This window comes from Miniopterus natalensis, chromosome 8 (genome assembly GCF_054644295.1).
Source record: "Miniopterus natalensis isolate mMinNat1 chromosome 8, mMinNat1.hap1, whole genome shotgun sequence".
Classification (NCBI taxonomy): Eukaryota; Metazoa; Chordata; class Mammalia; order Chiroptera; family Miniopteridae; genus Miniopterus; species Miniopterus natalensis.
Window position 1 is genome coordinate 41,576,893 of NC_142088.1, and position 50,865 is coordinate 41,627,757.

Here is a 50,865-nt window from a genome sequence, read left to right on the forward strand (position 1 = left end):
CTATGTATACTTTATGAACTAATAAGCAACGTTAGCGTCACAAGGTCTTTTCCTTCTTTTTCCCCTCTGCTCCCCTCTTCTATTTCAACATCTTTTTTTTTCTGAAAGAGGGTATGGTTTCTGTACCAAATAGGAAAATTAACTCATCCCAAAGACACCATCTGGGACAAGATCTATATGCTTTTCTCAAATGGATATTAGATGATATTATGCAATTAATACCATACTGAAGCATCTATGGGTGAAAGTCTTGTCTGCAACTTACCTTAAAAATGGGGGAGGGCTTTGGGAGAGAAAGCAGATGTGACAAATGCAAAAATGTAAATAATTATTGAACTGTTAGAGGGTATATGTGTTTATTATAGTATTTTTCAATTATTCTACAGTTTAAAATTCAAAAAGTTAGGACGATATAAATGGGTTGCTCACTTGAAACAAAGGATTGAATTGGTCAGCAGCAGATTCCTTTCAGAGTCTCGCCTTCACATGATGCTTTTTGCCTCATGTATTTATCTTTGTTCAGATGTGCTTTGTCTGTATTTCCATCTCAGAGGGTCAAGATGCCAGAATACGATCTCATGTTCAGAAATTTCCTCCTTTGCATTGACTCAAACCGAGATGATCAGACAGTTCCAGGTGAAGATCCCAACCTTCCCTTACAATTCTGACCGTATAACAAGGGTCAGACTCTCATCTTTAATTGCAGCTATTTAGAGCCAGTGTGTTTTGAACAGCATTTAATTAGCTGAGCAGTAAGTCTAAGCAGATAATAAGCACTCTGCACTTGGCGGGAAGTTGTAAGGACACCTTGAGAAAGATTGTCCTTTGATCAGCCTTTCCAAAGCAAAGCAGTCATTCTGCAGCTGTTCCATTAAAAAAAACAACCCAAAAACCAAAAAAAACCCCACTCTGGTCAAAATAAGTGAGTAAAATATTATATTCTGTATCTTGAAGATACACATTACATATTTTTTTTGCTGAGGGAAGGCCCTGGTTTCTCTAAAGCCATTTATTTGAAACAAACAAAGTCCTTGGAAAATATAATTTACCAAGAAGAAAAGATAATCTAAATAACCATATATCTTTTAAAGAAATTAGATTCATTATCAAAAACTTCCCTAGAAAGAAAACTCCAGGTCCAGATGATTTACTGGAAAATTCTATCAAACATTTAAAGAAGAATACTAGCAGTATTAAATTCTTTCAGAAAATTGAGGAGAGAGCCCTTCCCAACGTTTTGTGAAGCTAGCTTTACCCTGATTGTAAAACCTGACAAAACTATTAGAGAAAAGGAAAATTCCAAACCAATATCTCTTATGGGCATAGAAACAGAAATCCTTAACCAAATTAGCAGATCTAATCCAGCAATATATGAAAAGGACAATGCATCACGGCCCAGGGAGTGTATCCCAGGAGTGCAAAGTTGCTTCAATGCTCATAAATCAATCAATGTATTCACCATGTTAACAGAGTTAAGGAGAAAACCCAATACAATTATATCGGTAGGTGCAGAAAAATCATTTGACACAATTTAACTATTTCATTCATGATTTTTTAAAAACTCAGCAAATTAAATTTCCTCAACCTGATGAAGACCATATATGACATATTTAATGATAACACATTGAATACTTTTTCTCTAGAATAGTGAACAAACTAAAAATGCTCACCCACACTAACTTACTGGTTTGCAACATTTTGAAATGTATCAAAAATTTAAGGCATATTTGATGAATAAAGGAATGGATAGATAGAAATGTGATAAAGCAAATATAACAAATAGTTCATTATTGACTCTAGGTGGTAGGCGTGTGTTTGTTCACTCTGTACTTTCTCCAGCTTTTCTGTATGTTTGAAAATGGCCATGATAAGATCTTAGGGAAAAGGCAGGCAAAGTCCTGCATTAGAGAGAACCGCTTAACTTTAACTCTGTGTTTTCCAAACTTGGGAAAATGTAAGAAACCCTGCAGAAATACTCTGGAAAACACTTCCTATTTAGATTTAGTCTACCCCCATTTTAATGTTTTAAATAAGAATGGCATGCCATGTCTATTGCTGCCTAACAAACCCCCTCAAAACACACTGGCTTAAAAGAATGGCCATTGTTTATTTCTCAAGGCCTCTCTTCAGGTGGCCTTTAGGTGGTTTTGTCAATGCAGCGGCCTAATGGCCAGGCTCCAGGAGAAGGAACCAGAAGCTGTAAGTCCTCTTGAGGCCTGGGAAGCTTCTCAGAACGTCACATCTGCATTCCTCTGGTTAAAGGAAACCAAAAGGCCAGCTCAGATTCAAGGAAGGAGGAAACAGACTTCACTCCTGGTATGAGGAGCAGCCCGGGCTTGCAGGAAGAGGGAAAGCTGATGACAGTCATCTTTGGAGATTATCACAGAGGAGATTTGGTACCAACATTTCCATTTAAAGCACAGGTTGTTTGCCTTATTCAAGATGTTTAAAATTGACAAATGAATAGATGGGTTTTTTTTATCTTACAAAAGCAAGCTTTGGTTTTTAGATTACAGGGCTTTGTTTGTTAGGCAGCAAATTTCAAACCACACTGAAGTGTTGATTTGAGGTGGAAAGACTCCTGAACTTAAGAGCCAGAAGGTCTAGGTGTCTATTTTGACAGCTACTTACCAGCTGGGGAACTTGGGCAAACACTTAACCTCTCTGAACCTAAATCCCCTTATTTGTCAGGTGGTGTTAATGGTATTTAACTCACTGAATTTTATTTAGGGCCAAAAAGGAGACAGAGATCTTCATGATTCCCGGAAGAGCAGTTCCAAGGGAACTGGAACCTGAACCGATTGAGCTCTGAGGAGTCCTCAGGGGGTTTTGTGGGCCTTCACTCTAGGACCCGCCATGAACTGGAGTTGGCCCCCTTCCAGGGACTGCTGCACTGTCCACGCGTGTTTCCTATCACCAACGACTCGTTGTTCCTCTCTGCCCTCAGTATTTTCTCTTTACCACACAGTTCTTGATTTTTTCATTTCAGCCTGCCACGGAGCATCACAGCCAAGCCTCACAGACGGCCGGGCGCTGGCTAACCGGCCTGTGAGCCAGCAGCGGCTTGCCTCTGCTTTCATAAACGCAGCTTTATTGGAGCACGGTCAGTCATTCACTGTAGTCTGGGGCCTCTTTCAGCTACAAAGGCTGTGTTGAGTAGTTGCAACAGAAACCATGTGGTTCACAAAACCTATTTGGCCTTTTGGAGACAGTTGCCTGGTCCCTGTTCCAGATGCTTCCTCGCTGCTCCTGTCTCTAGGCATTCACATATCCTCTGTTCTCACTACCTCATTCTGGAAGTATTTCCCAATTCAAGTTCCTGGAAGTGAGAAAACCAAATTCTTCTGAAATCCTTGTTCCTCAATCTGAAATGAGATTGAAGGACACCTTCTTTCCATGCCAGGCCACCTCACCAGCTATGGGGGGGTGACATGCCCTCTCCCACCCTGTTCAATCCACTGTGGCTGAGCTATGGGTGCTATGTAGTCAATACAACAGAGCCGCCTCAGGGGGGCTTGGGCCGAGTGGGCACAGGTACAACTGCAAATAAAATGAAACGAAATGAGCTAATACATGTAAAATTACATGGTAATGTACTTGAGCCACATATTTATGAAGTGTCAAAAGTATCTGCCAATTAAGATCAACCTGAAATGGGATACAGTACCCCTGAGATTAACTATATAAATCAGTGACAAAATAGGGTGTAACATAAAAATTCAGTTCACACACAATATTACAGCTCTATGGAATAATAGGGCATATATTACATTATTATTACATGAAATACCATTAACATTTCCCAGGAGACAAAAAGTAGGTGGGGGGAGGGGGGGAGACTAAATGAGAGGTTAAATTAAGATTGGCTGAGTATCGGCCCTACCTAGATGCTAATGATTTTCCTTATTTGGGAAATAAAACCCCCAGCCATTTGTCCATTATTAATTATGCACTTTCTCGCCCAGCCGGGCGTGGCTCAGCAGTTGAGTGTCGACCTAGGATCCAGGTGATCAGGGTTCGATTCCTGGTCGGTGCACATCCCGGTCGGGGGCGTGCAGGAGGCGGCCCATCAATGACTCTCTCATCATTGATGTTTCCATCTCTCTCTCCCTCTCTTTTCCTCTCTCTGAAATCAATAAAGACATATTAAAAAAAAAAAAAAGATTTAAAAGAAAAAAAAAGTATGCACTTTCTCAAGGACGAGTAATGAGCAACACCGAGCTTGGTGCTAACCAGCCCTTCCACCAGGTTCCTACTGGCGCCGGGGCCGCGCCCGCCTAGGGCGCGGCCCCGGCTCAGGTCCTGTACGAGGACACCACCGGCACTTGTGAAACAGTCTTCTAATGCTTCTAGCAATGCAGAAGGCATGGTATGCAGAGTGCACTTTAAACAGAAATCTGGCAGCATTTTCAATAAAGAAACTTTAAAAAAATTTCCACGGGAAAGAAACTTTTAGAACAATGACTACACCCACTTAGCCTCCAAAAAATGATAACGCAGACAAGTAGATTCCAAAATAACTTTTATTGCTATATAAAAAGGAGTCCAGAAAAAATAGATGCGTATTTTTTTCTACAAAATTTTAACATATTCAGGCTATTTAATATTTCCCCACAAAGGTGCTGAGCTAAAAAGACAAGTACAAATGCAGAAATCTTTTCCAGGGACCTTATAGAGATAAAGAATAACAGTTTTCTTTCTTCTGGGCTTTCCTCTGCGTAGCTCTAAGACGTAGCAGTTACAGTTTTCTGTGGTAAATCTGAAAAAGGTCATGCCAAGGTAAAACGCGATCGTGGTGCAATGAAACCAGCCGAAAGCTCCGCTGCTTCCTTGAGCGTTTCGACTGGTCAACCGGTATCACGCTGGAACTTCCAGCTCACAAGACATCCTCTTGATTTTGTCCGTTAGAAAACAGAAACCGCTCGTCAGTGTCCCTTAGAAGGTGCGACTGCCTTCCTCGGCATTTGGTTGTGAGGCCTGACACGCTGTTTCTGCAGCGCCGCAGCTTGACTGAAACCACACGAGGGAAAAGCAAGTCGGCTGGAGGGTGGACGCGGTGTGGCCCACGGAGCAGGGGAGGCTGTGCGCTTCTGATCACATTAAATCAAAACGTATATCCATTTGGGTTTCTCAATAAACCCTTTGAGGGAAAACGCTTTAGTCTTGATTTACGTGAGTGTGCAAATAAAACGTTCGCCCCCCCCGAAATTAGATTATGGGGTAAGCCCAGCCAGGTGACCTCTGCGCATGATATAAGGTCAAATTCTTCGTGGAGATTTCAGGCACTGTTTTGGAATGGATACCTAAGGCTTTCTTCTCCCCTATTCTTTTTGCGGACTTTTTAAAGAGATATTTTGGGGGCAGAAGCTTTAGGTGGGAAATATTAGCTTTTGAAAGATAAAGGTACAATTATCCTTAGAATAGAAAGCTCATTAAAAGACGTCTCGAACAGAAAGTTTTTCTAGGTATATTTGGCTACGCCTTGTTTTCATAAAGGCGGAGAAAGAAAGAAAGAAAGAAAGATCCTATAATACCTGTAAGATTAACCTTACATTAGCCCACAAGAAAGATAAAATAGAGGGCTGAGATGAGGGGTGCTCAGATACGTTCAACAGAGCAGAATATTCTAGCACTAAACCCATAATTAATGTTTCACTAATAACCTCCTTCTTGGCCTATATAAAATGAAATGGCAGTTTTAATTTTTGAGGCTGTCACTGACCACCACCCCCCCCCCAAACTCCTGGAATTCTGTGCCTCTCCATGTAATGAAATATCCATTTATCAAATCTTTGTATGTGCCAGGCACTGAGGTAGGCTCTAGCAGTCCTCCTGACACCATTACCAATTTTGGAAATAGAATTACGTAAGGAAACAGTGTTTCAGAGAAGGGATTTTGAATGGGTATCCATGAAGCTTAAGGGATGTGATGGAGTGTATTCAATATTCAATCTATGGAAGTAATCACCAGTTGTCCTAAAAGGAAATCCACTAGGCACTGAAAAAAGTCAAGTGTATTTGGTGTTAAACTATAAGCTTCTTATCCACATTCAAATGCTCCAGTTTAACACTGCAGGGAAACCAAAAATCAACTCCAATATGAAAACTATCATTTCAGCCATAGGCACTGCTCTAGGTTTTAATCTGTGTCAGTCCAGAGAGGTTACCATGAACAAAAGCTGTCACCTCTGAGTCTCAAATCACTACTGATTACACAAAGCTCAAGATATCCCCTAAAATTCCACCCAAATCTGGAAGGACCTGAGCCATTGCCCCCAGGAAGGGCAGACCATGAGATATCTCCTGTCTTCAAACCCAAAACTGTTCAGCAGCTAAGATTGTAAAAAACAAAAATCTTAATTGATCATCTTGAAAGCTACAGAAATTCTTGTCCAAACCCTTCTTTGTCATCAGGACACAATTTTAAGAACAGAGAGGCATCAAGGTTGGCCAGGGCTTGTTGGCAGTGGAAGGGTAGCCTGATCTCTTTGCAGGCAGGGGGGCCCTTCTCTTTGGTTATCAGAAGAATCTGCCTTGGAAAACAAGAGCCAGAAGGTAAACATCAACCATTCCACTATACTCCAGTAATTGAAATTTGTTCAGGGGAGGGTCAAAGTAGGTACAAATTAGTATAAAACAGAAAAAATTGCATAGTGAAGTGGTTAGACTCATGGACTGAGGAGCCAGACTGGCAGGTTTTGAATCCGTTCCACCACTTAGGACGTTGGGGGCAAATAGCTAACTGTTCCAAGCTTCAGATCTCTCATCTGGAAAATGTAGATAATAATAGTCCCTACCTCACAAGGTTTGTCTGGGGATCGAATGAGCTAGTATCTCTAAAGTGCTTAGAATAGTGCTTGGCACACAGTAAGTGCCATGCAACTCCTTTTAAAAAATAAAAACAGAAACTTGAGAAAAAGTGCTCTTTGGGGTTTTTGGAGCAGTTTATACTGCTTAAGAATTCAGGCATAGTTTCATTCTAATTAGGTTTGGAATCCGGATCATAAAATATACCAAACCCCAGGGAAGCCTTGGGACTAAGTTGAGTTTTAGAAAAACTTCCAGGGCTGCCAGTTTATCAGATTTCCCAAGCAACAAACACATTTTGAGCATCCGTGTTCTGCAAGGCACAGGATGCTTTGGTCCTCAACAAGAGGTAACAGAACCACAGTTTATAGCCACTATCATTTACATTGATCATCTCCTTTCCAATTCAGATAAGTTCATAGGCCTCGAGCAGTACAAGCTCTTTCAAGAAATCCTACTTGATGATTAAAACAAATATAAACTCTATGGAGCTCAATCATCTCATGGCTAAATAGGAGAAGCGAAACCGCAGAGCTGGGTTTTAAAAGCGAAGTTACATGGCTACACCTCTACAGCGTCTACATGGTGGACCTCTGACTGGCCTCGTCAAGCGCAACGTTTCTTTTCCTGGCTGCTGCTTCGCTGTTTAGCTCTGAATCTGATTTGTCCGTGTTGCCAAAGTTTACTGCCATGGAGCCTTCCACTCCTTCTGGAGCACCTCCGTTTGGCTGAAGAAGAATAGAATTTGGTTCTTTAGGACGTTTCCATTGTGGTCTGGTGACTATCCAAAAAATGAGGGCCCCAAACACCAGAATCAGAAGGCCAAGGGTATTTGTAAAAACACCTTCTGGTGGGAATGAACTGTAGGCAGGGTTTTTCCTACAAAAAGAGAGAGAGAGTCCAATTACAAACAGCGTGAGACAGCAACGTGCCAAACAGTTTTTAATTTCTCTGCTCAAAATGCACGCCGGTACAGCTTCAATGCTAGTTCCCTTAAAGCTTAATACTAAGGAGAAATGCATGCTATAATTCACTCAATGCGATAGTCGGATATTGTTAAAAAAATCATTAGTATAAAAATAGCATCTGGAGCACCTGTATCACTTAAAAGATGAAAAAAAGGGTGATACAAAAATGTACCTATACCAGAATTGCAATTAATAAAAACATGCACATCAAAAAGATTGTAAGGGCATGCATCATTTCAATAGTTGTTTTAAGAGTAGTACAATTTGTTCGACTTTGGGGTCCTTCTTCAAGCATTTAGTAATGTCATATTGTATAATATATATGCAATGTTATATTGTATTTATATACAATGTTATATTGTATAATAAATGTTTTTAAGACTAGATATTTTAAAAATTTTGTTACACTTTATTATGTTTTTCCAATGAATAGTATTTGACATTTTATAGTTTAAGTATACAATTAGGAAAAGTATATAACTTACAGGGAAAATAGCAGTTTCTCAGTCACTCCCATAAGGGCTGTTGCAATCACTGTTCCAAAGATGAGAAGTCCAGAATAAACATGTATGGGCATGAGAAATCCTCGGAGAGAAAGCGGAGCCAAAGGAAGCAGAAAGACGAGAAAACCTAGGAGAAGCTAAACATCAAAAAGTACAAAGGTTATCATTTAATTTTAAGTTTTAACTACGGTAATTTAAAAATTGTTATTTTAAAAGCAATATGTGCAAAATGAGAAAACATTTCTTATAGAACCTAGGGCATAAAATGAAAAGTAAGTTTCCCCGACCCAGTTCCACTGCTCAAAAGTAACACCTATTATTACCTTCCAAAGCATCCTTCCAAAAATTTCTGTGCCTATAGAAACGAATGTGTGTGTGTCTATACATATTTGTTCTGCATCTTGTGTTTTTGGATATCTTTTCATATCAACACACAATTATCTAATTTATCCTTTGTAACGGCTAATATTCTGTTTTAAGGACGTAACATAATTGATTCAGTTCTTTATTTATGGATGTTCCAGTTTCCAGTTTTTTGCTATCATTACATTAACAAGGCTACAGTGAACATTCTGGTACTTAGTGTTTTTTTTAAAATCAATTTTTTTAAGGTTACCAAGTAGGAAGGCAAAAAATTTTAAGCCACTAAAACTAAGTACAATAGGACACATTTCGTCAGGTCAATCTAAAAAACTATGTGGAAAGAAGTCAACAATTTTGTTTTATGAGGAAGAAATGAGTTCTGCAGAAGAGTCGTCTTCATTTCCTTGCTGACTAAATCCCTAGTGGAATACTCCTCTGCAGAGAAGCCAGGAAGATTCCTACGTAAGCTGGAATCTTAGCACCTTCCGCTTTATTTTGTTGACTCATGCCCCTTGCTGTGAAGTATTCTCTTCTCAAGAAAATAGGGATAACTTTAGACGCGTTTAAAGAGACATTTTTTCCCTACCTATTTAGGATCCTACCTATTTAGGATCTACCACCCCAACAAAAAACGTGTGAGAAGAGAGGAGAATGGGGAGAAATAGCAACATCACTGCTCATCTTTCCGGATTGAGAGCAAAGGACTAATGGGGGGGGGGGGCAGAAGAATGGAGACAGAAGGGGTCTGAGGCCCCAAAACACATTTATAATCAGTGTAGAAGCAGTGATCATGAATGGAGAGCAGTCAAAAAAATGTATCGGATGAGCTGGTTTGCATATTGTATTGTCCACTTACTGCCGAAAACGCCTGAATATATTAGAAATGTTTCAGGAGGTCCCCGTGGTGGTTCAGAATGTTGCTAATTCTCCTTCGGAGTCATCATTGACTTTCAGGTCACTAAATCCAGGTCACAGTTTCCAGACCTTATTTTCCGTGACTTCTCAGTAGCATCTGACACTCCTCAAACCTCTCCTCCCCCTTTAATGTTTCCTTTCTCACCCACCCATCTGCTCAAGCCTGCAAGTGATTCTCTCTCTGACCCCTTATATCACTGATTTTCCAAATCCCATTAATTCTACTCCCTAAATATCTTTAGAAACTACCCACTTTTCTCACTGCTGCTCTTACTCCTCCAAGACACTATCATTTCTCATCCAAACCTCTATAAACGCTGTCAAGTTAGTCTTCCTGCATTTACTCCTGTCCAGCCTCCAACTCCTCTTCTATGTCTACCCCAGGCAGCCTGACCCTCCTCTTCCTCAAATAAAGTGAGCTTTTACCCACACACTATTCCACCCACCTAGAATACTCTTTCCCCTTTCACCACCAAGCTCATGACTTCAAGTCTTGGTCTGACTTCCTTCGTCCCCTCTGCCACATGAGAGCTCCCCCAGAACACTCCGTATACTCAGCGTCTACCAAATACTCAGTGACCTGCCGTCCCCTGTAAGCTTCGTGATGGCAGAGAGCATGGCTCTTTGGGCCCACGCTTGTCTTCTAAAACAATGTATCACCCAAAGCCTAACAAGGTATCCACACATAGTAGGTAATTAACTGTTCAATACATGATTGGATTCATGAATAAAATTTCACTGACATGAAAGGCATGTTCTCAACCATGAAGGTGCCTATGGTCTAGAGTGGAAATGAAAAATGTCATCTTCAGGTCATGAAGGAGCCTCCCAAAGAATTACTTTTCTAATAACCACAGTTGACCTGCATCATTCCAGTACCTTAAGCCCAAGTCTGGGCCTTTCCACGTATTAGTTGGCTTTGATTCTTATGATGCTGTGAAGCATGTATCAGAACCCTTAATTTATAGGTGAGCAAACTAAGTCCAGAGAAGTTTAGTTACGTGCACAATGTCACCAGCTACAAACAGAGGAACCCAATTCAAACAGGTGACCCTGATTCCAAGTCCTGCATCATTAAACACCACCTGCCCTCTGGATCTGAGCAAGGAAGAAGCCAGGGACCAGATTTCCACCTGCTAAATGACAGTCATGAAGTTGTGAAGTGACATTTCTGAGAAGCCTTATTCACACACAAAACAGCAGAAGATAAGAATCTGAATATTTCAGAGAGCAGAAGAAAACATTAAGACAATTAAAAATGTATTTAATTCACCCAAGTTTAATATTGGAAAGTCTATGGATGCAATTAACTACATTAATAGATTAAAGAAAAACACATATTCATCTCAACTGGCACAGAAAAGCATTCAATAAAATTCTACATCCATTCATGATTCAAAAGAAAAACAAAGCCTTTCACAAACTGCCTGAGGAAGAAAGGAGAAGCCTCTCTAGTCAGTGGTAAACTACTGAAATTTTCTCTTCAAAATAAGAACAAATCAAGGTTCTTATCTCTTTTTAGTGTGCACTTCTTGAATACTTCTATATAGTTCTATCTACTTCAATTCTTCTACACTCTTCAATCCTATACTGCTCAGAGGAAAAGATGTATGATAGAGCTGGCATTGCAGGTAAGTGGCAAGGACAGGGACAATTCAATAAACGGTGCTGGGGAAACAGCTCGCCCATGTGGAAAAAAACGAAGTTGGATCACAACATCGCATCATACACTAAGTTAATTCCAGATGAATTAAGTACTTAATTATCAAAGACAAAACTTTAATACGCTTCATAGAAAAACATAAGAGAAATTAAGATTTTCATTAATATTATTGTGATGTAACCTTTTGGCCATCTGGGGATTTTTTTCTTAAGCCGATGGTTCTCAAACATTACTGTGCATCCGAATCACCAGGAGGGCCAGTGACAACATTTTTCTGGGCCCCACCCCATAGTTTGTGACCCAGCTGGTCTGGACCGGTGCCTGAGAATCTGTTTTGACTTTGGGGTAGAGAAGGTTTTTCATAAACAAGTCACCAAAACAAGACACACTAACATTAAAAGAAAACATGATGGATTTGTCTTATTAAAATTAGGAACTTATACAAAATACTAACAGAAGCGAAAAGTACAAGCTTCAAACTGGAAGATATATGTAATGCCTACAAATGAAAAGGAATTTGACACAGAACTCCTACAAATCTTTAAGGAAAAAGAAGAGAAACTCATTTTTTTAAATGAACAAAAGACATGAACAGGTGTTTCTTAGAAGAGAAAAATAAGTAATCAGTGAAATAAACATTAAAACCACAAGAAGACATCATTTTATACCCAGTAGCTTGGCAGTAATGAAACTTTAGAAGAGGGTGCCTGTTGGTAAGGACGTGCCATGTGGGACTCTTACACACTGTGGCAGGAACATAATTGGGGTCAACCGCTTTGGAAAATAATTTAGTATTATTTTTTTTAGGCTGAGTCTATAATTCCACGCCTAAGCATACTTCCAGAGAAACCTCTGCATAAGAGAACTGGGAAATGTGTATCTGAATGTCCAATGCAGCATTGTTTGTAACTGAAAATAGCCCAAATGTCTAATAGCAGGAGTAAGGAAATCTGTGGTGTTTATACAATGGAACACAAAAGCAACAATGAATGCGCCAGAGGAAACAATGTAGTTGAATGAGTACAACCAAAAGAAAGGTTGCAGAAGGATTAAAACATAGTTGAGTTCAAGCATATATATTATGACACTTTTAAAAGTTAAAGCAAAACCAAACAATATGTTGTTTAGGGATTCACAGTATGTGATAAAATTATAAAGAAAAACAGAGAATGCGAACAAAAAACAAAACACAACACAACACTGCAGGAAAATGGTTACCTCCAGGAGCTGGGATAGGTGGAGAGATGTGTGATTGAGGTGGGTAGGGATTCTATGTTTCCTAAATTAGGTGGATGGTGGAATCACGGGAGTTAATTTTATTATGATACATAACTTCAATATACATACAATAGTTTGTTATTTTAAAAAAGTGCCCCAGAGCCCTAGCTGGTTTGCAGGCTTGATCCCCGGCCCTGGTGGGTCGAGTGCAGGAGGCAACCAAGAGATGTTTCTGTTTCTCTCTTTCTCTCTCTCTCTCCCCCCTTCTATTCTCTCTGAAAAAGCAATGGAAAAAAATACCCTCGGGTGATGATTAAAAATATTTATATATTTTTAAAACGTGACCCAGAAGCTAGATCTTACAAGTAGAAAAGAATTCTGCACTTGAAATGCGTTCTAATCCATAGGCATGCATGAGGCAGCGTGCAGACCTGTCCGCTCTTTTTGGCTGTGCTGTTTTCTGCTTGCCTCGCCCTGCCCTCCTTCCTTCATTTACTCAATCAACCTAGACACTGGCTTCATTTGGCGGGTGAAATTCGGATTTTACACATAGCGGCTAAACCAAAGCCAGCAGCACTAAGGGGAGAGGGTCTGATCTCGGCAATCTCTCCCATGCTCTTCACACTCTGTGACAGGTTTGTTTCTTGGGTGGCACTGAGAGGGGGTGCCAACTGAGCTCAGGAACTTGCACGAGTGATCTGCACACAGTTAGGCTTTGCGGTGGAAATGCACAGCCGCCGAGGCTGCGAGTGAGCTGCAAGCAGGCCGCGGCCCTTGCTGGGGTGCAGCGGGGAGAACTTCCCTTAGAAGGAGAAACCACTTCCCTTTTTTACCCTGAACCTAAGAAATCTGATAGAAACACATCTCTGTCAAAAACATATTTTTATGGCTCGTGTGTTTTTGCGACTGAGAATATGAAGGCAGGAGTCTTTGTAAATCATAATAAGGACAGAGCTTAGCTCCCATCAAAAGTGAAGAGAGCAAGCTTAGAACTGGTTTCTTCCCACTGGGAAAGGAAATGGTTTTCTCACTTAATTTCTTCCTGAGCACACCTGGGTGATCTGTTCTCTCACTTCTAGGGACGAGCAATGCAAATAGTTAAAAACAGCTTTTATGCAACAAAAAAATAAAGCTGGAATGTAGTCATTTTTTTCCAGTATAGGAAGGAACAGGAAACCATTCACCTGGCTCCTGAAAGGACAACCAGAAGCCACCGAGCCCTCCACGAGTGTTCACAACATGGTGAGCGGATGCCGTCTGCTTCATTTAGTTTAAAATTTTTTATGTGATTTTTATGTAAGTTATGTGATTTACTTTTCTTTCAAACAAAAGGGCTACATGTTTAAATCAAACAAGATATAGTTTAAAAATTAATGATCCTGCCCAGCCGGGCGTGGCTCAGCGGTTGAGCGTTGACCTAGGATCCAGGCGATCGGGGTTCGATTCCTGGTCAGGGCACATGCCTGGGTTGCGGGCTGCAGCCGATCAATGACTCTCTCATCACTGATGTTTCTATCTCTCTCTCCCTCTCCTTTCCTCTCTCTGAAATCAATAAAGATATACTAAAAAAAGAAAAAGAAAAGAAATACTTAAAAAAAACCCAAAAATTAATGACCCCCCAACCAATCCTACCCACCCCCACAATCATAGCAGTTTGGTGTGTGCTCCCACACGTTTCTGTGCGCATCCACACATACGCACTTTTTTCCGTTTTTCGGTCCTTTTTTCCCCAAAAAATGACATTTTCTATACACATTACTCTTCAGTATTTTTTTATGTGGAAGTATATGTCATGATTTCACTGTTGATCAGTAGATATAGCGCCATTCTTTGAAATAGCTGTATAATAACAGACAACATGGATTTACCACAAATTGCTTAACCACTCATTCCCTTATGTGCACATTTAGGTTGCTTCCCCTTTCCTATCTATACAAATAGCTACACTAAATACCTCCTTAGGGTTCTTTATGTGACAGTATTTTATTTCTGCTCCCCCCCAATGTGCAATTGCTAGGTCAAAGAGTAAGCATATTTTTTAAAAAATATCAATAGATATCAACAAGCTATTGCCCTAAAATTTTGTAGCAATTCAGTTTCCCACCATCAAGTGTAAGACAGCACCTCAGTCTCACATCCGTGCCAGCAATGAACATTACTGTTTCCTGTTCTGTCAGTCTGCGGGAAAATAATTTTTTATTTCCATTTCCTTAACTTTTTTAGTGAGGTTGGGCATTTTATCATATACTTCTTGGTGATTTAAATTTATCTTCTTTAAACTGACTGCTCAAATCTTTTGTTTATTTTTCTATTAGGTTGCCTTTTTATTTTAATTTTTAGGAGTTTTGTCCATTAAATACACCAGCCCTTAACACATGATATGATTATTTCCATATCTCTTTGTGCAGTTTCTGTTGACTTTGATAACTTTTGTCATGCATAATTTTTTTAAACAATTTTATGTAGTCGAATTTTATGTCTTTCTTTTCCTTTATAGCTTCTGGATTTTTGGTCAAACTTATGGCCTCCCCCTACCTCATTTATATAGATTATATGATTTTCTTAATTTTCTTTTTCTGTTTTCATTGGCTTTGGTTGTTTTATATTTAGACCTTTACCTGGAAATGTTTTGTCTAATGTCTGATGTACAGTCTTTAGTTTGTTTAATTTCGTCTAAATTGATAGTCAATTGTGACAGTAACATTTACTAAATAAGCATTCTTTCCCCGTTAAATTGAAATATCATTGTGTCACAGAAAAAGTTCGTATACACACTTGAACTCTTTCTCTTCTCTCTGTTCTTTCCATTAATGCATTTTGTTTTTTCCTGTGTTAATAACTTGTTTTCAATAAGGCAGGTCTTCCTTCACTTCTTTTTCAAAATTTTCATGGTTTTCCTTGGATATTTGTCTTTCTGCATAAAGCTTAAGACTTCCGTTTGGGTTAAAAATTAAAGTAGTATTAAACATAAATATTAGTTGAAGAGGGAAAGATGTGTGGCAGAGCCTGAGAGCACTGAGGGAAAAGCAACCTTGAGGACGGGAGACCCGAGCTGGGCTCAGCCTCCACTTGGAGACGTTTCCCTTGTTCCTTCTTGACCAGGAAGATCATGGCTGATGCAGGGGCCTCTCTGTGCTTCCCTCCTGTCTGGCACCTTCCCACTCCCCAGTCCCTACCTCCAGGCACAGCAATGCAAACATAAAAAATTAATAGTGTCATATAGATATCAACTTTAATTAACATTCAAAAAACCTTGAGCAGAAAAGTGACAAATAAATATCTGGTAAGAGGTCCTTTATTTTTGAGAGGTCATACATTCACATATTTTAAGATATGCCTTCTGATTTTATAACTTCATTCCAGTGAACTTCTATATCTACAGAAAACTGAAGTTCACAATGATGTCCCAAATAAGGGAGTTGGATATATACTGCACTAACTAAAGAAGGGAAATACATCAACATAGTTTACAAAAATTATTCAACAAAGTGGTTAACACCATAAAGACTTCTAAAACTTACCTTTACTTTAGGGACCTAAAATAGCCAAATCCCTATCACACTCTATTAACTTATGTTTAAATTCATTGCTATCAAAAGTATGTGTTTTTAGTAAGTGAAAACAGAGGAAAAATAAAATAAACACTGAGTCTTCAAAATCTAACAGAGAAACAAAGAGATATAACTTCCATCATTTCACTCATAAAGTTAAACCCAGAAAACAGCAGTGACAGGATGTGGAAAAGAAATCTATGGCCCTTGTCTATGCCAGTTTATTCAGACCGTGAAACTTGAAGTCCCAACAGTAGCAGATGTTATCAGATGGCTATCTCCCTACATACATATGTGTGCCCGTATTTAGAATTTCACATTCAAGCTCACAGGCTGTGAATTCTGCAGTTCCTGAGCCCCCTCAGGAGAAAATACTTATACGGAAAACAAGTGGAACAAGGACTGGTGGGAATGAGAAGGCGATTTCCAACAAAATATTTATGTATAGAAAACATCCACAGGATCTGAATTGTTTTACTTTTTATATCTTCTTTATAAATATGCTGAGACACTAACCTGTAAAATGTAGAATATGACGACGCTCAGCCCAATCCAGCTGTGCAGACTGTACATGTTGGGGATGTTCAGGGTATTGTGGAAATCAAAAACAGCCACCAGAGAAATAATTGCAAGAATGGCTGCAACGGCATTTAAGCCGGCGTGGATGGATTTCATCAGGAGCTTGCTGCATTTCCAGGTCCACGGCAGTCTGTACACAATGATGGCTACAGAGGGACAAAAGGGGACAGAATGTGGTTTGGGTTTTGTTTGATTTTTAATCGACACAAGATAAACAGTTGGACACATTGAACACCCCCTTCCACGAAACCCCTTTCTCTTGGCTTCTGCTTCCCCGCTCTTGCCGCCTCTCGATGGTTCTTTCTTGGGCTCTTTTGCTGGCTGGCATCTTCTTTACTCCCAACTTGTGAACAAACTCTGGTGCTCCCCAGGCTCAGTCCCAGGACCTTCCTCCCGCTACACTCTCTGTGGGTGATCTCATTCACTCACTAAAATGCTACCTGCATGGCAGGGTCTCCAGAATTTTCATCTCCAGCCCAGAACTTTCTCCCGAACTCCAGAACTACATCCTCCAATGGCTTCGTGACACCCATATAGATGCCTCCCACACATCCACATGTGGATGCCTCACACATCCACAACTGAAGTCTCAGCCTTATGGCCTGGTTTCTCTATAGAGATGTTTTGGTTTGATAAGAAAAAGGCAGACTAAGGATTAGAACAATATGCAAAAAGATTTAAATAGACAAAAGAGTATAACCAAGTGGCTAATGAACATAAGAAAGATATAAACTTCATTATTCAACAGAGAAATGCAAATTAAAATCAATTTAGAATACCTCTGCCACATATCTGAACAGCTAAACACGAAACATACTGAGTATTACAGAAAATGTGAGGCAATCAAAACTTGCATGTTGTGCGATGGGCATTTAAATGAGAACACACACTGGAAAATCAGCAGTATCTACTTCAGCTAAATGTATGCATACCTTAGAATCCAGCAAGTCCACTCCTGCTAGACACCCCAAAGAAATATGGTCACCAAGAGACACGTACTAGAATATTATCGGCAGCACTATTTGTAATGATCCAAACCTGGAAACTCTCCAAATGTCCATCATCAATAGAATGAATAAATAAATTGTGATACATTTATTCACACCATGGAATAATATAATACAGCAAAGAGAATAAATGATTTATAACTAGAACTTCACCCAGCCATAAGGATCAACCTATAATATCAATCCCAAGAAATAACACTTGAAAAAGTATATATCCTATGATTCAATTCATATGAAGTATAAAAACAGGAAAAACTCATCTCTGCAATAGTGGCTGCCCTTGTGAGGAATTGGTATAGCAAATGGAAGGGAATGCAGAAGGGATCGGCTAATATTCTCTCTTTCAGTCTGGGTGCTGGTTACATACCTAGATTCATCGAGCCACACATTTATATGCATGTGGATTAAACTTCAACAAAAACTATTTTTAAAACGAGTTGTGTTTTTTTAAGTGCCCTGGTTTAAGCAATGGATTACATGGCCACCTGAACCAGTTTGCGACTACTTTTTGTGCTGAAGACAATATCCTGACTCTACCCACCCTCACCCCACCCCTCCAATGTTAGAGAAAATTTAGATATCTAGAAATGTATGGCAGATCGAAAAAAGTTTAAAGACTGCTTCCTTGGAAGATGGATTCCACTATATCAGCAGTGTATCATATATATCCCTTAATTCCAGCAAAAAATAAATAAATAAAAGCCTCTTCCCACCAAAGACATTTATAATTTAAATACATGAAACTTCATAAGATCATAAAAATGTAAGGGATTATCCAGACCATTTTCAGGCAGAAACGTGTCTAAACCCACAAAGACAGAAGTGAAATCAACCTCTTTAACGTTTTCAGCACAAGATGTCAATCTTCCTAGTTGTTGGTTCCAATCCAGCACTTGACAGCCCTCGCTGTTAGGACAGTATTCCTTTGATCTCATCTGAACGCTGAAGGATTGCTACTTGCTAATTTTAGTGCATAGGTGGGTATCTTATAAATGTTGATCGAGTATATTTCCTTGATGGCATGGAGACTTTTGGATAATCATTTCTATGTTCAGTGAATCTTTCCCAACCACTTAATGAAACAGCTTAAAGAGTATACTTTTAAAAGCTAGTTCAAGGCCCCTTCTCATCCCTAATTCATCCTTTCTGAGGGCAGGAAACTACGTTTTGCTGTTTCTCATATCCCCAGAGCCTAGGACAGCTCTGGGCTCGAAGTATGTAATTCTGTAAGTATCTTTTTACCCTTATTTTGAGATAATTTTAGATTCCAATGAAGTTGTAAGAAATAATACAAAGATCCCATGCACTCTACACCTAGTTTCTCCCAGTGGTAACATTTTACATAACTATGGCACAGTGTCACCACCAGGAAACTGATAACAATATAATCCACTGAACTCATTCCATTTCACTAGTTTTATTTATGTGTGTGTGTGTGTAACCCTGACTATTTTTTTAAATGAATAAATGTAAAGCGCTTTCTGAAGACTGATCAAAATCTATACATAGAAGTGATGGTTACTCAAACACTGTGCTTTCCCTTCCTCATGCTTTTTCTCCCCGGATGACTCAGTGGCACATGCAATACGATTCTCTAGATTTCAGGGAAAGTAAATGCCTCTCTATCCAATGACTGAGTGACCTTTTATTCACACAGTGGAGCCTTTTGCAATCTGTGTGATCAGGCAAAAAATGTGCAATATACGAAGATCTAATAACACGTCTCCCCGCTTTCTGGTTTTACCTCTTTTACTACACACACACACACGCACACACACACGCCTGCACACAGCTGAACCCTAGCTAGGTAGCAGGCACCGTGCTAAGTGCTTCACATGTTTACATTTTAATTCTCACTTCGACTCTGTGAGGAAGGTATGATTATGCAAAGGAGGAAGGTGAGGTACAGAAAGGTTCAGAAGCCTGCTCTATCTCAATTAGTGTTTTAAAATTAATATCGTCGTCATCATCTTCATTTCATTTAAGCTCCATCCCCAGGGGAAGGAATCTTAGATGAGGGAGCTTGAAAATCTGGTAGATAATACTCAGGATGTGTTTGCTTGGAAAGCAAGTTATGAAGAGTAAATTGCAATAGCTTTCTCCCCGATCTGAATCATATTAGATCGAAAATTTCCAAAATCAAAACTAATCTCTGATGTTAGAGTCAGGAGTGATCATCATGACTGAGAGGCGTTACAAGGGTTACTGGGGGGATTCTGGTGCGCCTGAAATGTTTTACGATCTGGGTTCATGAGTGTGCTCATGTTGTAAAAAGACATCGCTTATGATTTAAGCACTTTTCTGCATGTATGTAGTTCTTCAATAAAAAGTTTATCTAAAGAAAAAGTTATCAAAAACTTCCAAGACAACCGTGTTCCCAGGGAACACTTTTTAACTCTTCTTGATCCTACGGGCATCAGAGAGAAATGTGTCAAATATTCCATAAAACTGAGATTTACCCCCATTGAGTATCAGAAACTGATTTTTAAACCTTTTGTTTACTCAAGTGTTTTCAAATTCATTGCACACTAGCTTTCCCTCCCCAGCAGCAGCACGAATGGAGCATAAGTTCACCTTTTATTTGTGATTCAGAGTGATCAATAAGACATACTGTCCTATTACTGTAAGAGTCAGCTCTTGGGGGCTTCTGCAGGAGGAGAGGTGCCTGCCTCTGATCCAAATGGGCCCAGCCCATTATGGGTTTATAGCCCCTGGATCTAGTTTAGAGTTTTTCTCTTTCTTCTTTTAGTTTCTGGCTCAGGCTACGGTGCATGCCTCCAAACTCTTCCTTCCATCCTTTTATCTTTTATTCCTACCAGCTCTAAGTTCTTGCTTATAAATTTTTATGTTGGCAAAAATCTTCATACATTTATTCAGTTTGGGTAGTGAGCACCTAGCGATCTGTTTATTATTTTCTGAATGACTGAAAGAATTCATAATAGTTCTAAAGTTAAAAACACTTTTGTAAGCTTGCAAACCCATAGCAAACTAGTCTCAACGACTACATAAGGCAGCTTGTGGGAATCTGAGGGGCTCTCAGAATTCTCAGCCTCTATCCTGGCTGCAGGGAAGCTCTGCTGGATAGTGGAACTTGCTTTAAAATGTTCTCTGAATAAATGAAGGATAATTGCAAAATATTGCATTTGGATGAGGTGTTTGCATGCTTTAAAAATGTATAAATAACCAAAATGTGGTGGACTTCAGGAGAAAAGGGCAACTGTAACAAATCAGACCACATTCTCCAACAAGAAGCTCTTCTCAACACTTAGACTACCTGCCTGGAGAGCAGAACTTAAATATTTCTTGCTCCTTTGGCTTGGCACTTACCTAGACACCATTCCTGAGGTTCAGTGGGAAGGAAGAAAAAGGTCTCATAAGCCCATGAGTAGGCAAAAGCTATCAAACAGCTACTTGTGACTGAAACAAGAGTTTTCTGTTAGAGATCTTACTTGGAAAGACCACTTGTTCCCCCAAAATGAAGGGAAACAGGAATGCACTCATCCAGATGCTCGACTTACTTTGGGCTCCATCTCAGCAACGCCATCGTCACATTGAAAATATCGTAATGCATTTAATCCATCTAACCTACCAAATATCATAGCTTAGCCTAGCCTACCTTAAACGTGCTCAGGACACTTACATTAGCCTTCAGCTGGGCAAAATCATCTAACACAAAGCTTGTTTTACGATAAAGTGTTGACTATCTCATGTAATTTATTATGCAAATCACCTTCACGTCATCATAAAGTGAAGTGATCCTAAGTCAGATCACCACAAGCCGGGGACCATCTGTATATGTGAGAAACACATTTACAACCTTTTTACAAGAACAATTACTGGTAGTGGGGCATTCTATTGTGATAAATTTTGAAAAAAAAATGAAGAAAATAAAAAGGAAATCAATACTTGCGTATAATTAGTCTTTGGACCATGAAGAGGAAAATACAGCAACTTGAATTCGAATTTAATTATTAAAACATTTCTCAGCCCCTAGCTGCGTAATTAACTCAGGAATCTGTGAAAATATATATTCTCCAAGATGCAGTCCCTGGTTTGACATCAGCTTTCAACCCACATGCCATCCCGAAACCATCTATATGTACAAGTTTGTCTTACAGCAGGCAATGCCGACTTAGTGTTTGTCCAAGTGAATGTGGGGAGAGGGCTGCTTGGAGGGAGATACGTATCCCAAAGCATAGATAACAATTTAACTCTAGTTTTTTTATGTTTAAGTCTTGTGATTCATGAAGGCAGGAGCAGATCTATCTTGTTCACCATCGTATTCCAGCATTTAGCACTGAGCCTGGCACATAGTAGGAATTCAGTGTGTGCTGAATAAAGAAATCTAAATAAAACACACTAATTCATTCAGGATTCTCCAGCAAATCAGTAGAGTCTCTTTTACAATGCAACAGTAAAAAATCTCAAGACTATTTGTACTTCTGACCCAAGTGTGAGCTCATATAAGACCAAATGGCCCTTTCAAATAAGTAATAAGTATTCTGTGCTTATACCCACCTAACAGCTTTAGGTAAGCACTACGTGAACCCAAAAATAAAATAAGAGCACATTGTTGAGTTTTGAGTACACTGGAATTTTTAAACATGTATAAATACTGCTTAAATATGGGATGCCCATTACTTTCCTTAGCTCTTTGAATAAAGTATTATTTTGCTTTCCTTGGTAGAATGGTCAGAGCAGGATTTTCAAGCTTTATAACTCATTTCCCTGTGCACCCAAGAGTCTACCAGACTTTATCCAAAGGACCTCAAGTTTAAATGTAAAGCAGAGAACCGTCTTTAAATAAACTTCTTGTAAAGATTCCTGCAGTGCCTATCAAAGAGAACCTGAGCTTTGAAACATGCTCATGCGCTCAAACTGCCTCACAGCATGAATGTCATGAAAACGAAAACCTTTGGAGAATCAAAGTGAAGGAAGTGATTTGGAAGATTTATTTTAGCATCTTAGCACTAGAAGCATCTCTTTGAAGGGACTGAACTCCTCACAAAGTTGACTGGTTGGTACCGAATAGTGTATAAAAAAGAGAAACATTCAATTAATTAGCGGGACATTTACAAATATCCACAAATTTTGTGTTTTCAGAAACATCAGCTATATTTTGTGTATTATATCAAAATATTATGATAGATCAGAAATAGCACTGGCTCTGATATCACCTGGTGTCTGACCCTGGCCAGGCATTTGATCTCTAACATTAGGAGTTGCACCTAAAGCCCCAGTCAGCTCTAAACATGGAAGGCTCAGGGTTTCAAAAGAAAACAAAAACTTGGATCTAACAAACTCAAATGGGAACAGCTTATAGACGGAGTTCCAGTGTCTAGCACACAGGAAGGTGCTACACGCCCAAGTCACTTCATCTGTTCACTTTATATGCTGCCCTTGTAGGTATGACCTTCGGTTTAAAGGACTGGCCAAGCTTTCATTAACTTAGTAAATATTTATTGAATGCATATTAGTGTTATGTAATGTTCTGCACACCATAAATACAGCAGACAAAGGGCTCCCCCTCAGGGATCTTATATTCTAGTAGGAGATAGACAGTAAGTGAATAAATAATCTAACAAGTCAGTGGTGAGAATTTGGAGAGTACTATATTTTGAATTTGGAGTCTATATGATTTTCTGATGTGTTAGGTGAGAATTATGGAAGAGGGAGAAGAATCGAAGGTGACTGCATAGCTTTGTCATGAACATCTAGATTCTAGAGTTTCAACCATTTTCATCTCATAGCTCACTTAAGCTAATTACTAAAATTCCGTGGCATACCCAAAAACTATGTTGTATTTTTTTGTCAATCTGACAAAAAATGGGTATAATTTTGATTGATTTACAAAAAGGTACTAATAATCGTAATTACCCACCCTTCTCGCTCCCAAGTCACTTCTTAAAAACTCGGGTGCCTATACTTGTATATAAGGAGTTCTAGCACCAAGAATTAACCCGCCAGACACAACCTTATTATACAACATGACCAATAAGATGCAACTCTATTATATGACCTATATATTTATGGTTCAAGACAGGGCATTCACACGGATGGCTATTGTTGTGTTAGCTGTGTCATTTCTTTATTTGACAATCTAAAGGAAGAGAGGTTAGTGCCCCTGACTAAACAGTAAGGTATTGCATGTTTTAAAAATTCTTGTGGCACACATGTTGAAAATCGCTGCTCTAGAAGAATGAAGTCGCCCTTTACTGAGGTGAGGAAGCTGCAGGGGTGGTTTTGGGGATATGCGGAAGATTGAGAGTTCAGGTTTGGGCATGTCTATTTGTCATCCAAGTGGAGAGTTTGAATAAACAGATGAATATTTGGGCCTAGAGTTCAGGGGAGAAGTCCAGGCTGAAGATAAACATATCTGTAGGTTCAGTGAATAGATGGTGTTTAATTAAAGCCACAAGACTGGATGAGATCACCACGAGAATGGGTGTGTCAAGAAGTGGTCAGAAGACTGAGCCTTGGACACTCCAACCTTGAGTGATCAGGAAGATGGGGAGGAACCACCCAAAGACACTGAAAGGAGTGGCCAGTGGGGAGAGAGTGGTGTCCTGGAAGTCAAGTGAAGGAAATGTCCCAAGGAGGAGTAAGGGGTCAGTTATGCCAAATGCTGCCTTCTGGTCAAGCAAGACTAGGACTGAGACCTGACCACTGGAATTAGCAATATGGAGGCCATTGGTTACTATGCTAAAAGCAATTTGGGGGGAGCAGTAGAGTGAACCCCTGACTAGAGTGGGTGTGAGGGAGAACAGGAGGAGAGGAATTGGAGACCGCAGATACTGACAAAAAATTCTGTGGTGAGGCAAGCAGAGCACTGAGTAGCTGAAGGGGAATATGTGGTCACGAGTGTGGTCGTTTTTAAAATGATAGAAATTATAACACGTTGGAAATAATCCACTGCAGGAGAAACTTGATGCAGAAGGAAAAGGGGGAGAATTGATGAAGTAATGTCTTTCGGTAGACAGAGGAGGCACAGATTGTAATTCGGCAATAACATTATAAACTTGAGGCCTTTAAAATAAAGATGCACATGTGATGTAATACGAAGCCCATTCTTTTGTGAGGTTGGCGAACCCAGTGCTTCCAAACTGGCTCACCAGGAGAATCACTGAGGAGAAGAGAGGGCACTTTTACTCTAGATGCTACTATTATCATCACACATGAGTGGCTGTAAAGTCTCATTTTGTTACTAACAATTTAATGACGGTACAGAAATCATCACTCATGCCTTCAACAACTAATTATTGGCCTACTAAGTACCAGTTCTAGGCGTCATTCCAGGTGCTGGGGATACAACAGTGAACAAAATAATCATGTCTGAAATATTTTTATTAGTTATGCTATAAAGAGATCTGCATACATTTATTTATAACAAAAACCTGTGTTTTGGGTTGCCTTGAATTGTCTCTTTCTACTTTGTGAAAACCCTTGTTTCCCTAATATCGAAAGGTTTTATCATCAGCTGTGTCCCCAAAGCTAGTTTTGAAGTATTTGGGGTACTTTCTCCATTACCTTCTTTGCCAGGTTTTACCCAAGAGCCCTTTCAAATATATTTAACTGGTCTTGAAACTTGGTCACTTTTTGATGCATTAAAAGAATATCCCAACTGCCTTTTAAGTACTACTGTTAATTTCTTTTTGTTAGCCTCTTAAATGCTACTTAACTGCAGCTCCATTCTCTCACAAAATCAACTTGATCCCATTACACTATTCAATTTCCCCTCCTTCAGTTTACACAGTAAAAGGAGTTCTACAAGTGGAAAAGTAAGGCGTATAGAATTGCTGAGCCTTCTTTTTGCTAAACTTATAAACTCAAGTTTTCTTCGTTTTAATGAAGAACACATTCCACCTGTTGAACCTTTTAAAAGGTCAGCTGGCACCCTGAGAGCGTTTGTTTGTTTCGGTCCTCTGCGGCCTTTCCAAGGCCCGTTTCTCTGATTTCCTGGCAGCGTACCTATTTCATGGGAAACATTCCGCTCAGAGAAGCACAAAGCCTCTTCTAAAGTTCCCTTTGGAGCCCTTCCTCATTCATGTTCCCTAGTTTCCTACTAGTTTAAATTTTTATTTTTATTTTAGATACTCTATAGCCTGTTGTACTGTATTTTAGAATACAAATATTTTCCAAAATGTACAGAGAGAGAGAGGGGGGAGACATTTATTTTGTAACTCTAGGTAAGCCTTACTTCTTAAAGGTGTTTCAAAGGACTCGCACTTGTCCTCACATAGTTTCGAATACTGTTTACTATTTGTATACTGCATTTGTAAAGCATTCTATGCTTAGAGTAATAACTGTATGTACGTCAGCCCTCCCTTCCTCATCTCTAAATATCTGTGTATCACAGAGCTCCTTTACATCAGGTCCATTATTAGAGAGCTAAAGTATTTTTATATTTTTTTAAATTGATTTTTAGAGAGAAGAAGGGAAATAAGGGTTTTCACAAAGTATAAATTGTGAGTAACAAAATGAAACTTTACAGCCACTTACCTGTGATGATAACAGTAGCATCTAAGGTAAAAGTGCCCTCTCTTCCCCTCAGGGATTCCCTGTTGAGCCAGTTTGGAAGCACCGGTTTAGCCAGCCTCACAAAAGAATGGGCATCATATTACATCACATATGCAGAGCCTAAAAATTTTCTCCCTGAAGCAATGCCACATAGGAAGAAAGTCTGTTATAACGCGGCTAGTCTGTAACATGGGTTTCCGTCCTGGCATATAAAGTCAGCTCTTGATTCCCAGCCCCGCCGTGGGAGCCGTCCTACTGTTGGATGTGAGGAGGTGAAGGTAAGCCAAGATTTCTGAGAGCACATACATGTGCCTCTCTGTATGAAAAAGTTTATGTTCACGTCCATTAAGTGTATTATGTGGTTAAATGCTTTGCAAATCTGGAATCTAAATAGTAAACAGGCTGGGTAATGTCGATGGGACAAACATTGCAAAACCAATCCAAATACAGGAACTAGGCTTCAAGAAAACAAGTTTTGCACAAAAGCAGCAGATGAAAATTTCCAAAACACCCACTTACACATTTTTGCCCCAAAGTGAGTATAAACAGATTAAGAAATTCCATATTTTAGGGAACTAGAAATCCTTTTAGGGAAATTGTAATGAACTCTAATATGAATGAAGAGTTCCAAAGTGTATTTTATTTTTATTTATTTATTTTAATCCTCACCTGAGAATATTTTTTCCATTGCTTTTCAGAGAGAGTGGAAGAGAGAGAGAGAGAGAGGGAGAGAGAAACATTGATGTGAGAGACACATCGATTGGTTGCCTCCCGCACATGCCCTGACCAGGGCGGTGGATCGAGCCTACAACCGAGGTGCGTGCCCTTGACTGGAATCAAACCCGGGACCCTTCAGTCCACGGGCTGATGCTCTAACCACTAAGGAAAACCAGCCAGGGCTCAAAGTGTATCTTAGATGAATCCTTTTGATTCTCTAAAAAAATACATTTTGCAGAAAATAAGCATATTCCCATAAAAGCAGAGAAATCAACCTTGAAAATAAAAACACAGAGAACACACTACTTCCACGGGTAAGTTACTTAACTGCTCTGTGCCTCAGTCTACTCATATCTATATATGAAATAATGCACTTAGCAGGCACACAGAAAGCACTCGATAAATGGAAACTTGTTTTTGACTTTGTCTCTTCTTTGGTAATTCAGGATACAATTAATACCAATTATGAGGAGAGGATATCCCACAAACTCTGGGAAGTTTCTTGGTATTAGGAGCTGCTCTGAAGATTTGCCTGGAAGAGATGCAGAAACTGTTCCTACTACTTGGAGCAAACAGAGGTGTTGACAGCTCTGGTCAAACTTAAGGGCTCCACCGTGAAGGAAAGACTGCTTCTGATGACAGCGACTTTGGAACTTGAGTACGTGTTTCTCATTTTAGTCTAATGAGAAATAACTGGGATGTATGCAATGAAATAGCTCACACCCCAGTGCCAATCTCACACCAGGGAAGCGTGCCGACCACGGCTAGGTCATTAGTAATGATGGTGCTTCATCTCAGGGTGCAGGAATGCCCGCCACACCTGCCCAAGGCTGCAGCATGAGCTTTAAACAAAAATCTTTTCTGTAGGAATGAGGTGGGCTCTTTTTTGTTTGCTTGTTGGTGGAAAGTTAAATGTTGATGAAGAACACGCAGCCTGCTTCCAAGAAAAGGGCACCTGGCTCCAAACCCTTTCCACTGCTCCTCGCCCCAGCCCACCACATTCTATGTTTTTCTAAATACTTTCTCTGCCAAGGCCTTGCCTTGGTGTTTGGAAAGTGGTTTCGAATAAATGGCACTTGCACCACTAGCTAGAGGTTCCTCCTGCCAAACAAGGCAGAAGGAAACTGTCAGGACTTCTGAGAGTGCCACACTATAAACTGCCATCTGTTGTTGGTTGCCGGGAGAGGGTGGGTAGGGGTAGGGGGTAGATAGGAGAAATGGGTGAAGGGGGTAAAAAAATACAAACTTCCGGCTATAAAATAAACAAGTCCTGGGGTGTAACGTACAGCATGGTGACTACAGTTAATGATAATGTATCTGTATTTGGAAGTTGCTAAAAGCAGATCTTAAAAGTTCTCACCACAAGAAAAAAAAATTATAACTATGTGTGATAATGGATAACTAACTAGACTTACTGAGGTGATCGTTTAGCTATATGTCCGTATATCGAATCATTATGCTTTGCGCCTAAAACTAATACAATGTTACAGGCCAGTTATCCGTCCAGAAAGTAAAGAAACGGCCTTAGACTGCGCCCTCCCTCCCTCGGCTCCAGCAGCGTCCAGGAGCGCGCGGCCCCGAGCTGCTCGGCGCGGGCCGGGCTCCAGCGCCGCAGGCCTCGGGGGCATCCTGGGCAGAAGCCGAGCCGCCCCGGCCCCCGCGGGCATCTCCCGCGGCGTTACTGGTCCGCGCCCAACAGGAAGCCCCGAAGGGGAACTTTGCCATCTGCAGCCTCTTAAAAAAGTTGGACTCAAGACTGAGCAGTGCCCGCAGGGCCCGAAAGCACCCGTTGGAGTCCTGGCGGCTTCCAGCGCTCCCCCGAGTTTAACACTCGAAGAGCGGACGCTGCACTCGCCCCGGCTCCAGCGGACCAGCGCCCTCCCTCAGGGCTCAGCCTGGTACCAGAGGCTGATTCTCGCGCCTCCACTCCCCCTATTGCCTCGCTCTCCTAATCTGCAGCCCGGAGGCAAGTTCAGCACAGTCCTCGCCTAAAGAGCCACCTCGCGCCCCTGACAGCGCAGGTTCGGTCCACAGGGAGCGAGTTTCCCCGGGTGTGGCCTGCCCGGGCCAGAGCCCACGGCGTCCAGGCGCCTCTCCTCCGCTCCCGTTTCTGGTGTCGCTGGGGCGTCTCAAGTGCATCCCAGCCACTCCTTGCAAAGAGTTAACCAAGCGCGGCCGGCGCGCCAGGGCCAGGGCCAGGGCCAGGGCCAGGGCCAGGGCAGCTCCAGCTCCAGCTCCGCCAGGCGCCGCTGCGCCCAGCCCTCCCCCGAAACGCGCCTCGCAGGGAATCCTCCGCCCCGCGCGCCCCGCGCCGGCGCCGCCCCTCCCGTGATCGCCCACCTCGGCCGCCGTCCCGGCTCTGCGCGTCCGGGTCCCCCACCGAGGCCCCCGGGCGGGGCCGATGCCCACTCACCTCCCCCCCCTCGCAGCTCCGGGGAGCGCCCCGCAGCCCCCTCTCCACCCCTGCGCTCCCTGCCGCCTCCCTCGCCTCCCAGCTCGCTCACGTCGGCCCCGCTCGGGTGGGACTCGGTCGGGGGTCCCCGGCCCGCCCCCCTTCCCGCTGCCTCCCAGGAGGTGCCCAGTACCGATGCCCTGGATGAAGATGAAGCCAGTGACCACCAGCACCGGATGCCAGTTAAACTCGGACGCCTTCCCGTCCCAGCTGAGCCCCTCGCGGTAGTGCAGGACCCAGACGAGGGTGAAGATCACGGACAGGAAGCCGACCAGCAGCGCCGACACCAGCAGCGCCAGGAAGCCCGGGTAGCCGTCCATGGCCCTCAGTGTCCCATGCCCCGCGCCGCGGCAGCTGCCCCTGGGTTCTGGCCCCGGGGCGCGCCGCGGGCGCACTTCTAGGCGCAGTCTCCGCCCGGGAGGAGGGGCTTTCTCGACGGCCTGCGGAGGTTGTGGGGCCTCCGGCGGGTGGGTAGCAGGCCCGGCTCCGAAACCAGCCCTTCCTCGGGGATCCCCTGGCGGCCGAGAGCTCGCGCGAGTCCATACCCACCGCTTTCTTTTAACTCTTCCCGCGTCTCTTCCTAATTTGGGGGAGGCTGAATAAGGCAGTGGTGCCCACTCCTGGTTAACAGACAAGGAGGATCCGTTGGGCGGGGTTGGGTATGTGATCTTGGTGAATGAAGCCTTCTGAGCTGAGCCCAGGTCTTAGAGGGCTGGCCGGCTTGATGCCAAGAATGCGCCAAGGAGGAACCTGTGGGAGGGCAGGGGCTTGGCCCTACCTAGCAAGGACACTACTTGTAGTTTGTGCTTTAAAGGGGGCAGACAGACACCTCCCGAACCTCGGACTTCCATAGACAGTGTGATGAAAATGGATCTGAAAAGTGTCTACCTGCCCAAAACAATCTGGACCGAAGCCCCTACCTTAACGAAGTGAACCTCGCTCCCTGCCCTCTCTCCCAACATTATTATCACCCATTCCCCACTGGACAAGAAAAGTGCCCGTGTTATCTACGGCTATTAAAGAAAACGGGGCTCTAGCTGTTAGGACTCCTAACATTTGGAAACGTCTGGGTCTAGCCCTCTCCTGCAGCTCATCTCCCCAGGCCAGTCTTAGTGCCATTTTGACAGTCCTTAAAATGCCTACAAAGTGTGTGGGCTGGTTTTCAAGGGGAGAGGCAGCTTTTAGGCCAGGAAAGTAGGAGTGCAAAGCCCTGGTAGTGGGCAGGGTTAAGGGCTAAGAATAAGAGGCTGTGGACTCCCCCTCCCCACCCCTGCTCCGTGTCATTACTTTTCCCTTGGTGAGGAGAGAGGGAGAATGGAGCAGAAGGACCCTTCCCCGCAGTACAGGGCTTTCTGTGGCCTGGGCCAGCCTAGCTCTCCACTCCAATCCTTTATCACCACCTGACTGGCCCTGATGTTCACGGCTGTAAACTTCTCTTCCAGCTCCTGACCACTCCCTACCACCTTCCTGTTCCTAAGTTTGTCTGACCCCCTCTCCACCCAGAAACCTTACCTCGAGTCTGCCAATGCCCCCATTTTACACCCCCACCTCTCCATCCAATGCATGTCTACATACTTATCAAAATGTGACATAACCATCTGTTCCTGTGGCTCTCTCCACCTCCCAGACTGCCCCTCAAGAGTATTAAATGTCTAATTTATCATTATATTCTCCTCAGCATATAGTAGTTACTCAGTAAATGTTTGCTGGGAGATGAATGGGACTGAGTGTGTGCCTTGGGGTCCTGGCAGGAAACGGATGGTGCATTTCAACTGGGCAATTTAATAATGAACAGGACCTAGTATTTACAACATTGTGAGCAGGATGTGGGAAACCACAAGGATTTTGCAGTGCCCAGGCCTGAAGGGGAGAGAGCTACTAAAATCCAGAAAGACAGAACTTTGTAGAGAGGGCAGTGTGCCTGGGGCTATGGCCTTGAGTTGAGGAATGCAGCTAGCCTGCAGGGACCCCACAGAGAGGAAGAATGGAAGGTGGGGATAGTCCAGCCTTACTCTCCTCCCCTCCAATCTCCTGCCCAGTCCAAATGGCTTAATTTAATCAGGAGCCAGAGGGCAGTTGATGTCGTCCAATAGGTCAGCCCCCTGGGGTACACAGCAGAGCGGAGAAAGGTTAAGAGTAGATCCTATAGGAATCAAACGAAATTCACTGAATCTTCTAGTTTGATTTTTTTGCGGACATTTTTGGTTCCTGTGTGCTGCAAATATTTTGTTTAATTTTATGCTGTTTCTCTTCTTTTGGAACACTTAGCTAGCAATTTTTAATTTTTTTTTTAAAGAATAGTTTATCGGTTTTTAGAGAGAGGAGGGGAGAGGAAGAGAGAGAGGGAAACATCGACTGGATGGAGCCTGCAACCCAGGCATGTGCCCTGACCAGGAACTGAACTGGTGACCTCCTGGTGCATAGGGCAACGCCCAACCAACTGAGCAACCCCGCCCGGGCCTTAGCTAGTCGTTTTTAACAGCAATGTCGTTGCACCCCACTCTATCCTCTACCGGTATCTAGCCCTTGGTTAATTTCTTCATTCCCTTGACCCAGCACCTTCACTCCACTCGTGAATTGGTTTTGCCCTGCAGCAGCAGCCAGTGACACTCTCTGGGCTTCCAGGCCTCATTCAATGAAAGCAGGGCCAGACGGCACGGACGGTGTTCAGTCACCTTGAAATGACAAGCTAACCTGTAACTTCAACTTTTAAGTTGTCCTTTTAGGACCCAACTTTGGCGAAACTTGTCACTTGGAACAGGAAAAATTTCACTCAATGTTACTGTAATGCTAACAACTTTTTAAAAGAGTTGTTTGACTAAAAAGTTTCCCTCAGGAGATGGTTAAACAGTCGGTTTCCAAAGTACTTAGATAGACCAGGCAAGCTGTCAGCAAGGCTATCTGAGGGAGCCCCGTGACGGGCGTGTAGGCAGGATGGGGGACGGGTGGGGCACTGGGCACACAGCCTTCCCAAAAACCTGATTCTGGAAACACGGACCTGTCGACACAGAGTTTTGTGGTCCCCGATACAGACATTGAATGCAGAGTGAGGAGCTAAGGCGTGGAGCGGTGGGAAAACAAGCCCATATCCCACCTGTCATGAGATTTGGAACCAGGTGCCCTATATGCCACCTACCTATTAAACTTCCGCGCAACAATGTTGCATTTCTTTAGGAAGCTGTACATAGTGGCTTGCTCTGTGGGATAAATGGGCCATTTTTTAAAACTTTCAGGTGTTGACTGTGTCGGTTGCCCCTCCGTTCTCCACCTTTTTTGCCTTCCGTTGTGCCCTGGTTCCTTGCCCGCTGGCTTCCAGTTGGCTTTGGCCAATGGGTGATGCTGGAAGGAGATCAGGGAGCAGGAAGGAAGAGAGGTGACTTCTGCCTCCCACTGGGCCTCTTTGCCAGGACAAGGTTTTTGCACTGGTTGTGTCCCTTTTGCTACAACTTTTGAGTGTCCCTTCTTTCACAGCTACAGCGCTCCCTGGGCCTGGTAACACCATGCGCCCTTGCCCATGGCCTAGGTGAGGTATTGGCCGCCTGCTCTTGCCTGTCCCGGGTCTTCACCCTTCCTTGTTGGGTTCTCTTAAGTCTGTTTGCAACTCTGTAAACAGTCCCTTTATTAAATTCTCTTCAGTTACATCCTTTGTGCAGACCAGGTGTTTCCTGTAGGACCCTGACAGAGACAAGTGGAAAAGTAGTCTTGCCTAATGCTGTTTGCATGGCCCCACCTAACTGTCTGTGCCTTCTGAGGACATGTTAGGAAAGGAGGAGTATATGAAGCGAGGAAATCACAAGCAGGAGGAATAATTTCACACATCTTCCTGTCCTCCCTTCCACTAGACAGATCTGGGAATCAGAAAGCTGTCCCGGATGACTAAAATAAAAGGATTCACAGCTGACGCTGTGACTCATGACATAAGCCAAGCCCAGGCAGTGGCCCAAGGCTCCTTAGCAAAGTAAAGCGAGGGTTCCAGTTATGAAATGAGCACAGTCAAACCGATGTTAATGGGAGGAATATACATTCCTCATGTGAGGCTAGACTGCGTTGTCTTCAGGGACAAAACCCAACGCCTGCTTTGCTGAGGCGTTTCTGCTCTGAGGGAACCGGTGAGGAGAGGAGCCCCAGCCCTGGCTTGTGGAGACCGGCCGAGGAAGCAGCCTGCACCACCTCCCGAACTCGGGGGGCTCTCAGGGTCCATCCGCCCCAAGAGGGCAAGGCTGAAGCAAGGCAAGATGGCATTTGTACCTGGCCGCGGCCCCGGGATGTCCAGTTTGGAAGGAGGCAGAAGGAACTCTTTTCCTGAGGGAGCAAAAGAGCACACAGACTGGAAAGCAGACATAAGGAGAAAGGGATTCTGGGGAGGACATGGGGCGTGAGAAGGGCACCCCTCTGGAGAGGTGGCCGAGCAAGACGCCTAACTCAATGGAGCCTCTTTCCCATGCTACACACAGGGGTGAGAATAGGTCAGACCAAGGCATCACTCCTGTTCCTTCCATACCATGGTGCTTTGTACGATCTGCCTGACCCTTCATTTAATTTTTAAATTGCTGCCTGGCTGGGCGTGGCTCAGCGGTTGAGCATCGACCTAGGATCCAGGCGATCGGGGTTCGATTTCCGGTCAGGGCACATGCCCGGGTTGTGGGCTCGATCAGTGACTCTCTCGTCACTGATGTTTCTATCTCTCTCTCTCCCTCTCCTTTCCTCTCTCTGAAATCAATAAAGACATATTTAAAAAATAATAATAATAATCGCCCAGTCGGGCGTGGCTCAGCGGTTGAGCATCGACCTAGGATCCAGGCGATCGGGGTTCGATTCCTGGTCAAGGCACATGCCCGCGTTGCGGGCTCGATCAATGACTCTCTCATCATTGATGTTTCTGTCTTTCTCCATTCCTCTCTCTGAAATCAATAAAGATATATATTTAATATAATAATAATAATAATAATTTTTAAATTGCTTCCCTCATCATCTTGCTTGAGTTGGGTTTGGGGGTAACTGGTGAGGCAGGAAGCACTCAGGAAAGGAATTGGCAACCCTTCCTAATCATCTTGTATCTCTCCAATCATCTGGCAAGACAGAATGACAATGACCCCATGCCTCTCCTACCTCCTCAGCCCACACTAGGTGTAGTCCAGTCCAGGCAAAGGGCCTGGTCTTTATCCAGGTGATAGAGAAACAGGATTAAGTTCTGTGACTCCCCAGTTCTCACCTACCACTCTTAACCCGCAGGCTAGCAGGAAATGCCAGGTGAGGAGAAAAAGAATGGGCTTTGGTCACACCTACGTACCTTTTATCTTAGAGCCCTGTAGGCCCCATGCAAACGTATACACCTTTGTGAAAAGCTGACATTAGTGGAGCCATTTTTAAAAAGAGCTGGAGCAGCCAAACCAGAGCTGCTTGCAGGTCTTGCTCCTTGAACCTTTGGAATGCTTGTGCTGGGCAAAATAACCTTTGGGCTGTGCCAAACCAATGCTGTCTTCCAAACAAGTTTGTAAAACTAACAGGAAAGCAGACATTGTGGACACAGGACTGATAACTCTGCACACTCTTTCTGAAGATAAAGTCCATTGTCAGCCAAGTACAGCTAAAGAGTAACTCAGCTTGTTAACACCAATAGAAATTCCTTTCTCCTGTTTGTGTAATTATTTCCCCCCCTTTCCTTCACACTGTAATTGGGACACAATTTGGGTTGCTGCCTCCTGAATCTGTGCCCCTGAACTGCAATTCTGTGATCTCAAGTAAACGTTTGTTGCCTCCCACTTTGGCTTTTTATTGTTAGGTTAACATCCTAGATTAAAATACAAGCTCCTTCAAGGTGAGGATTTGGTCTGTCTTATTTGCTGCTGTTCTCCCAGGGTCTATGTTCTTAAAATGCGCTGGAATTTGCTTTGAGCAGGTGTAGGATGACACACAGACACAAAAATGCTTGCCATGAAGGAAGAAGTTATTTTTCAGTGTTCACAGTCCCTTAGAAAGAGGAGGCATGTCTCACCACGCACTGCCTCGCGGGGAAGGTCCGAAGCCAGATGATCGGGGAGGGAGGGGGGAACTGCAGGCAGGAGCCTTTACTGTAGTTTTTGAGGGAAGAAATGGGAGATGCAGGGTAAACAGGCAGAACAAGCTTATAATTGGATATTTTGAATAATTCCAGTAGGCTCTGGGTTATAGGGGTGGTCCCCATTGCCTGGTACCTGGTCCTGTAGTGACTGGGGCAGGAGATGGCGTCCCAGACTGTAGAGGTCTCATAAAAGGAGACAGGGGGGGAAATGGACTTGGAATTGCTTGGTCTGCCTATCAAAGGCGTTCTGGCAGGCAAATTGTTATCTCTAGGAATTAGTTGACTCTAAACGGGGCGGTTTCCCCAGTCCACAGGTGCCAAAATACCAGGGCATCAAGAATATGGAGATAAAAGAAAATATAGTTACTACAGCCTCGAACAATTATTGACAGAGGGAAGACCTTTAAAAATATATTTGTGGACTGACTAACAGACTGACTAGAAGTTAAACTGGAGAGCCTAAGATAAAGTTAGAGAATTAGCAAGGGAAAGAATGCTCTGGAACACTTTTTCATAACCAAGTTTTCTTCTACACAAACCAGATTTTATACATAGTCTGGACTATTTGGACGGGACATTATCGTATGTGAAGAACTGGGCTATACTGTAATTAATGAGCAGTCAAAAGCATCATTTATCTTTGGAGAAATTTTATTGGATGCTTCTTTGGCTTTTTAATAACAGGAATAAGTGCTCTAATTACAGTCCTCCCTGTCACTGATGCATCTTTTTAAAGGACGTTCACAGGCAGAGTGTCTCAGAAATATATTTCCAAAATTTGGGTTCATGGATCTCAAGATTTTATTGAAATATGAAGGAATCATGCATGTCCATAAAAAGAACTCCAAAAGTAGCCCAGAGAGGCTCTCTTAATTTGCCAAATATTAAATTTTACTGCAAACAGCTTATAGAGACCTCACTGGATCTCAGGAAGTATTGGTTGTAATTTCTATTAGCAGGTAAAAGCTCTTTTTAAAGAAAACACCAAACGGTATAAGTCCAAATTTCTCCTTTTCCAAGAACTGCCTATCATCATGGAAAGATTAACAATCTTGTTCCCAAAACAATGGGGGTCCCCAAAGCAACCACCCTTTGTGACCCCCAGCTGCATTGCCTGTAACCTGCACCCATTATACCTTGCCTGCTTACCCAGCCTGTATCCCTACTTTCCCAAGTAATCTTTGTCCTTCTGCCCAATATAAGCAACTGGCTTATGGGGGGGGGGGGGAGCAGATTTTATGTGGACAGATCCTGCTGTTTTCCCATACTGTCCGCATTATTAGAATAAACACTCATGTACGATTCAACCCTGCCTCTTCTTAATTGGCTCAAGTAGTGACAGGCAGCCTGGACCCATTCGTTGTCCTATTTCAATTTCAGTCAACAGGCACCGGTTTGGAGTAAGGGAATGCACATTGTCCTAGGCCTTCAACCTGCTACTAGCTTGCTATGTAATTGGACAATATATTGGGGCCAAAAGGTTGGCTACAGTTTGGTGATCTGTGACAGGATGGCTTCACACTAGATCAGGGTTCTTAACCTGGTGTCTATGGATAGAATCTGAAATGGAAGAAAATTGCACCTTTATTTTTATTAGCTTAGAACTGAAATTTAGCTGTTTCTTTCATTATAAATGCAAGCTCCACTAGTATGGCAGTGGCTATGACTTCGTCACCAGTACAAATCACTGATATTTTCAGTTGTTGTGGATATCTCAACTTACTGTTTATGCTCAGAGCTCCTTCAGAGTAGCAGCGGTTATCAGGCCTGCAGCTAGATCTTAATGCATCAATAATGAAGCATGTATACTATTATATCTCAAATTTGTTTTGTTTTTAATTTTGGTAACTCCTTTTCAATGGAATTGGTTTCCTTTGTAATCCTTTTTTTTTTTTTCTTTTCATTTTATGCATTTAAAAACAAAAGAGCACACAGACTGGGAAGCAGACACAAGGAGAAGAGGATTCTGGGGAGGACATGGGGAGTGAGGAGAGCACCTTAACAGCCTTATTAGTCTATGTGTGTCCCCCCCTTATTGAAATATTAGTCTGTTAAAGGAGCCAATACACACCAAGGCTGATAATCCCTGAGCTAAATTATCTCTAAGGCTTTTCCCCTGCCTTTAAATCTATACTTTGTACAATTGAACCCAGAAACTCAAGGGAAGGCATCAACTAAGTCAAACTCACATCTTACAAAGTCACCATCCTACCATGATAGGAAGGTAAAAAACAACACTTGAAGAATTTGATATGTCTTTTGAAAAATCAACTTTGGGAAAACTTAAGTCTTCTTAATCCAAAGCTATTGTTAAATACTGAGTTGTTCTGAGCATCGCACTTCCTTGAGACTAAAAAGCCTGCCTCCTGATTGCTTAATCTTCATTTACTGATGGTCTGGTAGAGGTGATCTAAAGCACAGCCAGGCCAGGCAAGAGTGTCAAACAGATCCTGTTTGTCATGAGTTTCCCATTGCCCCCTCTTTTTATACCTTCCTCTATTACCTTGGCTCTTCTCCTTCCCAGCACCCATATTTTGTACAAGAACCCCAACACTCAGACTACCACCTACCACCATCAAGGTCCTAGATAGAGACTTAACCTTCCTTCCCTTCTAACAATAAGTATTGATGGCCAATGGTCATACTAACCATGAAAATTATTAATACTTATGGGTCACTGAGGATGCGCCAGGAATATTCCTATGAACTCTCCACGCATTTATTAATCTAACAACTACCCCATTTTATAGACGGGGAGGAAACTGAGCCACACAGAAGGTAGACAGGTCAACTAAGGAAGGAATGAGATTGGGATTCAAAATCAAGTAGCCTGGCTCCAGAGTCCTTACTCATGATTTATTTAACAAATTCCCCATTTGTTGACATTGACATTTATGTTGTTTAGAGTTTCTCTCTACTAGAAAATTGTCTTTGTGACTGTCTTTATATGAAGACTGTAGCAAGTTGACCAGATCTGTATGACCATGGCCTTCACACTATTGCCAATAAAGGGTATTACTCTTCTATATTTTAAAAACGTCTGCCAATCTGATGGACATCACATGATATCTCTTTATAATTTTCACTTTAGGATGCAACATTTTTCATGTATTATTAGTCACTTGTATTTTTTCTTTTGTGGTTGCTTATTTTTCTTTCCTCGACCCTTTCCTTATTTTGTGTAATATTTCTTTCCTAATAAATTCTTAACATGGTGCTTTGGAAAGATTTAACTAAAAATAATAAATGTTAGTTCTTCACTGAGCATGAGAAGACTGAGATTTCACAGCGTCTGGCAATGTTTTAGTGTCAGGAGATCTAAGGGATTTTTGGGTTATTTTAAGCCATCAACAACATTCTCAGCACTTTTTTGAGTACATCTTGGTTTGAGCAGGGGAACTCTTTCTTTTCCTGTATTTTGTGTCTGGGATTATCAAGCTGCTCTTCTTATGATTGCAGTCCCACTGCAATCAGAAACCAGGAAAAATAATTCCCTACTAAGCACATTTCTCCTCTAAACTTTTCTTTTGGTGTTACCTTTTAGCACACATTCTGATTACCATCGCCCATTTTACCTTAAGTTACTCTTTTCCACAGAACACCAAATTTGTACACCAGGAGGGTCTATTTTCCACATTTTCCAGAGATCACTGAGGAGAGGGATACCTACTTGTTTTTTGAGGTTCTCCCCTCTTGTTAGCCCCTACATCCAGTTAATGGGTCTATTCCACCCCTTTAGAAATCCATTCATTTCTCTCTATCTTTAGCCCTGCTACTTTGGTTCCAGCAACCCTCATATCAAGCCTAGATTAGCAAACAACCATCTAATTGGCTTTCTTGCTTCCATCTCCTCCAGGCGATGCATTTCCTGTACTATATCAAAAGATAATCCTAGACTTTTTGCGGTGATCATGTTATAAATTATATAAATGTCAAATCACTATGTTGTATACCTGAAACTAATATAATACTGTATGTCAACTCTAACTTAAAAAAAAATTAAGATAACGCAAAAATACGAAGCCGGGCACATTCCCCTGATTAAGTCTTTCAGTGGCACCAGCTTTAAAGAAAACTTCCTCGGCATGGCATGCAAGGCTGTTCTGACCAAGTCCTTGCTTATCCCCCCAGCCTCATCTCTGTCCCCTCTCCTCCATCAACCTCTGCTGCCACTATCCGGAATTAATTATTGTGTTCCCCAAATGCCCTGTTCTCTCCTATCTAATTTTTAATGGGCATACAGTTTTCACATTTTATTGTACTTATTTAAATTTCAAGCATAAGTGTATGTTGACCTTATGTCCAGATTTTTGAAATGTAAAGATAAATGGATGGATGGCTTTAAGGATGTGATATGTTAGACACTGTAGGATATATTAAACAATTAGAGAATCTAGGGTGTGGCAAAATTCTGTCTCTACACATTTACACATTTAGTGGCACGAGTAAACTTTATAGGGACAGGAAAACAAATGTAAAACTTTGGGTTGTAATTGGAAGAAACACCTGTTCAGGACTGAACTGAAAGGTCCTTGGTTGCTGACAGAATAATCTCCCTTTGACTTCAGACTTTAGACAACTGAGCCTTTGTCAGTATACAAAACCCACTTCATTGTACAAAATCTCTATTATTCAGGAGAAGCAGTAGCAACAGGGTAGGTGAAGGAATTGGCTCTTGCCAATTTGGATTGTGCGGGTTGTCCAGTGTGAAGTGAGCAGGGCGGGCTGGAGGCTGGAAATCCAGCTGGATATTGCTGTTCAAGTCTAGAGGCAGAGTGGTTAGTGCATTCCTCAAAATTCCTTGTTTTGCAAACAAGTTCCTAGGATGCTTTCCTGAAACAGGGGCTCTTATCTTCTGACCTTTCCTTTGCACACACTGTGGCTGCAGATGACAATTTGGTGGCCATATGAACCCCCTTCTGCTTGATGACTTATGCCAGCCTGATTAAATAGTTATAACCCAGAAAAGGCAACTGAAATTGACTCATGAGTCTTTTGCAGGTATAATCATGTTTATCGCCACTCTGAACAGACACAGTTCTCAGTCTATAGTAAAATAATTAAGAAAATGACTGTGAAATGAATGATTAAATTGAGGGGTGTTTTTTTGTTTTGTTTTATTTTTGTCAACTAACAGTTAATCTGATACAGCAAAAAAATTATAAGAATAATGAAATAATGTTGGGGGGAAAAGAAGATGGAACAAATAGTGCAGAGAGAGGAAGAAGTCTTAACCTCAGATCATACTCCTTGCTGTAAATATGCAGCGGCCCAACCCTGCTACGTTGGAAACAAAGACGTGACATTCCAGCTTCTTGAGGGTTTGGATGCCACTATGTTTACACTAATGGGAATGTGGGATACTTAAGTGGATTAAGATTTCAAAATCAAGCCTCTGTAGAAGAGACAGATTCTTTTCTTTTAAATCACTCTATTCCAGGTGGTTGCTTAATATATATTGAGGTGAGCATTTCTGAGTTAGATTTGTGGGTCACATTTTGGTCATTCAAGTGTATAAGTGTGAAAAAGGTCACTTCATTGCAATATAGTGATTATTTTCATTAAAACCCTTTCTGTGTGTATGCGGTGTATAATAAAAGGTAAGTAAGCTCTGTCTCCCCAGGGCACTTAGCGGCCACTGGGTAGCTCAGCACTGCTCTGCGGGTACTGAGACTGGTGCGGTGACAGCTCCGGGCGGCAGCAGCCCAGTGGGAGGCTGCAGTGCCCAAGACCGCGGCCTCCGAGCGTCTGGCGGGAGAGATTTGTGTCCAAGTACCTGCGAGACACTGCCTGCGACCCCCCAGAATGTGGGAGAGCAGATAATGCCAGAGGGCCTAAGCCCGCATGAAATGGGCATGAGCCGATGAAAATGAGCTGTTACTCAAAGGGCCCATTGAGAAAGCCAGTGGATATAGATGCTATAAGAAAGAACCCTCAAATTATTGAGTACAGAGCTAATTCTTTTCATTTTTCGGTTTCCCTCATTCTTTCAAACATGTAGAACTCAAACTCATAAAGATAAAAAAAGGTGCAAATGACTTTTGAATCCTATTTTTAACTTTTCAGTTTTATTTACTTTTTTATATTGCGATATAACTGACATACGTTACTTTTAGGTGTACAACATAATGATTTGATACATGTATATATTGGGAAATAATTACCACAATAAGTTTAGTTAACATCCATCACCACACATAGTTACAAATTTCTTTTTTTTTAAATATATCTTTATTGATTTCAGAGAGAGGAAAGGAGAGAGAGAGAGAGATAGAAACGTCAATGATGAGAGAGTCACTGATCGGCTGCCTCCTGTAGGCCCCCAACTGGGGAGGGAGCCCGAAACCTGGGCATGTGCCCTGACCAGGAATTGAACCCTGAACCCCTGGATCCCAGGTCAATGCTCAACCACTGAGCCACACCCAGCCGGGCACAAATTTCTATGTTGTTTTCAGATGTCTTTTGTATAAAGGCATGTAACTGGATTTTTAAAAGTCAATCTATGGAGAGACAGGTGAAGCAAATATTAATTGTAGAACCTGGGTGGTAGGTACATGGGTGTTTATTGCACAATTCTTTCAACTTTGCTGCATGTTTGAAATTTTTCATAATAAAATGTTAGAAAAAAGTCAATCTGATAGTCATTGTCTCTTAAAAGGTGAGCTAATCTATATTGTGTTGATATTTTGGGTTTGTTGCCACCATTTTATTTTGTGATTTCTGTTTACCATGTAGGGTTGAGAGAGGTCCCTTATGTAGATAAGCTCTTGAGACATTTAGAAGGTTCATTTCCTCCTGAATAAAACTTTACCTGTAATATTATTTTTATCAAAAAGTGATTAAACAGGTGCATAGAATGTTTAAGTCTCTTGCCACTTTCAGAAACGACTTTTGCGCTGCCAGCATGGGGCAAAAGCGACTCCTGAGTGTGGAAAGAAGAGGGCGTCAGGTGTTCTAGGCCCCTGCTATTCAGTGTGGCCCGTGGACCAGCGTGTTAGAAATCCACACTTCAGCCTCCACGGCAGTGCACACTGAATCAGAATCTGCATTTTAACAATCTCTTAGGGGATTAGGAGAACATTAAACATTGAGAAGCTTTATTCTAGGAGAAAATCACCTCCTCAAGGAGCCTCACACCTGAAATCACTTTCTAAAGACTACAGCCAGGTCACATTGACCCTTTCCGATGCTTAGCTAGTTCTGGGTACAGGGATCTGTGTTTTTCCAAGACTCTGTATCTCAAACCAGTGGCATTTCCTCAAGAACTCACCTTTAACTGAGTTTTAAATTCTGAATTTTTGTGAAAGATAGAAATATTTCCTTTATGGTCCATCTCCTTAGGCTAGAATCCTGCCTCTGAATTCCTAACCACTGGGAAACGTTCTCTGTCCCAGCTGTTTCCCTATACCTATTGGACAAACATTTATTTTTCCCACATTCTCAGTCTATGTTTGGTCCGCCTGGTGGGACACACCATCTGTGTAAATGGTATCATCTAAGGTTGTGCAGTGAATCTGAACAACTGTATATGGTAGCCCAGAGCAGTTTTAAGTTACTCTAGGATGCATCTTCCTGTTGCTGACTTGGTCTTTTTAACTGCCTTTGTGGCCATAGCTTTTGGATATCATGTCCTGTCTGCTGGCTGGACATCTACCCATGGCCATCATTGGTTAGGTCAGTTCCCTCAGTGTCTTCCCCCACCGGTAGGCAAATTAACTCTAGTAATCAGCAACTATAGGAATCAGTGCATCTCAGATCATTGCAATTAACCTGCCAAGTCCAGGTACAGCTGTGTTCCAAGCTACAACAGAACAGAAACTCCTCCAAGCCCTTATTCCCATCTCTAGGTAATAAATGTGGATTTAAGGTGTGTTAAAATGATTACTTAAGTCTAAAGTGCTAAAATGAGGTTCTAGTAACCTCCTGGTTCCCCTCATGTGACATCATGAAAGCTTTCTTTGTACGGTCATAAAAGCCACTGAACTGAGGACTTGACCATATCTGTCTGTGTGGGAATAGTCTTTATTTGGGATAATTAAGAACTAATGACTTTTTTCTTTTAGTTTGCATGACTCATCCAGGTTAAACTCATAAGAAAGTCTTTTATGGAAAAGTATAATGATCTGAAAGTCCAGCCTTAGCTTTCTGGTTTGGCATAGACATTGACAATGAAAATACACCTATGTACTCTGCCCTTAAGTAGTTTTCCAAGATTAACCTTAGAACACTTTACATTGACTCTAGGGTGGTATGGTTTTGGGGGCAAGGAGATTTGCCATCATCCTTAAATGTTTGGTGGGGGCCTTTCAAGTGGTGGCTCTCCATAGGCATTATTAGAATGACTATTTTAGTTGTCCAGAATTTCTTCTTTATTAGTAAAATCCAGGTCCAAAGAATGAAAAGTTATTTTCCTTGGATGGTCTCTTCTGCTGACATCTTTTGTACATAAACAGTGAATCCTAGGACAGACTGATAATTCTATTAAAATGCTAGAAGCAGACTTACTCAGAAAGTCTTGTATATTTGAGGGGCTTTTATCTGTTGGACAAGCCACAATATCTCTTTACAATTCCTCTGATCCCAAAATAATTTAATCTTTTAAAAATGGTATTTACCTGTGGCCCAAATGTTTAAAATGTCTGTTAGGTTTTCCAAGGGCAAGTGATAAAGATAAGTTGTAAATTTAATAACTTGAGATTAACCGTCAGATTCTCTAATCATGGTGCTAAGGCTATAGACATAGTCTGGACGTATTCAAAAGGAAAACTGTCAAATCCTTGTGCAGTTTAATCAAATATAATTCAATCAGTGGCTCAGGCATAGAAAGTATAAGACTATATTCTGCTGGTGAAATACATGTAAGTTATCTAATCCCCAGGGACATAAAAAGTCTTTAAAGTAATGAGTCTGAAGTAGCTTTCCTTGAAGATAGTCTGCAGTAGATACTCTAGTGTCCTAAACTGGAAAACCTGGATGATATGAACATTCTTTTCCCTTGTTTGCTTGCAAAGGAATCGATACTATAATTTATTTATTCATTTATTTATTTTTAAGAATAGTTTATTAATTTTTAGAGAGAGAGGAAGGAAGAGGGAGAGAAAGGAACATCACTATGAGTGGGAAACACTGGTCGGCTGCCTCCTGCACGCGCCCTACCAGGGGTGGGGATCAAGCTGCAGCCTGGGCATGTGCCCTTGGCCAGGAATTGGACCAGCAACCTCCTGGTGCATGGGATGACACCTAACCAACTGAGCCACACTGCCTATAATTTAAAAACAAGAAATAGTTTATTTCAGTTAATAATGTAGTAAGTTAATAATTAGTATTTATATTCATGAGGTTTAACTACATTGAAGTTTATGAGTGCTAGGAAGCTAATTTTCTCCCATAAAAATACCATTGGAAAGCGTTATTAATTTTAGGTGAAGAATATGTAGAATGTGTTGCCCATTTTAGCTGTGTACCTTTCATTCCATGATATCTAATCTCTTAAAGGACTTCAGACTCGCATCTTATTTAAATTAATTTCAAATCAATGACTCACAAACTCATTGACTAGATTAAAAGTTTGGCAGTAACAGATCTTTGTAAAGTTTGATTCTTGAAAGGGAAAGAAACGCAAGATATTCTCTCATGTGTAAGGAATAATATTTGGGACACTTGAGACTTGCTTTATGGTTCAACATTTTATAAGTTTTCCTTAATATTCCATTTGTATTTTGAATGTTCCACTTTTCCTCCAAATTCCATAAAAATCTCCTTTGAAATGAGTTTAATGAAATATCTAAGTTGTAACACTGCATCTATATTTTATTAAAAGGCACTGTGATCTATTTCTTTAATATTGCATAAAGCAAATATTCTGTGTATATTTCAGTATTTGTAAGCAACATTCTTTGGAATAGAAATATGGCAGTAAAGCAACAAGGCCTTGCAGGCTTTAGGATTCTTAAAAATTACCGAGAAAACCCAAAAATACCAAGAACGGCAAAGGGTAGAATCAACTGCAGCGTGGATAAATAAACTTGATACAATTGAATATTATACTTACAATAATAAAAATCAACGAAAATGCAACAAAAGGAACAAGTTGGAGATGCATACAAAAACACAAATGAATCTTACATAACTGACGCTGAGTAAAAAAAGACACAAAACAATATATGCAATATAATTATAGACTTAAAGTTCAAAATGAGGTAAAAATACCCCTCCCCCCCTTTTTTAGAGATGCATGCAGAGACAGCGCATTTATAAAGAAAAGCAAGGAAGTGGCTACAAGTCAGGATAATGGTTACATCATGAGGAAGGGATAGAATTGTGATCAGAAAGGCATGGACATGTGGCTTCTAGGATGCTGATAATATTTCTAGTTCTTGAATTGGAGGATGGGTTATGTGGTTATTTGTTTTGGAGCTATTTTTTGAATTATGCTTTTTTTCTAAGATGCATGTTATATTTCACAATGTCATTAACCTAGGTCTAATCCTAACCCTAACCATATCCCTAACCTTAACCCTAAACCTAACCCTAACCCTAGGTCTAATCCTAACCCTAAACATATCCCTAACCCTAACCCTAAACATAACCTTAACCCTATGTCTAATCCTAACACTAACCATATCCCTAACCCTAACCATAACCATAAACCTAGGTCTAATTCTAACTATAACCATATCCCTAACCCTAACCCTCAACCAAACCCTAACCCTAGGTCTAATCCTAACAGTAACCAAATCCCTAACACTAACCCTCAAACTAACCCTAACCCTAGGTCTAATCCTAACATTAACCATCTCCTAACCCTGACCCTAAACCTAACCCCAACTCTTGGTCCAATACTAACCATAAGCATCTCCCTAACCCTAACCCTAAACTTAACCCTAACACTAGGTCTAAACCTAACCCTAACCATATCCCTAACCCTAACCCTAAAACTAACCCTAACCCTAGGCCTAACCCTAACAGTAACAATCTCCCTAACCCTAACCCGAAACCTAACCATAACCCTAGGTCTAATCCTAACCCTAACCATATCCCTATCCCTAACCCTCAACCTAACCCAAACCCTAGGTCTAGTCCTTATATTAACCATCTCCCTAACCCTAGCCCTGAACCTAACCCTAACCCTAACCCTAGGTCTAATCCTAACACGAACCTTCTCCCTAACCCTAACACTAAACCTAACCCTAACCCTAGCTCTAATCCTAACCCTAACCATATCCCTAAACCTAACCCTCAAACAAACCCTAACCCTAGGTCTAATCCTAACCCTAACCATCTCCATAACCCTAACCCTCAACATAACCCTAACCCTAGGTCTAATCCTAATCCTCACCATATCCCTAACCCTAATCCTCAACCTAACCCTAACCCTAGGTCTAATCCTAACCCTAACCATATCCCTAACCCTAACCCTCAACGTAACCCTAACGCTAGGCCTAATCCTAAAACTAACCATATCCCTAACCCTAACCCTCAACCTAACCCTAACCCTAGGTCTAATCCTAACAGTATCCTTCTCCCTAACCCTAACCCTAACCCTAACCCTAACCCTAACCCTAACCCTAACCCTAACCCTAACCCTAGGTGTAATCCTAACAGTAACCATCTCCCTAACCCTAACCTTAAACCTAACCCTAACCCTAGGTCTAATCCTTACCCTAACCATATCCCTAACCCTAATCCTAAACCTAGGTCTAATCCCCCCCTTTTTTAGAGTTGCATGCAGAGACAGCGCATTTATAAAGAAAAGCAAGGAAGTGGCTACAAGTCAGGATAATGGTTACATTGTGAGGAAGCGATAGAATTGTGGTCAGAATGGCATGGACATGTGGCTTCTAGGATGCTGATAATATTTCTAATTCTTGACCTGGAGGATGGATTATGTGATTATTTGTTTTGGAGCTATTTTTTGAATTATGCTTTTTTTCTAAAATGCATGCTATATTTCACAGCGTCGTTAAAAAGAAAAGAATAAGAAAAGAAAAGAAACCATTGCTAAGATAACAAACCATAAGAGAGCACCAGGAATGAACAGGCAAATTTGGGAGCAAAGTAGAACTTTTCAAGTACAAATGGAAAATTAAGCTAAATTGACCAAATGCTGGACTATACAGCACGTCTCAACAACTTTCAAAGAATCCTTTAGATATTAAAAGATCACAAAAGGATATTAAAAACAACTTTATTATTATAACTTTGAAAAATTAGTTGAATGGAAAGTTTTCTAGCAAGACCCAACTCTCCAAAATTGACACAAATAGATAATTCAATAACTTTTAAATAAATTGAATCTATAATTTAAAACCTCCTCAATGAAAGGAAGGCTTTACTTCTATTATTAGTATTTTCTCTTGGTCATTGGTCATTTTTTTTCTTCTTCTTTGCATGTCTAATAATCTTTTATTATATGACAGACCTTAAATGAAAAAGCAGAAGGCTCCGGCTGATATTTCCCATGAATGATGGGCCCCCCTTTCCTCAGTTAAGCTGATTGATTGAAGGGCAGATCACCTCAAACCAATCAGTAGTTGAGTTGGGTCAGGGTTTTTAATTGAGTTTGTAAAGTCTTCAGTTCCTCAGACTAAAAACCTGTAGTTCTTTCAGAGGTTTGAACTTAGCTCTTTAGCCTCCAGCCCACTGTTATGAGCTAACTTGTACACCCCCAAAATACATGTGTTGAAGTCCTTGTTAAACTAACCTAATAATTCTAGTATTGATCTGTAGATTTTATTTTCTAAGAATTCAAATAATTCAATTTTATCACTTCTTCTACTTTTAATCCCGTTATTAATTTTTCTTGCCTTAGTGTATTGGCTAGGACTTCCAATATGTTCCTGATTTCAGAGTAAACAATTTTAACATTTCACCATTAAGTACTATGTTTCCTGTAGTTATTTTTCATAGATACCCTTTAACAAATTAGTTTGCTAAGAGTTTTTTTAGGACTTCATGTAGAATTTTATCAATGTTTACGTATTAAATTCTGATATAAATTCTAAGCTGAAAAAAGTCAGTAACTGTTCAAAAAGTCATATAAGCTTATAACACAGTCACTATTTTGCTGTCCCCTATTATAGTCAATATATAAAATAACAGGTATTAATTTCATTGGATCACAGAGTGTGTATTCGCTCACTGTAGGAGCACGTGAAAATCACATCCATCTGAACTTTGGGGAAACATACTTAGGAATTATGAAAGAGATAAGCCCTGGGCTGGTATGTTGGCAGTACCTTAGTGTTTCCCTCACATTTCCTCTTACGAGTAGTTGAAATCTTACTCCTCGAGCTCTAAGGGAGGCCAGTGGCTGGGCCTGTTTCTTTTACCAACTCCTACTGGGAATGGGATCCCTGCAACATCCCTCATAGCTCTCATGCTCACCCCTCCCAGGGCAGTTCCCAGCCTCACATTTGTGAATAAATTCGGAATCAAACTGTCATTTGTTTTCCTGAATATTAGGAGGAGGAATAGGAGTAAGAAAGTAAGTAGTGTTAACATTAAATTCCAGCCTGGCCGGGCGTGGCTCAGCGGTTGAGCATCGACCTAGGATCCAGGAGATCGGGGTTCGATTCCCAGTCAGCCGGGTTGCGGGCTAGGCAGTCGATCAATGACTCTCTCATCATTGATGTTTCTATCTCTCTCCCCCTCCTTTCCTCTCTCTGAAATCAATAAAGACATGTTTAAAACAAAAAAAAATTCCATCCATTCCAAGATAGGTTAAAATAATCAACATAGACGTAAAAGTTAGCAAAAAACTCTTAGAGGAAAACATAGGAGGAAATCTTCATGACCTTAGGTCAGGCAATTGTTTATGATATAGCAACAAGAACACAAGCAACAAAAGAAAAATAGATAAATTGGACTTCATCAAAATTTAAAACTTTGTGCTTCAGAGAACACCATCAATAAAGAGGACAGACAACCTACAGAATGAGAAAATATTTGCAAATTACATATCTGATAAGGGATTTGTAACCAAAATATATAAAAAACTTTTTTCTAAAAAAACAATCCCATTAAAAATGGGTAAAAAATTTAAATAGATATCCCTCCAAGGAAGACATACAAATGGCCAATAAGCATATGAAAAGATTCTCATCATTAGTCATTAGGGAAATAAAAATCAAAACAGTATCGAAATGCTACTTCACACCCACTAGGATTGCTATGACAAAAAATGGAAAATAGCAAGTGCTGATAAGGATGTAGAGGAATTAGACTTCGCATACATTGCTGTTGGGAATGTAAAATGGTGCAGCTACTATGGAAAATTTTGGCAGTTGCTCAAAAAGTTAAACATAGAGCTACCATATGACCCAGTAATTCCATTCCTAGGTATTTATCAGGAGAATTGAAAGCATGTATCTATATAAAAAACATGCATGCAAATACTTACAGCAGCATTATTGATTATAGCTAAAAACTGGAGTCAACCTGATATCTGATATCAAAAGATGAAAGGATAAACAAAATGCCTTACATTTAAACAATGAAGTATTACTTGACAATAAAAAGGAATGAAGTACTGGTAGATGCTACAGCATAGATGAAATTTGTAAACATTATGCTGAGTGAAAGAAGCCAGACATAAAAGGCCACATTTTGCATGATTCCATTTGTAAGAAACATCCAGAACAGGCAAATCCATAGAGACAGAAAGTAGATTAGTGGGGAAGGGAGAAGGAGAATGACTACTAACGTGTACAGGCTTTCTCTCTGGGGTGATGAACACGTTCTAGAATTGGTGGTGATGGTTGCACAACTTTGTGGATATACTAAAAACACTAAATTGTACATTTTGAATGGGTGAATTTTATGGTAGGTAAGTTATAGTCCAATAAAGTTATTAAAAAATCAATATCCTCCCACTATTAAAGTCAAAGAACTATAAAAAAATTGATAAAGCTTAATCTTTTAGAAAGATTAAAGGAGCTCTATTAACTGACATTATTAAGATCAATCAGTTAATTTATAAAGTTGATTAAAAACGAAATCATTGCATAAAGATGTACATAAGCTGTAAACATCCTATTCCAACTTAAAACACAAGAGGATACGTTAATTAACTGTCTTTGATATAAGGCCAAGGCCTTTGCTTTTTTTTTTTTTTAAGTAGATCTTTATTGATATCAGGGAGAGGAAGGGAGAGGGAGAGACGGAAACATCAATGATGAGACAGTCATCACTGATCGGCTGCCTCCTGCACGGCCCCTGCTGGGGATCGAGCCTTCCACCCGGGCATGTGCCCTGACCGGGAACTGAACCGTGATCTCCTGGATCCTAAGTCGATGCTCAACCGCTGAGCCACACCTGGCCGGGCGGCCTTTACTTTCACCTTGAACTTGCTGATTGGCGTTCTCTGCCATCTTTCTGGTATTAACCCATTCACCCGATATAATGTTCAGAATTGGTATTTTTAAAGTAGACCAGAAGTCAAAGACATGTATGAAGAAATCTGAGTCCAGGATACTTTCCGTTTCTTTCCCAGTTCCTCCTTTTATCAAACACTTGCTCAGTTCAGATTCTTCTGGCCGCCGCT

At 41.3% G+C, this 50,865-nt stretch overlaps 1 protein-coding gene across 1 annotated transcript; it reads right to left on the reverse strand.

The window, feature by feature from the left end:
* Positions 1–4,509: 4,509 nt before the first annotated feature.
* CYBRD1 (cytochrome b reductase 1) lies at positions 4,510–29,599 on the reverse strand. Its single transcript, XM_016203867.2, has 4 exons — positions 29,394–29,599; positions 16,505–16,713; positions 8,261–8,415; positions 4,510–7,686 (listed from the first exon to the last, which is right to left on the reverse strand). The coding sequence occupies exons 1-4, from the start codon at positions 29,578–29,580 to the stop codon at positions 7,386–7,388; spliced, it is 852 nt and encodes a 283-aa protein (XP_016059353.2). The 5' UTR covers positions 29,581–29,599; the 3' UTR covers positions 4,510–7,385.
* Positions 29,600–50,865: the final 21,266 nt, after the last annotated feature.

Bases quoted from the DNA above. Each gene is read 5' to 3' on its own strand.
- CYBRD1 (XM_016203867.2), bottom strand. From the start codon at position 29,580: ATGGACGGCTACCCGGGCTTCCTGGCGCTGCTGGTGTCGGCGCTGCTG. The intron at 16,714-29,393 runs GTACTGGGCACC...GTCCCTCTGTAG, and splicing joins CATCTTCATCCAGGGCATCG to CCATCATTGTGTACAGACTG. The intron at 7,687-8,260 runs GTAAGTTATATA...CTCTTTTTGTAG, and splicing joins GAGAAACTGCTATTTTCCCT to GAAAAACCCTGCCTACAGTT.